The sequence below is a fragment of the Trachurus trachurus genome (assembly GCF_905171665.1).
Source record: "Trachurus trachurus genome assembly, chromosome: 7".
NCBI classification, from domain to species: domain Eukaryota; kingdom Metazoa; phylum Chordata; class Actinopteri; order Carangiformes; family Carangidae; genus Trachurus; species Trachurus trachurus.
Genome location: NC_139901.1, coordinates 28,136,461 through 28,197,333, shown reverse-complemented (window position 1 = coordinate 28,197,333; position 60,873 = coordinate 28,136,461). Strand labels below are relative to the sequence as shown.

At 40.1% G+C, this 60,873-nt stretch overlaps 3 protein-coding genes across 7 annotated transcripts; 2 read left to right on the top strand and 1 right to left on the bottom strand.

Moving 5' to 3' along the window:
* Positions 1-1,368: 1,368 nt before the first annotated feature.
* Positions 1,369-32,390, bottom strand: rapgef3 (Rap guanine nucleotide exchange factor (GEF) 3). Of its 5 annotated transcripts, none has more exons than XM_083975655.1 (28): positions 32,268-32,390; positions 29,540-29,627; positions 20,939-20,983; positions 16,726-16,832; positions 14,875-14,996; positions 14,064-14,241; positions 12,741-12,825; positions 12,441-12,501; positions 11,779-11,855; positions 11,519-11,665; positions 10,204-10,313; positions 8,633-8,721; positions 8,437-8,528; positions 8,072-8,209; positions 7,866-7,948; positions 7,736-7,766; positions 7,547-7,622; positions 7,315-7,452; positions 7,088-7,185; positions 6,841-6,966; positions 5,965-6,146; positions 4,638-4,728; positions 4,494-4,544; positions 4,285-4,372; positions 3,194-3,258; positions 3,025-3,079; positions 2,839-2,910; positions 1,369-1,850 (listed from the first exon to the last, which is right to left on the bottom strand). In XM_083975655.1, exons 2-28 carry the CDS (start codon positions 29,600-29,602, stop codon positions 1,732-1,734), a joined length of 2,589 nt encoding a protein of 862 aa, XP_083831781.1. In that variant the 5' UTR covers positions 29,603-29,627; positions 32,268-32,390; the 3' UTR covers positions 1,369-1,731. The 5 variants fall into 5 exon arrangements, with proteins under 5 accessions (XP_083831781.1, XP_083831782.1, XP_083831778.1 ...); XM_083975656.1 differs by having other exon boundaries at positions 32,271-32,349; XM_083975652.1 differs by lacking the exon at positions 32,268-32,390 and having other exon boundaries at positions 29,540-29,785.
* Positions 32,391-33,635: 1,245 nt separating this feature from the next.
* Positions 33,636-37,120, top strand: slc48a1a (solute carrier family 48 member 1a). The gene is made up of 3 exons (XM_083974787.1): positions 33,636-34,295; positions 35,348-35,515; positions 35,633-37,120. The coding sequence occupies exons 1-3, from the start codon at positions 34,166-34,168 to the stop codon at positions 35,767-35,769; spliced, it is 435 nt and encodes a 144-aa protein (XP_083830913.1). The 5' UTR covers positions 33,636-34,165; the 3' UTR covers positions 35,770-37,120.
* Positions 37,121-38,226: 1,106 nt separating this feature from the next.
* Positions 38,227-57,365, top strand: LOC310988145 (solute carrier family 26 member 9-like; the record flags this gene model as incomplete). Its single annotated transcript, XM_083974657.1, has 21 exons — positions 38,227-38,369; positions 38,632-38,771; positions 42,139-42,249; positions 42,467-42,642; positions 43,397-43,555; positions 43,668-43,820; positions 44,783-44,865; positions 44,988-45,135; positions 45,217-45,330; positions 45,434-45,511; positions 45,633-45,728; positions 45,826-45,932; positions 46,031-46,100; positions 46,194-46,286; positions 46,381-46,530; positions 47,525-47,773; positions 49,356-49,410; positions 50,840-50,976; positions 52,173-52,232; positions 53,171-53,254; positions 57,225-57,365. The coding sequence occupies 21 exons, from the start codon at positions 38,227-38,229 to the stop codon at positions 57,363-57,365; spliced, it is 2,547 nt and encodes an 848-aa protein (XP_083830783.1).
* Positions 57,366-60,873: the final 3,508 nt, after the last annotated feature.

Here is a 60,873-nt window from a genome sequence, read left to right as displayed (position 1 = left end):
ACTCACCACTTGCTGGACCACTTTCCTGATTTTTTTTTTTTTTTTTACAAATACATATTATATTCACCACAGACCGAAACAGAACCGCCACCTGAACATGTCTGAGTTGAACTTGGACGTGTTGACAGTTGGATAATTCATGTGCGCTGCTGTTGCACCTGTCCAAACACACACTACTACGTTATAGTCGCCATGTGTTTTACATCGCTTTGCCTCATTACAGTGATTTATACTGTCAGTAAAACGGTCCACAAAACCATCCCTCTTTTTTGATAATCGATTAAAACCCTTCTCACAACAGTCTGACCCATTATTTATATAACGAACGACAGGGGATCTTTTTGTTTTTATTTTTTAAATACTTACCTGCTCCGTGGTCACATCAGGAGACGGCACTGGGTTTTATCATCTTTTTCTTTCTTTTCTTTTCTTTTCTTTTCTTATCCCTTTGTCACTCTCCAGGACTTTTCAAAAAAGAAGAAGTTGTATATATTTAAGACGAGGAGAGTATTGAGTTCAAATGAAAAAAAATGATTTGTGAATTTTTCCTCACCCCATATTGGGGGGAACATGTTTGTCAGGGGAGGGAGGGAGGGGGAGGTCAGTTTTTACCTGTTATGGTTTGTACTTTAAATAAAATATTTCTCTTTTTACAAACTCCTGTTGTTGTTTTTTTTATTATTTTTTATTATTAAATACACATAACTGAGAAAATAATTTATTTATAAAATAACAACATCGTATGAAATTATATGAATGTCAGTTAAGGGCTGATATAATACATTTGTTTTAATGTGAAAATACATGTGCACAAAAAAAAAAAAAAACTGACCTAAAGTGAGAAGTGATAGCAACGAGGCGTGTGATGTGTTCTTGTGGCCCTGCAGTGGAAAACACCTGTGTGGCTCTTCCACTGTCGCATAAATGAAAAGTTTGACACCAAAGACGGGAACAAGTTACCAAACTGTACAGGTTATAACGCTGCTGCTTGTGTGTGTGTGAATGTGTGTGTGACGGGTGATGAGTTTCCACCAGAAATGTTTACACACCAGTGAACTGCACTGCAAGAACTCAAAATCTTTACAAGAATATTTGTCTATTTCTTGTCAAAATGTCTCATTTTTTAGTCAAAACTAATCTCTCTCCATTTAAAATAAGACTCGTCACCTAAAGATTAACTTGTTTTATGGTAATTTTCACTTGAAATAAGTAGAAAAATCTGCCAGTGCTTGCAATAAGGAAGCAAAACTTGCTCCACTATCAGATTTTTCTACTTATTTCAAGTGAAAATATGCTTGAAATAAGTAAAAAGTGTCTAAAAACAAGCTACTTTTTATGTGATGAGTCTTTTTTTAAGTATAATGTGATTGGTTTTGACTAGAAATGGCATTTTGAATAGAAATAAGACAAATATTCTTGGTAAGATATTAGAGTTATTGCAGTGTGTAAGGCATATGGATGAAAAAATAAAAAATAAAGTCCTGTAAGTTCATTGGAGGGAGAATCAGTTTCTCTGTCTCAGCAGTAGAGGTCGTCACTGAGCCGCCGTCCCAGCTGCTTGAATTAGAGTGACTCTCCTCCACACCATCCCATAAAGGTCCATCATCATGTCGTCATGGTTACAGCGGTGTGGAGGAGGTTTTCCTCACTATAGGATCTGATCTCCAGGTTCAGATTCATGCTACAGTTCTGCAGTCATTTGTGTGTGTGTGTGTGTCAGGCTGACGTTCCCTAACACTCCAGCGTTCTGGAAAGCTGCGTGAGCTTCCGCTGGCCGTCGATCACCTTCAGGTTCTGGATGTAATGGCGGATGTTGCTGGGGCTCCGCAGAGGGAGGGCGTGGTCCGAGTCTGGATCAGAGGGATAAACCACAACCAGAATCAGAAACAGAAACAGACACGTATTTATTAGTAAGTGTGTTTGCACCATAGAGGTTTGCACGTACAAAGAATTTGTCTTTTTGGTTTTAAGGTGCAGACATGTAAAGTACAGATTGTTGAGTGTAAGATAACGTTTCCTCAGTGTTTTTAATTCATTTGTAAAAGTCTATGTGTAAAAGTCCTTTCTGTTTCTTTATTATTTCTTTATCATGTACAGTAAAGCACTTTGAGCTGCTTCCTGTATGCTGTATGTATAGCCCATTTTAACAGACAGTTTGTCACAAAGGGCTTTAAACAGCATCATAACAACATCCTCTGCCCTTAGACCCTCACATCCACTGAGGAAAAACTCCCAGGAAAACCTTTTAACAGGGAAAAATCTGGAGAAACCTCAGGGTGCACTGCAAAAACTCAAAATCTTACCAAGAATATTTGTCTTATTTCTAGTCAAAATGTCATTCCTAGACAAAACAAATCTAATTTAAACTTAAAATAAGACTCATCACATAAAAAGTAGCTTGTTTTTAGACTTAGAAGATTTGTTTTGACTAGAAATTAGATACAGTATTTCAACAAGAAATAAGCCAAATATTCTTGGAAAGATTTTGAGTTTTTGCAGTGTGAGCAACAGAGGAGGGATCCCTCACCCAGGACAGGCAGATGTGCAATAGATGTTGTTAAAAACAGTTTATGGAATAACATGGAGATGGTTAACCAGAGCTGAAAGTGCTCTACAAATAAAGTTTGATCGATTGATAAAAAAAATAAACATAAAGAACATAAACATAACTCAAAGACAGTTGGCATATAAAAGCACAGAAATGCTATTTGTATGTAACAGTGCACTGTGCATGAAGGACAGAAAAGTCCAGTTCAGTCCAGTGGATGGGGAGCAGAGTCTTTTCATGTTTTGAAAGCAACTTTATCAGCAGTCATTGATCTGGTGGATGCAGCTTACATGCAGATATGCGAGTGGTGGGTCCTTCCAGAAACATCCGGTCGGCCAGACCCCTCTGTGGAGACGAAGGCACTGCAGAGGAGACACAGAGGAACGTGTCAATCACAGATACAAACATGACATTATATATTTACCTGCATGTGAATGTGCAGCACCTATACAGTACAAAAACTGTGGTTCACTCACCGTAAGGCTGGCTCCGGCATCCTCGCACAATTTTAACAGTCTTGGCGATCATCCTCTGTGACAGTGGGAAAGGAAACGAACCATTTCAGGTCAATCTTGTATATCGCCACGATAAGAGACGAGAATTACTGAGCTGAGAAACTTCCCCAAAAACATCTCTCTATCTTACCATCTTCTCGAAATTGACCAGTTTCTCGACATAGTTTGGATTCCCTTCATGGATGAAAGTCATGTCTGTTGCATAGACGAAAACAAAAACACACCACAATCAGAAAGAGTTCTCGTAACATTGCAGGGAGAGGAAATTGAGATGGTAAAGGATTTGAAATATTTGGGTGTAGCTCTGGATTCCAGACTCAGATTTGACAAACATGTCAAAAATGTCATCTAAATTGCTTCAAACTAATTAGCCAGCATATACCAATCAAAGCAGCACAGATTTATATGCATGCCAGTCAGGCGACTCTGACTACAATTAAGTTAGTTGCATCTCTGTATAACCAAACCTTAAAAATAATGGACAAGAAACATCACTGTCACATTCTGAAGCAGTATAATTTGCTTAGTTTTGATAATTTCTTAAAATTTTCCTACGTTAAATTGGTTTTTAAGTGTCTGCAGAATTTAGCACCGGATGTTTTGTGCAATCTTTTTAGCAGACAGAATAGTGATAGGATCACCAGGGGTAGAGCAAGTGGTAACTGTAAAATCTCAGCCGGTAACACTTTATTATAAGTACACACTATTAAGCATTAGTTAAGCATTAAATACTGAGTTCTTCATTTATAACACATGAATACTCATTAGTATGTAGCTTATAAATAAAGTTAGTGCTTATCAATGATGAGTAAAACATTTTTAACTGTGTTTATAAACTAAATACTAATGAGTATTAATGTGTTATATGATGAATTCAGTATTTCAAGCTTAATTAATGCTTAATAGTGTGTATGTATTATAAAGTGTTACCCAATCAACCTTCTCTATAAAGGACCCCCAGATGTGGAACTCACTACCGACCGAAATAAAACTAGATTAGGTAAGTCTGGCTGAAACAAAATCAATTTAGATGTATTGATGTACATGTTATTGTAATGGTATGTAATTAAGAGCCTAACTAGGGACGGGAGTTGGAAACTATCATTAGCTATAATCTCTCTCTGTATGCAGAACATCAGTCACATTGATTTGTTTGTAACAAGGGGAAGTGTTACATGTTAATCTGCATTGTCCCTATCAAATAAACTAAATCGCTGTTACCTTTGAGGAGCAGAGGCATGAAGGGGATGTAAGGAGGACTGAGTTTGGCCACAGCCAGTCTGTAGGCCCGGTGGTTACGGGAAGGATCCTGACACAGACAGAGAGTAAATACCTTCATCACAACACTGCAGGTTACAAACAAAACAAAACAAAACACAAAATGAAGCTGAGACTCTGCTGCAGCGGCGAGAGCAGATACTGTCACTCACCATCAGCCTCTCATAGGCACAGTAAATCCTTTTAGTCTTGCTGGGGATCCTCTGTAACAGTCAAGAAAAAAAAACATGAGTCATTGTTGTTGAGTAAATTATCATTCTGTGTTTGTTTTTGTGATGCGTTCAGGGGCGTCTCACCTCCCAGGTCTTGTAAAGCCTCTGCACTGCGCTGTTGCTCAAACCAAACATCACAGCGAAGAATGAATTCAGATTCTTCTGCTCTTTCAAGCTGCGAGAAAAAGACACGAGAGACTCAGATTAAATACTAAATATTATTCTTATGGTGTTTCTTGGAGGTTTAAAGAGGCTACATGCAAAAAACTACAGAGGCTCTAGATCTGCTGTCATGCTCTTAGTGCTTATGGTTGTTTAACAGCACCATTACAACTATCTTGGTTTAAAGGGATAGTTCAACATTTTGGCCAATTAGCCCATTGTCATAAAACCTATAGTCATAGCAGTAGGTTTGTTATCTTTATTTGTCGGTGCAAGCTATTTTTAGAACGGCGGAGCAGAGCCGCGAGCTGCTCAGAGCTACGCTACGGAGGCTCATGGGATTTCTTGGTTTCCCTCATCAAACTCATCAAATACACAATCCAACAACTCCACAACGCTCTGGTGGACAAGTTGTGACCTGCACATTCACCACGCTATGAGATAATAACACAACGTTACGAGACAGAGTTGTTTTAGAGGGAAAAGCAGAGACTGCTTGCTGAAAAACTGCCCTCGATGGGAACATGCATCAGCGGTTTTGCATGAATTTGCCTCTAAAACAACTCTGTCTGGTAACGTTGTGTTATTATCTCATAGCGTGGTGAATGTGCAGGTCACAACTTGTCCACCAGAGCGTTGTGGAGTTGTTGGATTGTGTATTGATGAGTTTGATGAGGGAAACCAAGAAATCCAATGAGCCTCCGTAGCGTAGCTCTGAGCAGCTCATGGCTCTGCTCCGCCGTTCTAAAAATAACTTACACCGACAATTAAAGGTAACGAACCTACTGATAAAACTATAGTGATTATGGTAATGGGCCAATTTGCTCAAAATGTTGAACTATCCCTTTAATATTACAACATTTGCGAATTAGCACTGAACAGAAAGTAAAGCTGAGGCCGATTTACAGGCATTTGGTCACAAATTAATACAGTGGACACATTAAAAAAAAAAATATATATATATATAAAGTCATAATTTCCTCCTTTTTGTCCCAAATTTCATGGCATCAAATTCTTTATAATGATAGGACAAAGTGAGAGACAGGAAATCAGGGGAAAGAGATGCTTACTGACTCCTCGTTAAGACATTTCTATAATTTTCAACCTCATGGTGGCAGTAGATTCAAAAGACAAAACGGGATTATGAGGGTCAGTGAGCTTCACTCTCTCTGATCATGAATAAATTATATCATGAGTCTGCTTCCTGAAGATGTGGAGACACTAAACACATCATCTATCTAACTCTTACACTGCAGCGATCTTGATGAACTTCTTGAGCAGAACGGCTCGTTTCACCAGGTCCTCGCAGAGACACAGCTCCGTCACCACCCAGTACTGCACCTCGTTGAAGCGCCGCACAAACCGCTCCAGGTTCGCCGTGATGGCGCCGGGGAATTTGTGACGCCCGAATATGTAGTGGATGAGCTCCACCTGGAGACACGACGAGGAAATGGAAATTAATTACTCACAGAATAAATGAGGAAGAGATCTTAAAATCAAAGTGAGGCCACTTTTTTTTTTTTTTTTTACACAGGTGACTCCAAGAATGTGAAACATGCAGGAAGTGTCGTGTGTCACAGGATCAGATGACCTGAAGGTAAAAACTGATGCTGTCAGATAAAAAAAGGATGACTCAGAGACGTTTGAGCCAAACAGAAACCAGTTCAGTTTCAGCTGTGGCTGTACACTGCAAAAACTCAAAATCTTTCCAAGAATATCTGTCTTATTTCTTGTCAAAACGTCAAATTTCTAGTCAAAACAAATCTCTTTCCACTTAAAATAAGACTCATCACCTAAAAATTTACTTGTTTTTAGATCATTTTCATTCGTTTCAAACAAATTTTCACTTGAAATAAGTAGAAAAATATGCCAGTGAAAGCAGTGCTTGTAATAAGGAAGAAAAACTTGCTCCACTATCATATTTTTCTACTTATTTCAAGTGAAAATTAGTTTGAAACGAGTGAAAATGATCTAAAAACAAGTTCATTTTTAGGTGATGAGTCTTATTTTAAGTGGAAAGAGATCAGTTTTGACTAGAAATTAGATATTTTGACTAGAAATAAGACAAATATTCTTGGTAAGATATTTGAGTTTTTGCAGTGTGAGTATAAATATGCTGACTCACCTCATGCATGGCAGTGAACAGCTCCCAGTCATAATTGGTGAGCTCACCGGCGACGTCTTTGGAGCCCATCTGCTCCAGGACGTCGGTCGTCCCTCGCTCTGGACCCTGCTGCTCCTTCAGAGGCGTCTGACACAGAGAGAACAAGAGAAAAGAAAAGAGTTAGAGTGTGTTGTTGTCGCGTGGATTTGAGGCTTTTTTGCTTTTTGCTTTTTTTTGCACCAAATGTTGAAGCTGCTTTATTCCTCACCAGTTGCTCCACTTGGCTGCTCGTGCAGATGAACAGTCTCTCGTTGAGGCCCAGGGCGGTGTAGACGGCAGTCGCATCCAGCTTCAGCTGAGCTCTCTCTGTGTGTAAAGTTCATATATCAACATCGTTTTCTTTTCTTTCTTTAGCTTTTCTATCTTTCTTTCTTTCTTTTTTAGCTTTTTTTGATGGGAAACTGAGTTAAAATGCAGCTCTGATCTGATTCTCACCTCCAGTGGAGTTCATTTTGACCAGGATGTGATCGCTGCCCGGTTTCACTATCGCTGACATCACATCCTGCACCGACGTGTTCACCGGGAGCATCAGGGTGAGAGGTTTACTGTCCGGCCTGTAGATCTCGTACAGCACTGCGCCGAGAGGAGACAGAAGACGCCGGTTGACCTGTGTTACTCATAATTCATATCAAAACTCATAGCTTTTCGTGCCCTCTGCCTTACTCACCTTTATCCTGTGCTCTGATTGGCTGCAGCCGCCCCGCAGGCTCCTCACAGTTAGAAAACCAGTCGAACTGCAGGTTCTGTCGACAGCAGATCACAGTGACTCAGTGAGTGAGAGACGTTCGACTGCAGCAACAGCTGTTTCCTCATTAACATGCATCATATGAAAACTGTGTGTCTGAGAAACGCTCACCCTGCTCAGCGACTGATATCCGTTCTCCACACTGTCAAGATATGAAACGATGGAAACCAGTGTTAGACACAGAAGTATGACTTTTTCTATTATGATATATATAATATTAGTGTTTAATGTGATTATTTACACTTTTGTTCTCCTCCTTTCCCTGAATTGTTCTTTCAGCAGACCGATCAGACGGTAATCGCCGGCCACCTCCTTCTTCAACCTCTGCATCATAAAAACATGGAAAATTGAATAAAAAGGAATTTATTATCCTTAAAAATGAAACATAGAATCTTAAAATGCAAATATATGATATGCAAATATTCACAAATTACACATCTATCTCACCTCCAAGAAGTCCAAAGCGATGGGGTCTTCTTTCAGCAGCAGGCCGTACAGCGCCACCCACTGGCTGACCAGCTTCACCACCTTCTGCTTGGTGTTGAGGATGTACGCGGCCTTCTCCTGGTCGGAGCCCTCGGAGAGCTCGGCCCGGTAGGTGCAGCAGCGGGGGTTAAGGAGTGCAACATCATAAACACAAAGAGCCACAGACAGTTTCACGACACAGTGTCTCAGCAGGATGTAGATCAAAACGCTTTGTTCCCGGCGCTGCGGTGATCAACAATGCAGCGAGAGCAGCAGCAGCAGCAGCAGCAGCAGCAGCAGCACATTTTATCACCGCCTACATCATCACTGTTATCAGCGTTATTGACCGTCTCAGGATATTGGTGCTGCAGTGCAGGACACAGCTGGCTGCAGGGCATGAAGACTTTATAGGTGAGCAGGAAGTCGGTCACACAGGGATCTGCACAGGGAGACACACAGAGAAACAGACATTACAGTTAACTGACTAGTAAAAAAAACACACAAGCCTGGTTATTTAGTGTCATCGCTCCTGCAGGCTCCGACCTATGGCGTCATTTCCATTAGAGTCCAACTTCACTGTTTCCAGCAGGTTTTCCAGGATTTTCTCCGGCGTCCCTGACATGACTGTGTACCTGCACGGACAGAGAGAGAAGAATAATTAATTGTTTTCTTATTGGATGCATGGTTTGTGTCTTTTAATTAGATCATGTATCTTATATTAGTGACTGCTAATGTAAATTAGTTAAAAATGTGAGGCTGTCACAATCATGAAACCATAAATGACCATAAATTACCATACAAATAATTGCGATTAACCATTTAATTGTCTTTTTCCGATCATTTTATGCCACTATTATAGTATCAGCCTAAACATAGTTTAAAAATACACACACAACTTATGCAGAGAGAGAAGAAGAGCTATTAATTGGCATTAAACATAAAAACTGCATTTCTGTTTGACTTTAGGCTTTGCAACTAAAACCATGATGCTAATGTCAATAGATGCTAAACAAAATACGGTTGTTGAATATTAGAAATTAAGCACCTTGAGATATATGCCATTAAATCATGGAATAAGAAGGAGGCACGACGTGATGATGTCATTAAAAGAGGATCAGCCAAACCTCAAACGGTGGAAAATAGTGACATTTCTCTGAGTTTCATCCAGCTGTTTTTATACAGATGAATGTAAACGGTTTGAACGATTATGCAAATTCATCGCAGTCAGCTAAGATAAAGCAATTATGTAATAATTGTGACAGGCCTATAGATCCAGGAACCAAGCATTCACAAACAGACAAACAGAGCTTTTTAGTCTCTGTCGGAAGAATGCAAAGTGTTGAGCACATAAGCATGATGATATTTCACTGAAGAATAACTGCAGCTGACGTGCAACAATTTAGGTTAAATAAACACGAATGAATGATTGAAGGGATTATTGGAGCCTCCTTCATCACATATCCTGTATTATATCAGTTCTGCTGACTGATAACCATCGTGAAAAAAGAAGAAGCAGCAGCAGCAGCAGCAGCAGACCCATGACGTCAGTTTGTCCTGCAGACTCCTGTGTTTACACTGCGGAGAAGTTGGCAGCAGCAGAGTGGACAGAGGTGTTCAGTCTGCCACCGATCACACGTTTATTGTTCTCGCAGCTTTTAACTCCTGGCCTCTGTCCCACCACCATCACCACCGCCGCCGCCGCCACCTGCGTCAGGAATGTGACGGCATCGCAGCAGCTGAAATCATGCCACTGTTTGGGCTCCGCAGATAATAAACCCCGGTTGTTTGGAGGTTTTTTGGAGAGCACGAGAGCGGAGGATTGTGTGTGTGTAGGTGTGTGAGAAACAAGGGAAAGCCGACACGGAGAGAGAGGTCAGCGTCCAGTTAATCACCTTCCTGTTTGCTAAAACACTTGAAGACTGATAACGAGTCATTCAACGCTGCAGGGTTGAAGTCCACTTCTTTTCTGGCTGTCAGATAAATGTCCATTAATAGGAGCTTTATTATGTCTGCATACCAGTGACCGACGGGTTTGATAATATATTATCTGCTCTCACACCTGTAAAGTGTCTTAATGATGCTTGTGACGTGACTGTTTAGTCTGTGTTTCTTACTTGCTGTTGTTGGTCGCTCCGCCTTGTTGGGCAGAGTCGCCCGCGCTCTTCTCCAGCACCAACACCGACTTCCCATGTTCCTCCAGTCGCACCGTGTTTGCCTCCACATCCTTGAAGGAGAAGAAACACACACACAGATGATGATGATGATGATGATGATGCAGTTTATGGAGCAAAGAAAAACCAAAGAATCCGAATCAAACATTATATCACAAAAAACAAACAATCAAAACCAGTATGATACTGAAATATGACCTGGGTTAACTTTATTTTAAGTGAGTAGAACTTAAAATCTAACGATATACAGGAAAAATAAATCTGGACTCAAATGTGGAATAAATGTAATTCACTTTTGCAGTGCAACACTATGTTTCTCGACAAATTTGACATAATTTGTCACATTATTTAGAAGAAAAGCTTTTTGTTTGTAAGTTATGTCCTGCTCAGTGTTGGCAAAATGCATAAAGTCTAATTATATACAGTCTATATATATTTATATATACTATTATGTTTATTTTTGGCTTTTTTTTTTGCCTTTTTTTGATAGCACAGTTGCAAGAGACAGGAAATTGGGAGGCAGAGAGAGGGGGAATGACATAGTAAGGGGCCGCCCAATGCTGGATTTGAACCAGGGCAGTATAGTATACTTAAATCCTCTGTAGGTGGATAGAAATAATAAATATTTATCATTTTTTGTGGTTAGACCATTTGACATGTTCAAGAGCGTTCAGCCTGACTTTTGTTAAAAATGGTTAAAAGAACATAAAACCAACATGAATACAAAAAGTACATTTTAACAAATCTGATGCTTTAAAAACTATTTTTAAAGATATTTCTGAATTGCTAATTTTGCCCACACTTATCTGTCACTGACCCATGTATCCATACAGTAAGTCTGTATATGTGTGGATAGGTATGTATATAGGAGTGAAAGTGGATGTATAATTATGTATATAAAATGAATTAACCAGGACTTTGAGCTGCTGGCTGGTCTGCAGCTATTCTGCTTGTTTTTGTACCTTGTAAAATGATTTGTTGGGGGAAAAAAAAGGTGCAGATTAAAGCAGATTAAAGGGATAGTTCAGCATTTTGGCAAATTGCCCATTGCCATAATCCTTTTGGCTCCGCCGTTCTAAAAATAGCTTGCACTGACAAATAAAAGTAACAAACCTACTCCTAAAACTATAGGGATTATGGCAATGGGCCAATTTGACAAAATGTTGAACTATCCCTTTAAGTTCTTCTTCTGTAATACACTGATGTTGTATTTGTGGATGCGAACAGAGAAACAGATCAGTAGTAACACCATCATCACCTTGAGGATGCGTATGAAGTCCTGTTTATCGACGCGGAGGAAGTGGCAGTTGTCTTCTCTCAGGATGATGGTGGCGGCCCGAGGTGCGTCGTTCAGCAGAGCGAGCTGCCCGAAGTCCTCGCCCTCGTGTAGTGTAGTCACCAACCCCTATAATACACACACACACACACATACACACACGGCACTTTGAGTATTACAATTACAAAAAACAAAGTAGTTAATGAAGCTAACACAAACCCACGTGTTGCAGCCGTACGTACCTTCCCGTGTGTGATCACGTTCACGGAGCCTTTCCAGATGATGTACCACGAGGTGCCTTTGTCCCCCTGACTGAACACTGCATCACAAACAACACAAACAAACCAAAAACAGAGACACTCAGCACCAACAGGTCATTTATCTCTGCATGAATAACCGACATGATTGCACCAAGATCACATTTAGAGAGGAACCTTCATACAATGGGAGTTATTATGTATGTACGACTTTCATATTCAGGATTGGATGAGTAGAGTGAGAGAAGAGCAGAAACAGACACGTCGTGACATGTGACACCTGATTTCTCCCATTAACATGATGAATCCATAATGATGTGAGCTGAATTTGATCAAATGGAGAGACTGCAACATTTACACATTGGGTCAAGGTCGTACTTCACTTTCTCACACTTAAAAATATAAGAAACAAGAAACTACAATAAAATATGGGGACTCTTGTACTTTTATTATATGTCAGTTACTATAGTCAGTGTAAAAAAATGTCCCAGATGTGTTTAAGTCGTGATGTCCAAACTGAACTGAAATAAAAAGAAAGTAAAAAAAAAAAAAGAAAAATGAAGAAGGTGTGAATAAGGCATTTCCATGCACAATGAAAGTGTGTGTGTGTGTAGCATCAAACGTCAGCACAAAGCTGTCACACTCACACACGGTTCCAGCCTTGGCATGTGATTCAAAGACGAGCACCGCTGCCAGCTCCTTACGCACCTACAGGAACAACAGGGGAGGAAATGAGACCGAGTTACTACGACGACAACAACAATCGCAAATTAAAAAACATATTAGAGACACTATGGGTGACACTTTAATCTCAGATATGAAGCTTTATTCAACTTCAAACTGGAGTATTGTATATCAAATATATGAGATATAATAACATCAGCATTGAAATCTTCTGAAAAAAGATGATACAAGATATAATAAAGTAAATATCTATCATGACTGACCGAGGTGGAGAGATGAGCAGCAGCCTTGACATGCAGCAGCTCCTCGTAGATCACCTCCATGTCCTCAGCGCTGCGCTGACTGGGACTAAACACAGGGACGGACGGAGCAACATCAAGAATCAACAACTAGACCAGTTCAGCCTCATGTCACACACTCATAATCAGACATGTGGGCACCAAAGGAAGGAAGTGTTTTTGAATTATGGCTTTGACCAAATTGTGTCACAGTGAAGTTGACCTTTAGTATATATACACTAAAAGAATGCTGTCTCTTGCAAGTAATATTTCACCTCTCATGTGTTATTTGAGGAATATCAAACAGAAGATTCAGAGTTCCACGAGCTCGACTGAACAGGCTGAGGAACTCTTTTGTCCCTCACATACATGAATGACATGTTAGTAGAGTATAAACCCAGTAGAGCTCTGAGATCTACTGACTCGGAGCACAGAGGTCAAACCAGACATGGTGCAGCAGCATTTAACTTTGATGCTGCTCACAACTGGAACAAACTACCAGCAGAACTAAAATCAGCCCCAACTGTAAGCACTTTTAAAGGGATACTTAGAAAATTGGTGAATTATTGATTTTTGGTGAAGTATCCCTTTAAATCCAGGTTAAAAACATTTCTCTTTTCATGTGCTTATAGCTGAGCTCTTTTTAAAAACTTTAAACTTTATCTATTTTCTTTTCTTTTACTTTTTTATTCTTCTTTGCTCCTGTTTTTAACTCTGTGTTTTTTGTTTTTATGCTGTTCTTTAAAAAAAAAAAAGTTTTGTCTTTATGTGAAGCACATTGAGTTGCCTTGGTATGAAATGCGCTATATAAATAAAGATGCCTTGCCTTGCCTTGCCTCAGTCTGCCAAGAGTTTGGGCTCTGAGTAGGCTGCAGACTGAGCACTGGGTGTTGCACCAAAGACACTTTGTAATGTTGGATTTATGTTGTGAATAGAAGTAGGATGTAGTTTGTGTTTTGTCTAAATGTTACATTTCTGTTATTTTGTTTGTTATTTATGTGAAACTTTGGACGTCACGGGACGCAGGACAAATTTCAGTGATCATCATCTGACAATAAAGTGCAATCTTATCTTATCTTATCTTATGTCATAATTTTACCCTCTGAGACATTTGTGTTTAGATTTTGTCATGATTAACATATGAATGTTGTCGTTACATCCCAGCTACGTCACAGTTGCCTTGAACTTTGAGCTTCCCTTCATTCGAATGAGTCCCACCTCATGACTACAGATCCTGCTCTATTGCTTCCTTTATAATAGCTGTTGCATTAAAACTCTGACACTTTATAATCGTTCGACATACTGTACCATTTGCGTAGGATCATGGTGAGCAGAGCGTCGGGCCCCAGCTGAGACAGCAGCGACAGAGCTTCCTGCAGCTCGTCCTCCGAGTCCTTCTCATTGGCCATGTGGTTCAGGCCGAACTCCGACTCTTGGAAGCGGAAGAACTGCGTGTCCTTGTCATGGAAGTTCAACTCGTGTTTCACTTGAATGAGGACACACAAACCACAGAATAAGGAAAAGAACATAACTCAGTCTGTGCATGTGGAGTGGTGAAGTGATTACATAAAGCTGAGTTACTTAACCTACAGATATGTATCAGTTAAAAAAGGAAACACGGATGGAAGTTAATGAATGTGTAATGGGATCATCATCATCTACCAACTGCACAAAAATGAAGAGACATATGCAAGTAAATGCAAATCTTCTTCTTTCTAAAGATGAAGCGTGTCCGTCCTGATTGGAGGAGCCTCCTCCTGGAAGACGACGCTCCGTCCAAAGAGCAGCAAGTGGCGGCCGAAACACTTGAGCGAGTGAGGACACATTGTGAAACGAATGCTTTGGCAGACGCAGCCACCAGATTTTCAAGCTGCTTCAAGCATCTCTGGGAAATTCTTGAGAGCTGCCTGAGACATTGTAATCAGAATATATTAAAAAATACCAGAATATAACTGGATTTTTTCCTTTTTTTCTCTTTTTTGGTATTGGGAATCATTCTCACATTCTTCTTCGGTCCACAAGCTTGCACACTATGCTAATAATCCTCCTAAATTTAGCCACAGGACGCTGTCTGGTATGATGAACATGCAGGCGTGAAAGGGATTTCTACACTTCTTACCATGAACGATGATTCCTTCGTCCACCAGGACCTGCCACATCCCGACCGCCTGGCTTCTGGACTGCAGTCCTTCGTTCTGTTTCATCAGCCAGTCCACGAGTTCTTTACCAGAGCTACATTGTCTGAGGAAAAATTCATCACATCAGCTTCAAGATCAACATCATCACACTTTATATACACAAAGTTAGGGATGTTTGGCTTTTGGATTAAATTTCAGAATGCACCTAAAACACTATAACCTTTACAGGTGAACTTAGTTTAACCTTCTTTAAAGTTCTGAATGCACATAGGTTTAGGTTTATTTGTTTAGCACAAAAAAATGCGTATAACGCTGCGCAAGGAGGGAACAAAGTCCTAGCAAACTTGTACAAGGTTCCAGCCCTGTCAATAATACAAAACAAGAGCAGCAGGAATCAAGGTAGGACTTGAAGCAACTAACAGCAAAAAAAATGTGACAATGACAGAGAAAATACAGTTAAAGAACGAGTAGGGAAAGATAATTAGGTTCCTGTGGAAAGTAAAAATTCCTTCAGATTCTTTTTAAAAATGCAATGGGAGGAGATGGACCTCAGTGATAAGTTTAATTCAGTCCAAAGCTTGGGGTCTCTATAAGTAATGTTGAATTGATGACTTGATGTTCGGGAAGACGGTAAAAATAAGCTGTTATTACTAAGCCTCGTTTGATAGGAATTAATATCTGTAGTTGGAATAAAGAAATTATGAAAAGTAATAGGCAGATCTTGTTTCCTGTTAATAAACTTATGGATGAAGAGGTATGTTTGATAGGCATTCACCTTATCAAAAGATAAGAGTCCATATTTCAAAAACATGTCCAACTGTTCAATGTTTTAGTACTTATTGAATAACATGCTGTTCTCTAACAAGGTGAGTAACCACAAACATCACAAGCACCGTCTGATTTAGTGGTTCAGTTGTCATTGAACCACTAAATGTTGTGGTTCAGTGACAGTTTGTATTCAGTCCTCTTCTCTCTCCCTCTCCTCTCCACCATGTTCACATTTTGACATCATGAGACCAAGACAACACTTTGATCAAACTGATCAAGTTATTGAGACATTGAGATTTTTGTTGTGCTATAGCCACCACTGTTGTTAGCTTTTGTGGTACAGTATCTTATCCTCAACTTAGGTTAGTTCAGGTCAATTCAAATCTGAAGGACGATAGAAAATGAATTTGTGACGATTGACAGTAATAAATATAAATAAATGCAGATGTTACAAGAGAGAAAGATGCACATACATTTACAGCATATATAAAGATGTTGGATTAAGTGTTCAGTAATCTAATAGATGAGATAATGAGTGACTCTTGTGAAATGTACCCTATTCACCCTTTTCTCATGGGCACTATTTTTGAGTACACCTTATCTATGTTTATGTTAGCTTGGTCAAGTGGTTAGGATGATAAATTCTATAGGTTAGATCCTGTCTTTAGTTCCTGTTTTTGTCTATGACTATTCTGGTCAGCTACAGTACATCCTTCTGTTGGGAGAAGGTGGAGTTTTGGAGTTAGAAAGCATATTATAAGGTTATGGCTTTGAGCCAAAAAGAGAGATCTCACATTGGCACCAGAGATGCTCCAAGATTCGACATTTTTGTGACATGATTCTTTTTTGTAATAAACTCTTTTTTGACTACAAGAAAAGTCGTGTCAGCGGTGAAAGAAAGAAAGAAATTACCATTGCTTCCTTCTACTTAAAAGGCTTTCATAATAGAATATCACTGTAGCATGAAATTTGTATAGGGAGATTCTTGTCAAATATCCCTAACTTTTTGTGAGTGGTGTATAAAGACAAATCCCAGCACCAGCGCAGACAGCTACAGTACCTACCTGTATGTTTTCAGGTGATACTTCCTGTCCCGGATCAGACCGGGGTTCCTCTCGATCATGAAACTGTACACGGATCTCGCTGCCTTCACAACACGATCTGAAAGAAACTGAAGAAACATGAAGAAAAAAAGTTTATCAAGCAGTGAAACTTAAACATCTTCTCTATCTTTATCTATTGCTAACAGTATAGTGTAAATGATTGTGTCGTGTTGTTTGCATGAAACACAGGTTTATGTGTTGTTGCTACAGCAAATAAGAGAAAAGTTTCCTTGCGGTTCCCACTCAGCGTGGAGACCATGTGTGGTGGCGCGTACGTCAACAGCGTGAGTGGAGGTTTCTGTACAGTAGGTGTTGTAGCGTAATTTTTCAGTGTGTGTGTGTGTGTATGCATTTGTCTACAGTATATGTGTGTGTGTGTGGGAAGCAGGGATGAAGTGTTAAAAATGTCCACGCTCAACTCTCCCACACCTCGTCGAGTTTGCAGCCTCTGCAGCAGCTCATGTGGGCACGCGGTGACAACAAACTTTCCCTTTCTGACCACCCTCGAAGTGTTTCCTTTCAATCCCCCCTCCCCCTCTCTCTCTCTCTCTCTCTCTCTCTCTCTCTCTCTCTCTCTCACACACACACACACACACACACATGCATACCCTAACTAACCTCACTGGGGTCAGGCCTTAAACTGAAAAAGGGCTGCAGACGGGAGTAAAACCTGTCAGCCACCGATGCAGAAGCGAGGCAGCCGGCTTACGTAACAAGAATGTGCTTTTGTTTGTTGCTGTACTGTGGCCGTCCTGTTTCAGGCCAATTTCATGCTTTATGCTCCTGCTTCTGCCTCAAAAACAAATCGGATCTGACTCCCACCCACTCGTATTTACTCTCTCAGTGATTGACACAAGTTGTATATAAATATTTTTGCTCCTTCTTATCACCCCTCCTCCCTCCTCCTCCTCCTTTTCTTTCTCTTCCCTCTCCTGCACCCAGTCTTGTGATTCCACGAGTGGCTCAGACGCCTGTTTGTGCTTTGGATTTTCCTCCGGGCTTCCTGCTGTTTGCCCAGGGTGGTGGTGGTGGTGGTGGTCTTGAGATGCACACAGAGCCCATGCAGAACTGACCATTTTTACTGTACAGTAGATGCACTCTTTGCCTCTAGTCATCTGCGCCTCATTTGATCGATCTGGAGACGCCATCGCCTCTGACCTCTGCTCTCTGCTCTCTCACACATTACATAACTTACTTCTTAATTCAAGTTTATACAGGCAGAGACTGAGAGTCATCATATTGCATCACTGTGACCAACTACTGTGGGTACCACACGCTCCAGCCGGTTCCCAGACCTGACATCAACAGTAAATGTGCCCCGAGGCGTCTGCTCTGCCCTTCTGGAGTTATGTTGTCTGGAGGTCACAAGTATTCCCAGGGGCCTTTTCCCCCCCCCTGGGGCCCCTCTGAGACATGTCAACTCCAAATCTTGTTTTCTAGATGAGGAATTCTTTCCATTACCTAACCCAGTCCTTATCAAAACAATATCAAAATCCATATTTCTCTGGGAACCCTGACAGTCATGTAAACATCCAATGAAATATTGAATTTGTTTTTTTTTTCCTTCCTTCCTTTTCTTTTTCCTCACATCTCTGACTGTGATTCGGACTCAGAGTTTGTATGTAGGCCAGCTAATCTCTAGGAACTGTAGCCCACAGGTGATTGTTTCCAAACTGAGTCAAGTTACAGAGCAAACACCCTTCCCACAGGTGCGCCGACCATGACACAAAGTACAACACACACTCGACCGACACTGATGTATGTATGGGCCATGTGTGTGAGGTTACGCAGGCAGCTGTAACCCGGTTTATGACAAAGGTTTATTCTACTGTCGCCATCGTTTTACAGCAAAAAACAGACAATTTTAATGAGCATACACACATACAGTATCCTTTACCTCAAGAACAGCTGCTGCTCATCCTGCTGCAGTTTACTCAGAGGCAGATGTTCACTATCTCACAGCTGTAACTGTCCATCATATACGTATATATATATATGTATATGTGACTTGATTCCTTCAGTTTCCTGCTTTTGAAGTACAGTTATCATCAGTGTGGGTGAGACAAACGGCGCTCTGCCTCGTACTCCGTGACCTCGTGGGCTCATCTGTAGTGAGAGGCAGCTGCAGATGAGCGCGGCCGAACAAGGAGCTTAAAGCAGCTTTGTGCACCGACTGCAGATACCTGACTTTTTACACCTTTTTTTTTTTATGTGCGTGAGGAAAATACAACACCGCCAACACCACCACACTTCTGCAGACTGTCAGATCGTTAAAACTAAACTTCCACCCCTGAGCCCTTTAAACCGAGTGTGACTGGAGAAGCAAAGAGCAAAACTCTGCAGCACCTTTGTATCCCATAACACTATAATAACCATCTATCTTTATTACATAAGTGGGAAAAATGCACAATTTTGCACGCATTATAAATCAGCAGCTCCCGATCAGTTACGGTGAGTTCCTCTTCTTCACTGCATGTGCAAACTTGTGCTCATACTGTACCGGGTTGGAGGACAATCAATATCAAAGAGAGTTTATTAAAAACAATCCGTCTTGTGCAGCAATATCAGAATGTATGATGCTCATTAGTGACTTTTTTTTTCTCTCTCTTTCAGGATCTGGAGCCAACTCTCGCTTGGCAACCAAACAAAGCTCACAGAGAGAGAGAGAGAGAGAGGTTAGCAGCACCTGCGTCCTGCAGAAAAACGATTACCCTACTTCCTCTCTCCGCCAGCACAAAGGAGAATTCACAGGCATCGATTCTCTACGGGTTGAAATATACTCGCTCATTCTCTTTCACTGTCTGGAAACAACATTCATGTCCGGCTCTCTGGTCTGTGGCGGAGATAAGGGCGGTGGCGGCGGTGTGAGGGGCCAAGGGCTGAGTGAGGTATATAGGACCTCGAGAGGGTCAATTAAACGTGAACCCTGGAGTGCCCTTTAGACTCCTCGTGACTTCACGCCCTGCTAGGAATGTGTTTTTTTTAAGACTCGCTTGAGTAGTAATGCAGGATATTATAACAACAAAAGAACAAGTTCAGCAGTTTGAGAGGATGCAAGCGCTGCAACTCTGAACGATCTCAGAGGTCAGCGCTGCTGCAAAGGAGAGAGGAACAAGAATACAGGCTGAATGCATCTTTAAAGGGATAGTTCAACAGATTGGAAAACTGGCCCATTGCCATAATCCCTATAGTCATAGCAGTAGGTTCGTTACCTCAGAGCTACGCTACGGAGGCTCATGGGATTTCTTGGTTTCCCTCATCAAACTCATAAAATACACAATCCAACAACTCCAAAACGCTCTGGTGGACAAGTTGTGACCTGCACATTCACCACGCTATGAGATAATAACAGAACGTTACCAGACAGAGTTGTTTTTGAGGTAAATTCATGCAAAACCGCTGATGTGTGTTCCCCTCGGGGGCAGTTTTTCGGCAAGCAGTCTCTGTATTTGCCTCAAAAACAACTCTGTCTGGTAACTTTCTGTTATTATCTCATAGTGTGGTGAATGTGCAGGTCACAACTTGTCCACCAGAGCGTTTTGGAGTTGTTGGATTGTGTATTTGATGAGTTTGATGAGGGAAACCAAGAAATCCCATGAGCCTCCGTAGCGTAGCTCTGAGCAGCTCGCGGCTCTGCTCCGCCGTTCTAAAAATAGCTTGCACCGACAAATAAAGGTAACAAACCTACTCCTAAAACTATAGGGATTATGGCAATGGGCCAATTTGCCAAAATGTTGAACTATCCCTTAAAGACTGAGAGACATCAAGGTCACAGCCGAAAAACCAGTATTAATTAACGCTGGGGGCTAATTAGTGCAGCGACACAGATTGAGAGGTTAAGAAGCCTGATGTGTGCTTACAAACCTGATTATGACGCTGTCACTGAGATCTTGAATTAAAAATGACGAAAGATATCAAACGACTTAATATGAGGCGTTAAATAATAATGAACCCTGATGAACAAAGCTCAGAGAGAATTACACTTTTTCATTTAAAGTTTCAATTATGTTGCAGCAGGAGATGATTCATGTTTTCCCTCTGACACTGTGTCTGCTCTTCTAGAGTCCAACAGGAGTTGAAAAAAGAAAAAAAAACTCCACCAGTGGGAACATTAGATTAGGTTTAGCTGTGGGGAAGGTGATGTACTAAAAAACAGAAGACACCGTGCACACACCTGCTTCATCGTGTCCTTTGAATTCAAGGCCTCTGGCAGTGGAGTCTGGGAGAAACACAGAGAGAGAGAGAGAGAGAGAGAGACGTTATCACAGCACAGAGTCATTCCTGCATATCTTAAACCTGCCGAATTAAAAGCTGATAACTTTGCTTTTCCACAGGAACTAGCTGCTCTGGCCGTTAATGATAATGTTGCTGCGGTAACAACACCGAATGAACAAACAGATATAACCTAAGCTGGACGGTCCAGATAGAAGGAATCAGTATTTTCTTTACGATCAGGATGAAGGTCAACACAGAAATACATTATCTCAAACCTGTGCTGTGTGTGTGTGTGTTTGTGTTTGTCTTTAATATAGTGTGGGTGGGTTTGTGGTGTTAAAGTGTGTGTAATGAAGTGGGAGTGCACAGACATCATCATCGAAAGGAAAGTACACCACTCTGTTGCTTTTAACCACAACACCATCCTGTTTTATGAAAAGGCCTTTTGAAGATCTTAACTGCTTTATAAAAGGTTAAACAAGGCTGCTGCTGCTGCTGCTGCTGCTGCTGCTGCTGCTGCTGCTGCTGCTGCTGCTGCTGCAGTCGCCTGCTTTTATCACGTATTATTTCAGGAGACTCCCTCAACGCTCCAGACTTATAAGCGTGAGATCAGCCTCCCATAACTACAACAAAATAAAAACCTGCTGGCATGTACAAATATTCAACATTCTCATGCGCTGCACTCGACTCGGGTCCAAGTTGCACTTCCTCTTTTATGTTTTTATGATCCTCTTGTAGCTGCCAATGTGTACTTTTATTCCCAAGGCAACTGCTTCCAGGGAACATAATTCAGAGACGTTTTCAGCAGACGATTATAAATATAAAAGGAAATATCTCTCTCCAGATCTGGTAGCTCGTGGTTGCAAGGACAACAAAATATTGACTCACGACAGGACGAGTTTTCCCTCTGTTAAGCAGCGTAGTGTGATGAATGGCTTGTAAAAACAAAACTTTCCAGATAATTTACTGTACGAGTAAACACACAGGCACGACTGTGACTGTTATTGATCAGGAATTGATAAGCATCTCTAAACTGTCGGTCTCTCTGCAGACAGACTTTTGTGGCATGCATGTTTTGTCTGGCCGGCTGTGCAGCCAGCTACGTCACATGATCGCTGCCTGAGTGGCACATCGCCAATACTTTTAACCTACTCATAAAAATAAAATAAAAAACTCATAAACTCCCACTGTTCGTCTGTTACAGTGGGAGAAGAGTTTGTAGAGTCGCTTAATTCTCACTGACACTGATTTTGCTTGTAATTTTCAACTGCATATCCCTCCATTAAACCATTTTAACCACATCATATCACTTCTATCAGTTATGACTGAACCAAAATGACATTTGTGGCGCGTGAGTGGCACAGTGAAAATGTGGAAAATGTGGAAAGACCTGAGCGTGCGTGCTCCCAGCAGGTCTGTGGATAGTAAGTAAGACACAATTAGAGGACCTATATGTGAATGTGAGGTATTTGGTTCTGCTTTGTGTTCACGTCTCAACACTGGTATGCAAGAGCAGGAAGGAGGGAGGGAGGGAGGGAGGGAGGGAGAGGACGGTGGTATGGCATCTCCCTAATGATGACAGCAGAGGAATTAGCTAATGCTTCAGAGCCACTTTAACAGGACTCAGTGTTGATATATACTGTATATACATGACAACAATGGACTGACAGACTGGGAAGTGTTGTGTGTGAGGAAAACTTGTTCTTGTGTGTGTGATGCCAAGTCAATGTATTTATATGTTTCAAAATGAGGCTGTTTCACACTTGAACTTTGCGCTTTTCTTAATCTTGCTCAAGCGGCTAAATCTGTGCCAGTGTTGTGTAATGTATCATATCTTGAGACACGCTGAATAAACACAAACTCACTCCGCTCAGTCACCTATTCCTGTGACATTTAGGAAGAAAAACATGTATCACATTACACTAAGTGATATGCAGTAGCTAAAGCTGGTACAGGAGATCCAAAGCATCATCTGTAGGTTTGTAAGCCCCCTTCTCTCAGGCTCAACTGCGAACGCCCCTGACAGCACTTTGTCAGAACTGACCCATGTCCACATTGAACCCTTCTCCACTTCAGCCTTTAAAGTTCTCCTTTGAATATTTGCTACCACAGCCAAGATAGAGACTGGACGGACGCCGTCAAGCTGGGAGAAACGGTGGATACACACTTAGCAGCAAAGAAAAGGAAATACAGTCTGAGTGAAGCGCTGGAGCGTCGGGCTCATATCGGCCCATTGCCGGCAACGGGAGCTTCAAGCGTTATGCTGCCTCGAGTAGGAGCTGCCACCCCCGGCCCTGGTGGAGCCGAAACCCGGTTCTCAAAGTGGGGTCCGGGGACCCCCAAGAATCCTTGAAAGGGTTGAAGGGGGTCCCCACCTTTTTCTTGAAATGTTTGCACTTTTTTTTACAGAAATTTCTCTAAATTTTCCTGAAATTTCACAGCACTGGCCCTAATTTGAATGTACATTGACTAAAAAAAGTAACGTTATTCAGTCACAGAACAAATATTTGTGTGTTTGTTTCAACATTTTGTGTCCAATGGGGAGGGGTCTGTGGTTTAAATTTGTGTCAGTTTAGGGGGCCCTGATTTAAAAAAAAAGTTTGAGGACCACTTCCCTCCTACTCATCGTGGCCCTTGAGGCTACCGTTGTTGGTGACAGCTGGGTCCAGCGCCTCACTCGGACTGTATTTCCTTTTCTTCGTTAGTATCCACCATTTTCTCCCGGCTTGACGGCGTCCAATCTCTATCTTGGTGGTAGTTTTTGGTAACACTTTACTTGAATAGGTATTCATAAGATTGACATAACACTGTCATAACCATGACATAACAGCTGTCATAAACATCAATGAATACTTATGACAGCTGTCGTTAAGTGTAATTCGGTAAGTTATGTCACTTTTAATGCAAAGTTGACATTGTTTGAGATGTTTTTGTTCTGACAACTTGACATAAAGACAATTTAAACTGTCATAGCAGACTTAATTGCCAAACTTTAAAAATTATGTCAAGTTCTCATAACAAGGACATCTCAAATAATGTCAACTTTGCATCAAAAGTGACATAACTTACCGAATGACACTTAACGACAGCTGTCATAAGTATTCATTGATGTTTATGACAGCTGTTATGTCATGGTTATGACAGTTTTATGTCAATCTTATGAAGTAAAGTGTTACCACTCCGCCCAGAAACTACCAAAACATCAAAACACAGGCAGAGGAGAGGGGAGGCTCTGCAACAGTCATTACAACACATTATTAGAAGCCCATAGGTGATGATGATGAGGCAGTATCTTTTGTTTTCCTACATCCTCAACCTTTAACAGTGGAATCCGTCTCTCTATATGAAACATGACATCAGTATATGGTGAAGAGCAGGAAGTCCAGGACACAGTCAGCAGAGATTTACGTCCTATGGATGTTTAAAAGTCAGACGGTAAATTTAGAAGTTAAAGAGCCTCGCTGCCGCTGCTCTGTGTCTTCCTGTGACCTGGAAACATAAAGCACCTCCTCCTCCTCCTCCTCCTTTGTGCATTCTTACAGACTTCTGTAAACTGAGCGGGGCTGTTGTGGTGGTAGAAGGTGAACAATAAACAATACACTATTTATAACCGGAGTTTAATAAAAGAAGAAAAGAAAAAAAAACTTCATTGTTACCTTCCTGTACCTCCACCTCCACCCGAGCTGCTACAACAATAGTTACACATTCTTTAAATGTCTTTAAACTGCTATTTCTGGGAGCTGAACTCTGCTGTACAGAGGAAGGAAGATCCATTAAAGCTCATCTTTAAGCTGCAAGAGTCATTATCACTTCCTCCATCTCAGCACAAAATGTATGAGGTGTAGAAGTTTCCTCCAGGGAGGTTGTCACAAGACACAAGTTACTAGAGCTCATCAGCCAACATCTGCCAACATCTGCATTATAAATGTCCATCTGGGAGCTGTGAATAACTCACTGATCATCTCTGACTCAAACTCAAACATAAGTTCAACATTTTCCAAGTCATGTGAAAACAGTCAAGTGAACTCAAATTACTTCCATGATGATGAGGGTCTTCTCATCATCATCCTCATCATCATCACCTGACAGCACAGCAGCCTCTCTAACTCTTTAGTGTGTGTGTTTCTGTGTCTCTGTGAAGTAAACATTAAAGCAGCTGTTAACATACCCAGCTGATGCCTCGTATGGTCGGCGTTTCCACAGAGAAGCGATGCGGGAACACTTGGTAATTGTGAGTCCGAAACAGATGCATCTTTGCCGCGGATTATTAAAAGGAGCACCACCAACTTTCCCGGTCAGAAGATCTGCAGCAGCGGCAGCGGCAGCAGCACACGGAGCCGACACCGGCAGCAGCAGCAGCTCCAGACATGATCCACAACCACCAGCAGCAGCACCGGCACCACATCGATCCCACGTCAACCCGCAGCGCGTTAAATTAAAGCAAAACGACGACACGACACGGCAACAGCCTCGGTCCAGGACTCAACATGTTGTCAACAAAAAGAAAAGAAAAAGAAAAAGAAAGAAAGAAAGAGTCCGTGCATCCGAAAGCAGCTCCTTAGATCCCCGGACTGGACCGTGTGAGGCTCCTCAGTGAGGACGCACGGTGTGGTGGTGCGCAGCCATCCCTCTCAGCACAGGCGCACTTTGTTGCTGAGTTGGTTGGGTGTGTATGTGTGAGTGTAATGTGTGAGTGTGAGTGTGAGTGTGTTTTCGTGCGTGCGCTCTTCGGCTTTGGCAAGAAACCACATGGAGTCATCTGAGAGAGAGAGAGAGAGAGAGAGAGAGAGAGAGAGAGAGAGAGAGAGAGAGACGGCCTCCTCTGGCATTTTTACCATCTAACTAATGGAGTTAAGTGTGTGTGTGTGTGTGTGTGTGTGGGCAGGTGCAGTTTAGACACTTTGGTAACACTTTACAATAAGGGTCCCTCAATTAACATTAGTTAGTACATATTTAAGCATGAATTAACTGTTTACAGATATATTAACAATCATTATTATGTATTACTTAGGATTAGGAAACACATTAATTAATGTAGCCTATTAGTAGGCTAAGCAGTTAATTAATGTTTACTACTCAAAGTTAGTTAATACATTTAAAAGTTTATCATTATGTATGCATTACTCAGCATTAATTAACACATTAGTTTATGCTGAATAATGTACTAGCTAACGTTAATTAAGGGACCCTTATTGTAAAGTGTTACTGACACTTTATACTTTTTCTTAAAGCAGAAGTAAGTGATCTGGTCGTTTTGGCTAACTTCCTGTCAGCCGATGGAGTTAGCAGTCCCCGCCCTCGTCCCTACGTCACCACATTCACGCGCATCCCTTGGCTGCACACACAGAGAGGACCGCCCCTTTATGCCGTATTCTCTCCTCATTGGATAAAGGTTGTAGGATACAAGGAAAGTTTTCTCCTCGGCTTACAGCAGAGCAGAGTGACTGACAGACCCGTGTTTCAGACCAAACACTCTATAAAAGTGATTGTTGTTGAAAGATATAACTATTTAAGACTTATATTAACACAAAGATTCTGCTTACTTCTGCTTTAATGAAACAGGAAAAACATGTCAGCAGATTGTAGGCTCATAGATTCAGTGATGCAGTGAATAAAAGAGAGAAGATCTTGATCTGAACGCACAGCTGAACACAAAACCACACAAAACTCCACCCTTTAAAAACAAACAAACTTACAAAAAAAACACTTCCTCACTGTGTTTGTTGTTGTCTTATTTGGTCAAGTTTAATCTGATGATGACAATCTCTCTGCAGCCACACAGACATGAGACTGGGTCAAGGGTATTTCAGGGTGCAAAATGTTCTGTGTACCAGTATTGCAGGCACGGTTTGGTCTAGTTTGTTCAGTGTTCATATAGTTCACAGCAGCAGAACTCACGCCACACTGCACACACACCACACACACACACACACACTTATCAGGCCGTCCAGCTGTCTGACTCGACCCGGTCTGTGGGCGCATGGTGGCGCAGATAAACTGTTTCAAGGGCAGAAAGTAGTTTGTTTGGTTTCAGGTTGTTGGGGGACAACAGTCCGGTTTGCAAGCTGCAGACCTGTGTTTTACCTTTGCACAGGTGTTAAACTGTTACAGACCCATTACTGTTTATGGATCCATAAAACTAAATGCTGTAGCCTATATTGCAGGAACATGGGTCACTCCAGTTTGTTGTGTCACTGTAACCCCATCTCCTTCTGACTTACGTAACAGCCCTTTAGGGGTTTTTGGAGGGGAGGTTCCTAAACAGTTTTTCGTTTTCATTTATTTACCAATCATTTTAAAATCCAAATACAATTTCAATTCATAACAGGCTATACAGCAAGACACGATCTTATAAAAAAGGGTAACCCCAGAAGCTGTCGGGGGCCCAGGACATCAAACAACAATACAATATATTATGAAAACAATTTCTACCTAGATTCTAACCTACACTGCAAAAACTCAAAATCTTACCAAGAATATCTGTCTTATTACTAGTCAAAATGTCATTTTTAGTCAAAACAAATCTCATTATTCTTAAAATAAGACTAATCACATTAAAAGTAGCTTCTTTCAAGCAGGTTTTCACTTGAAATAAGTAGAAAAATCTGATAGTGGAGCAAGTTTTTCTTTCTTATTATAAGCTCAAAAAATGTGCTTTCACTGGCAGATTTTTCTACTTGAAAACTTGTTTGAAACAAGTGAAAATTATCTAAAAACAAGTTAGTTTTTAAGGTGATGAGTCTTATTTTAAGTGGAAAGAGATTAGTTTTGACTAGAAATGAGCAATTTCGACAAGAAATAAGACAAATATTCTTGGAAAGTTTTTTAGTTTTTGCAGTGTAACCCTAAAACAACCTTAAGTACAGAGAGTATACAGTTTAGCACAATAACAACACATCAGGCACAGGCACATGAAGCAAAACACAGCGACCCAAGCTTGACTTAAACACATTTCAACAGCAGTTTTTGTTTTAATCTCTTTTTAAAAATAGGCAGAGATGCAGACTCTTTTATCGTGCTCTCAACCTCATTCCAAATCTGACGTACACCCAAAATAAATCAAGAATAGCTCCCTCCATAATTATCAGGTCAATATGCGTAATCTAAATCTCAGTGGATAGTCGACACCTCAGACAATATAATTCCAGCTTCAGTAACATTCGGGCCATTTCCCATTTGGCTTTTGTCCAGTAAAATAGCAGATTCAGTGGGTGCCTGAAATCCCAAAACTGTTCAACTGAAAGACTCAACGGATCATTCATCCCCCAATCAGGGCAATCAGGCAACACAACTCACTGCACTTTATTTTTATACACTCCTTCACACCTTTTTAGCCATCAGTTTCAGTATTAGCAAGCATTGTAAGATATATTTTAAGGGCACTGTCGTCTATTTATTGTTCTGTCTATTTATTGTCGTGTTGTTTGGAATTAATGTATACATGGGCTGCTGGCATCAACAATTTCCTTCGAGATTAATAAAGTTTATTCAGTTCCAGTGTCTGAGCAAACTGTGATGAACCAAAAGGAAGAAAAAAAACATGTTTATCCTCTTGTTTACACAGTGGAAAACACCATGATGAGTCCATGATGAGTCTATGTATAGAGATGCTACTGAATGCATTCAGCAATTCCTTGACTACAACTGTACCAAAGTAGATGAGAATATCACAAAGCTTTTTTATAAAGGTTTTACACCGCAAAAACTCAAAATCTTTCCAAGAATATTTGTCTTATTTCTTGTCAAATGTCTCATTTCTAGTCAAAACTAAACTCTTTCCACTTAAAATAAGAATCATCACCTAAAAATGTACTTGTTTTTAGATAATTTTCACTTGTTTCAAACTAATTTTCACTTGAAATATGTAGAAAAATCTGCCAGTTCTTGTAATAAGGAAGACAAACTTGCTCCACTATCAGATTTTTCTACTTATTTCAAGTGAAAATATGCTTGAAAGAAGTAAAAAGTGTCTAAAAACAAGCTACTTTTTAATGTGATGAGTCTTATTTTAAAGCAGGTAGCAAGTAAGCGATCCGGTCGTTTTGGCTAACTTCCTGTCAGCCGATGGAGTTAGCAGTCCCCACCCTCGTCCCTACGTCACCACATTCACACGCATCCCTTGGCTGCACACACAGAGAGGACCGCCCCTTTATGCCATTCTCTCTCCTCATTGGATAAAGGTTGTAGGATACAAGGAAAGTTTTCTCCTCGGCTTACAGCAGAGCAGAGTGACTGACAGACCCGTGTTTCAGACCAAACACTCTATATAAGTGATTGCTGTCGGAAGATATAACTATTTAAGACTTATATTAACACAAACATTCTGCTTACTTCTGCTTTAAGTATAATGAGATTTGTTTTGACTAGAAATACATTTTGACTAGAAATAAGACACATATTCTTGGTAAGATTTTGAATTTTTGCAGTGTAGTGAGGACAGTACCATTTCAAGCACTTCAAGTGTTGTTTTAGTGGCGTTGGGGTCTTCTTAGACTTCTTAGCACTTTATGGACTTTTTCATACAAGTGAATCTGTCAGGATATAGCAACAGGTGACTTACTTCTCCATGCTCTGGTGTGCAGCGTCTCGGCGGAGAACACATGGATTTGACCAAGTCCTCCATGGAGACAAGTTGGTTTAACTTGTATCTGTGCAAAAGGACAAACATGCATCAGGGTAATCATTAGTTTTGATCTGACAGACAGGCTGCAATAATTGTCAAACGCAAAGCAAATAGATACAAATCTACAGTATAAATCTGTAAATCTATTAGAAGACAAGGGAGCCCTCTATCTAAACTTATCACCCATGATGATAAACCTCTGGGTCGTGGTCAACTGTGTCTTGTGCAGCCTGGACATGTTATGTAAGACTTGTTTAAATCCCTGCCATTGTTCCAGTGCAGGGGCTGCCCTTCCTGTCCTGAGTCAGTTTACCATGGCTTTCCACACAACACACACACAAACGAGAACATCTATTCTGTCATGATTTCCATATTTTGGTTTGCTTGTTCCTCCAGATGACGGAAAGTCAAGACGGCAACGTAAAGGGGCAAAGTGTTACCTCTGTTTCCGATCTGACTGCTTCTGTCTTAGAGGGTCGTCATGCAGTGTGTGTGTGTGTGTGTGTGTGTGTGTGTGTGGGAGGGTGAGTGATTGATGGTTTCCCCCAAAGCCTGGAGACCTCAAGTTCACCCTGAATCACGACCCTGGTTAGTCTCCACTGTATGTAACAGAAGGAGGTATGTGTTTCACTCCCTGTGCTCTGAAACTATTCATATCTTTAACCATCTCTCTGAGAGAAAAAAACAGAAAAGAAAAAGACTTCTTACCAAGTTTAGCTCTCCGTGGAGTCATGAGGATGCTCCGATTTCCCTGCTGCTGCCCCCACCCTTGTCCCCAAAAAAGGCCAGAATTAAAAATTTAAAAAAAGCTAATCGAAACCAAATAGAAATGACTGTCTTAAGTGCGGCCGATTAGCTGTGTGACTCTGTGTCTCTTCCAGATGCCTCACAGGGAGGCTACGCTGCCAAATTGAGAATGTTCACAATGAAGGAAGCCAGTTTAGCTTCTTATGAAGCTCCTCGGGGAATGTAAACACGATAGTTTTGGCAGATAAGACAGAGCACATTGCTACAGTCTTTTTGATTATATCTTTCAAAGTGATTGTTCTGTGAGCACAGCAGCAACATCACTGAGGAAAAAGGTGACTGTTTCGGATATACGTATATAAATAAAACAAAACTTCAAGTCTTCAACAGACTGCTTCCTGAAAGGTTAAGAAGTCTGGATGGAGATAAGCTCAGGGACTGATTTCTGAGCAAAAGCCAAAAAAAAAAAAAAAAAAAAACCCTCAAGAATTGGGGGCTTAATTGCTTTGTGGCCCCGCGGGGCTGAAATGAAATGAAAGCTCATTAATGCTGCTGCTTTTTTTTTTTTCTTTTTTGGGATGATGACCGTTGTCGACTGTGGAGCTGTAAAACTGTCAACAAATTCAGTTTGAACTGTTGCAGTTAAACAGGTCCCAGGTCACTTTGTGTTGCTTCACGTCTGACATTTTTTGAAAAACAAATAGTGCCCTCTATTGAGAACTCACACAATCTGCAATCTGCATTTATAAATTCCTATAAAGCTCAGGATAAATGATCATAAATCCCACAGAAACTAAGAGATATAAGAGATTTATAAGAGTCTAATCATGCTGAATGATAATATCTTCTCTTTTTTTATTTTTTTTATTTCATCCCATAATAAGACTCATAATCTTTCTTTTTTCTCTGTGTTGTTTATATCTGTCTTTCTTTCTCTGTCTGTCTGTATTTATTTATGTATGCGTGTTTCTATTTAGATCCTCCGGGAATGGGAGTGGGATTTCCTGCAACACATCTACGCCCATGGAATGTGCACATTGCCAACTGTCTGGTGGTGGTACACACACACACACACACACACACACACATACACACACACATACAGTACAGAGACACAAACACACACACACCTTTTCCTTCCTTTCTTCTGACTTGTTAGCAGTGACAGGGACAGACTTATTTTATCTGTCTGACCCCTCGGTCAAACGAGGACTCTGGCAGAAAGTAAAGTAAAGATGATTTTATTTTACGAACCTCAGTATAATCTTCTCTGTGACAGCAGCGTCACTCACATTCACACACACATTTGCCTCCTGCTACTCTGGAGTCACATGGCAACAACATTTACCAACACGAGTTGTGGGTCATACTAAAGAATAACACGTACAGTAACTTGGAAATGTCACTCAACAAATGAAGAGCTGCCACTGCCTTGAACGTGGGGAAAAACATGAAGTGTTTACCACATCATAAAAGATCTTCAGTTTCAGTTTAGTTGATTTGAAAAGGGACAATGCACATTAATAAACATTGTATATTAAAAAAACACATGTAAATGCACCCAAATTAGCTTAAAAAGCTAGTTTTCATCGACTGTCCCTCTGCCAGATTGTACAAGGCAACCTTTAAAAAGAACAACAATGGAATAAAATATTGTACCACATAGGGTAGAACACATACACATACTAACTGTCCGTAAATACATAATAAATACACATTTGGACGACAACAAGGTGATGCATGTCCATCTTATCAAACATATTCTGATATTCAGTCAAATAAAACATCATATTCTATCTGACCATATAACACTTAAGTCAGTTTTCCATCTAGAGGGAGATACATATTAATACAATTATATAATTAACACATGAATATCAGTCTGTCACATTATTCTGAGAAGAAATCGGTCACTCACCACCTTCTTATGTGAATCCTCAGTCCGATGGTTTCCACTTTCTGTTTTGTTTTTTTGATGGCTTTCTTCTTTTCCTCTTCAGCTTTTGCTCCTGTAATAAGTCCAAGGATGATTTTCTTTTTCTCACTCAGTTGCAGTTTATGTGAGTTGTGGGGAGTGTTGTTGCTGGACACGGCTTCCTGTATCTTCCTGATTGGTCATGAGGAGAGAAATAGAGCTCGAGGGCATGGACTGACTGAGAACAGCAGTGATAGACGGTGTAGCGCGTGTGTGTGTCTGTCTGTGTGTCTGTGTGTGAAGTGTAGATGCAGCTGCACGGTCTTTGGTTTTCCGTAATTTGCTTTTACTTCACAGAGAGTAAATGCTGTGGTTTTCAAGTGTGACATCTGCAGCTACAGCTACGAGACAACCACAGGAAAACTTTGAAGCTCAGCCTCAGACCAGAGATTTCAACGCTTTGCATAATGTGTGTCATTGCTTGATTAATAGTAACTCTGTAAAACACTAAGGTGGAACAAATGTGGATATTTTGCTTTAATGTTTCCGGTCTGTGCAAGTCACTTCTTATGTCTGACCCTGCGGGGCTTTATTATTTTGTATGCGAATATCTCCTTTGTAGATGCATCTTCAATTCAGCATTTTTTATTTCTGACTTCCAAATTGTGCATTTTGTTTAACAATCACTGTCATTATTTCTCTCTAGCTGACAGTTTGCACACAACATTCATGTCAAGCCACCTGACCTTCTGACTGTGTGAACTTATGTAGCCCAAAATTCATTCTGTAGCATGACGACAACCCCGGACATACAGACAGACAGTCATAGAGAATAAATAATTACTGCCTGAGAGCCTGAGAAAAGAAAAACAAGGAGTAGTAGTATTGTTCTCAACATCATGAAGGCAGTCTGTGATTACATAATATAGACAGAAGACAGTGAGAAGAACTGGGACAAGTTCTCTCCAAGATGCATTAGAACAACTTTACCTGCACCTGCTATCTTGAAGAACTGTGCACAAGCATACTGAGGAGAAAGAGTGCATGGCCACACAAAATACAGATTTTCTATTTATATGCACTTTGTACGAACTTGCTTAATAAAATATATATTATCTGGTTTGTGATTGAAAATGTTAGTGAATTAAAAAAAAAAGGTTAAGTGCACATTCAAACCCCCAAATTAACAAATTATTAGAATAACTTTGGCACCACTGGTCTGAAGGTGCAGTTTCATGTTTCGTCCGCTAGGGGCGCTGCTATGTTTGCTCGGGGGTTTCCTCACTGCAAAGATATTTAGAGTGTAGGAGATGTGTAACTTTACAGCAAAGTGTTGAAATACTTGTAGAAATATGATTGGTTTCCTGCTGAGTATCGACTAATATTTCGTATTTATAGTCTTTTATAATGATAGAGAAGGATTACGTCCCAACAACACTGAGGAAACGTTGTTCTTACCGATAAATGCTGTCCTGAGCTCCAGACCGGGATCCGACCTGTTCGTGTCATCTCGGTGACCATTCGCCATCTTTGCGGCGGCTGTGAGATAAACACTTACCTTGGTTTTTTTCTTTTTTCGCTGTTGCTGTTGCTCAAAATCTAATTTGTACCATCGACGCCTCATTTTTTTTCTCAACAAACCAGCAGCAACAAACCTCTTTAGCTGCTTCGTTCACCACGAGAAAAGCTACTTGAATCTAACCTCTAATTCAAAACCGAAAGGGAATTTCATCTCGTCTCGTCCTGTTTTTCTCTCCTGTCGTTACTGTGGAGGATATTACATAATGTGGCCATAAGCTGTTGATGCAACTTAATACTTTCCTTTTAAAAAAAACAGCTTTTATCGCTTTTTTTTAACCAGCTACAAGCGTTAGTAGCAGGCATTAGCTACTGTCTTTACAATGGGAATCAGCAGGATCTACATTAGCATAGGCTATGCTACCTTCGGTGCTCTGGTCGGACTGTCGGCTTTCCTGGTCTGGAATATCGCCTATAAACAGCCGTGGACAGCGGCCATGGGAGGCCTGTCAGGTGCGGTAACACCTCCATAAGGTTTAAATAGTTGTTTTATTGGTAACTTCATTTTATTCACATGTAAATGCAGCATTAGCCTGGATAATAATCCTATCGCAGGCCTCCTGTACTGCCAGTGCCAAACAACATCACAACACTGTCACAGATAGATTAGAATTAAGAGTAATAGTAAGTAAATCATGTTATCTCTTCCCTGTTTTGTGTTTAATCTTCTTTCATTCTCGTTTAAAACTGTATAACATCCTGTTATTCTGTCAGTGACTTTGTGTTCTTCTGTGTTAAATACCCTTAATATGGGTCACACTGCTGCACATGACCAGATTTATGCCATATCCCCTCCACCAGCATCATTTTTTAGCCACATTTACACCTCCGTATGTGTTTTATGTTGATTAATGTGGTATTTTTGAGGCAGGTATTAGCATTTAGTGGTGTGAAATATACTAAAGATGTCACCCAGGTTACATAGAGATACTTGTTTTTAGTGAAAACATGGTATGAAGTCAAGTATTTTAAGGCTGGGAAGTCAACTCTTCTATGCTGGTTTGTTGGGACACTATGCTGTTAGCAATTAGTCAGTATTTAGGCTACATATTATACATACACACGTGCAATAGACAAGTCAAGTCATTTTTTTTGTAGAGCACATTTAAAATGACTTATAGAAAGTTAAAACAATAGGCCTATAAAGCAATGCAACACAATTAGGCTATACAATTATACAAACATGCATGCATACATTGGACATTTACCAATGTATGCATGCATATCAGTCTAAATAATGGGGATTACTATTTTATTGGTGTAGCTTTAATAAGTATAGCTGGTTTATGTATTAATCTAGTAGTTGCAACCTTTCTTCATCTCCAACTTCTCAGTTGAGTCAATTTTTACCTGAATATTTTTTTATTTTGTGACTTTGATTACAATGATTGGGTACTCATCAAGCAAATGATCATCAGAGTACTGTACATGTATTTGAATTACATTTCAGTTACTCTCCGGTTATTTGGATAAAGCCTCTATAATGAGTGTGTTTCTATTAACAGGAGTGTTGGCGCTCTGGGCTCTCGTCACACACGTCATGTACCTGCAGGATTACTGGCGCACCTGGCTCAAAGGCCTCAAGTTCTTCATCGGTGTCGGCGTCCTCTTCTCAGTCCTGGCGGTGGCTGCTTTCATCACCTTCCTCACTATCGCCATCACACAGAAACAATGTAAACCCTTCCTTCTGCTGTTTCTTGATTATCACGTTTACTGTTTAATACAATATAGACTTAGTTTTATTCCTTTATGAACATAATAATCATGACTCTGCTGTTTCTGTCCCGCAGCTCCTACCGACCCGAGGAGCCTCTACCTCTCCTGTGTGTGGAGCTTCCTGACTCTCAAATGGTCCTTCCTCTTGGCCTTGTACTCGTACAGATACCGCCAGGAGTTTGCAGACATCAGCATCCTCAGCGATTTCTAGTCAGTACTCGTTTCATAAGACTGCGATGGACTCTGAGGGGGTTTAGGCAGCCGGCCGGCCGGAGCTGGTCGGAGAGAGCTTTTTGTAACAAAGAGGAGGAAACCCAGACGTGGCTAGATTAAACAGTCATCTGACATTTACCACATGGAGTTGCACTTGTTGCACTTGCTTAACAAGTTCTGTATTTTCATTGTAACACCTCTTCCTACCTACTCTCAATGACTTGCATATTGTATTCCTGTCGTAGTCGCTGAGAAAAAACTGGAACTGCTTTTGAGTAAACCCGCTTGAGGCTATTTATGAAGAGACAACGCCAGTGGATTTTCAGAAAGATTTTTATCTTGGGATGGTTTAATCTTAAAAAAACAACAATAACGAAAAAAATAAATAAAACAATATGTGAGAGGAAATCCCCACAATAACTGGTTTTAATCCAATCCAAATTAGTTGTTAAAATGAAAACGAAAATATGCGCAAAGCTAAAACCCACAGAACCAAAACTAAAACCACTATAACTTTTATGTTAGAGTGCTTCATCGATATTTTTTTTTATCCAAATAAGCTTTTTCATAGCTGCAGTTGCGACCTACAGAAGAGTCATATCTCCATACTGCAGCTGTCCTAGTGTCCTTTAGCTCTATTTATCTCCAGTGAAGCGATTGAAGGAAGCAGTTTTAATTATTTTAATAATAATAATCATTCACCCACTGGTTTCAGTAATTGCATTATCTTATAAAGATACCAGTCAATGCATGATCTAAAGAAGGAAAGAGATGTTTGTTGAACGCGCTGCTTTTCCTTTCATTACGACTGAAGGGTGGAGTTGTGTATGTATCGTCATGGTGACCCAGAGAACAGGCATTCCTGTGGAAGTTGTTGCTCTTCATCTGTTCTTCCACCAGGGGGAGACTCGCTCGCTCGCTTGCTTTTTATTCCATGTCTGCAGTCAACAACACACATTCCTCTTCAGCGAGAAACACACATAGATTTGATGAATATAATTGCACTTTAGTCTTTGATAATGATGCCATTGTTTTTTTTGCACATGAATCCTGATACAATGGAAATTAAGAAAATTGTGTTTTAACATGTTCATGTCATTCATGTCTTTCCCTTTTTAATGTTGAAATACACTATTTATATGTATCGTTTTCTGTTACAGTTAGTATGATTTGTGTAAGTCAGGTTAAACTGGGCTTTCGTGAGTGGTGCTTTAGCTCCAGCTGTAGCTTATTATGTATGTAAACCTTTCACCATGCAACATGTCAAATTGTATTTTTTGTTGTTACTATTGTTGATGTTGTTGATGATGATGAGAGAACGAATGTAAGAATGCTACATGTATATAGAAACTGAACCCATTAAAGATGAGTTTATTATTAATGACATCATGTCGTTTCTTCTCTCTGACGCTCAACAGCAGCAAATGATTCATGTCTAATGTGCCACAGTTTTCCTTCTCTAGATCTTTTTGTTTCCTCAGGCTCCGCCCACTCGCCGCAGAGGGTCTCGACCTGAAACCTGATAAGAAATCAAACAAGTGAGTGATACACACACACACACACACACATACAACACACACACCTCTGAGCCAAATGCCCTCAGACTTTGTTCTTCAACAATAAGGTACTGTGCTGTTTTCACACCTTTTTCTCTCTGGTTATTGTGTTGGCACTTTTATAGTGATGTCACTGACATGGATGTGTCGGCCTTTTACTTAATACAACTTATGTTTTGATTATTTTAAATAATAAATTACATTTTTAATTCACAGAATGATGATGTAGAACCGATGCTTTTTGCTAATGTCCTTTTTTGACAGTGATTGAAAAGGTTATCTGCTGTTTTGTGAATGGGAAACATTTTGTCACACAGTGAAATTAAATCATCATCTCCTCGGTCGACCATCTGTTCAAACTGTAAAAAAGTCCAGATTTTTATGTGAAAATGTTTTATCATTTTGTTCCAAAAACTGGGAATTTGATTTTCGAGTTACTTCAGGAAACGAATGCCACGTTTCTCTCTCTCTCTGTGTGCTATTATTTACCAGGTGTTAATCAAATATTTTAGCAGTGCGTCAACCTGTTGGCTGCTCCTTCATCTATCAAGGTTAGATTGATGTCCTTGCACTTGAAATCTGCCTCATACATGTGAAACAAAATGTAGTATTCAAGATTAACAAGAGGAAATGAATAAAAGTTTGATTTTCAGATCAATTGGGCTATGATTTAATAAAAGAAAATCTTATTTTTCAAGGTGAAAAATAAATTACAACATTTCCTATCTATGTTTGCATGGTAAAAGTAGCTTCCTTTACCTTGCAACATGTAACTGTTATAAGATTTTAATACAAGACATGACTTTATAGATGTTTTTTGAACTTTCTAAAGGGACTGTGTGAAGATTTATTTTTTCTTATGGTCTTTGAACGTCTCACTGTTTCAATATGCTTCAGCCATGCAGCCGGACCAGGACCAGGACCAGGACCAGCCACGCTACGTGATTGACAGGCCGGCGTACAACCTCCCAGACTTCGACAGGGAGTTTGACAGGAAGAGTCGACAGTTCCCCGTTGGAGAGAAAGTAAAGAAAGTCTTCAGGTGCAGAATTAGACAATCTTACACTGCACAGTCAAACATTAGCTGCAAGTCTTCTACCGCCTCATATCACAGACACAGTCTCCACCTCTGACAGGCTCTGTGTGCTGTGATCAAACGCTGCAGTCCCCTGTAGCTACGACTCCAAACAAACTTTAGACACACCAGTTATGGACTTTTTTTTTTTTCTGAAAATGTTCTAAGTAACAACAACAGCAACAAAAAGCAGCATTTTCAAAGAGTTTCTCCTGTTTGTTTCTGTCAGATGTTCTGTGCAGAGACTGAAGGGTTTATTACTGCGGCATCTGCCCGTGCTGAGCTGGCTTCCCAAGTACAAAGCCAAAGACAACCTGCTGAGTGATGTCATCAGCGGTGTCAGCGCCGGCACCATCCAGGTTCCCCAAGGTCAGTCAGTCCTCTCCTGCAGAGTGAAGCAAGTTGCAGCTGCAGCACTGGCTTCACTATGAAACATGGTTTTATGTGTGTGTGTTATATGATCCTGATTTATTTGATTTTTTATACTTATTCTTTATTATATTTCCTTACATCCACTTTTTTAAATATACACAGTTGTAATAATTTTGTTTTTAGACACATTCCTCTTTTTATTCCTATTTATTCACATCAGTTGTCACCTTTGATCAAGTACAACGATTTCATCCTGAGTCCCAGTTCCCAGTTTTGAGAAGATATCAGGAATAAATCACATTGTCATAATCATTTCATGACAAGAGGCAAAAAAGATAAAATAAAATCCAACTTTATTGGCAACAATACTGTGCAAAAGTTTTAGGCACTATAAATAATTGATTATCGGGGCTATACCATCTATTGCAGGACTCAGTCTTCTTGTGAATTAAAAACAGTTATTCTTGACACTGGCTGTAATTTTTGGGTCATTGTCATTCTGCAGAATAAATATGGGACCGATCAGAGGCCTCTCTGATGGTGCTGCATAATGGAGAAGAATCTAAACTAATCTGAAGTGCCTAAAACCTTTGCACAGTTCTGTGTATATAAAAAGCAAAAATACTAAAGAAAGTCAGTCAACCTAGGACCAGGTGCAAAACGCTGCAGCTCCTTAAAGACAAAAGAGGATTGGCTTTGCTAAACCTCGTGGAGTAAATCTGTGCTGCACAAATCAGAGGAGTATTTTTCAAAATGGAAAAGTATAAAAATAGAGCAGGCGGACGTTGAAGTATGAAACTTGATAGCATATAAAGGCCTACTGGGAATATGAGGTAACCAATTGGATGTAATAACCAAAACTACAATTGAAATATTGAATACTGTTGTTGAAAGGTATAAACTGGAGAATGAGATAAAGAATTTGAGTTGGTTTGCATTTGACGATAGGTTTATACCTGGGATAAATGATAAAGGTATTAAACAATGGGCGACAAAAGGGATCACGGCAATATGTACAATGGTTGAACGGGGTAAGCTGCAGAGAGAAAGAGATAAAAACTGACATTGATAATGAAGTTGTTGAGGTATTTCGGAGAGCTTATGAAGGTAAAAAAAAAGGTAAAATGCAGAGTAAACTCAGTTCAATAGAAGTTTGATGTCATGTAGAAAGTCTTCCTCTCTTTATATCAAAGAAAAATGGGAAAAGGAATTGAAAGATAACTGAGGAAGTGTGGTTTAATATTTGTAAAACACAGTGCACGTCCACTAGCTCCAGGATTTGGAGATAATTCAACTGGAAGAATATGGTCCGATTTTTTATAACTTTTTATAACTGACCATACACACATATTCTGGCCCTGCCAAAAGTTAAAAGGATCCTGGGAGGGGTTTACAATAAGTAATAGGATATGAGATACTGAAACGTGCAAGATACTGTACTTGGGGAATTTATCTTGTTGAATGCATCTTGTTAAAGTGCTGCTATTAGCCAGTAAAAAAACAAAACAATTATGAGAATGTGGCACAAAGTAGACAATGCAATGGATGTGCACTGTGAGACGACAAGAGACACAATTTGAAGATAAATGTGAAAAAATGGACTGATTATAGAAGACGAGAAGAGGACATCACCATTGCCACTGAACAATAAGGACATTAATATAAGGATGAGTGTTTAACTATGTACGTATGTATGTGCCCTTCAACTTCAACTTCAACTTTTATTCATTATGTCCCTCAGGGGGCCAATTAGTTTTGCAGTAGACAAGGACATAGAAATAACACAAACCCTGTAACAGACACATGCAATAGAACAAACCACAGTATCATCAACACAGGAATGGTGACAACCACAAATCAACAATAGAAAGATGAATGACAGTTGTACAGTAGAATCAATGCCTATATAAATATAAAGTGCAAAACCACTGCATATGTAAAAGTAAGGTGCAAGAACACTGAATGCATATAGCACTGCCAGGTAAGAGATGGCTAACTCCTCCCCTCGAGTTTAACCCTCCTACTGTCCTCCTGGGTCAAGGAAGGAAGGAAGGATAAAGGGATAGAAGGAAAGAAGGACAAAGGGAAAGAAGGAAGGATAAAGGGATAGAAGGAAGGAAGGAAGGACGAAGGGAAAGAAAGAAGGAAGGAAGGCAGGTAGGACGAAGGGGAAGAAGGAAGGAAGGAAGGACAAAGGGAAAGAAGGAAGGAAGGAAGGATAAAGGGATAGAAAGAAGGAAGGAAGGACAAAGGGAAAGAAGGAAGGACGAAGGGAAAGAAAGAAGGAAGGAAGGCAGGTAGGACGAAGGGGAAGAAGGAAGGAAGGAAGGACAAAGGGAAAGAAGGAAAGAAGGAAGGATAAAGGGATAGAAGGAAGGGAAAGAAAGAAGGAAGGTAGGACAAAGGAAACGATGGGAGGATAGAAGGAAGGGAAAAAGGAAGGAAAAATAGATGGAGGGAGGGAACAGACCAGGTCAACTGGATCAAAAGAGGAAGGAAGAAGAAGTAAGGACGAAGGGAAGGAAGGAAGGAAAGAAAGATGCAAGGGAAAAAGGATTGTGGAAAGAAGGAAGGGAGAAAGGAAGGAAAGAAGGAAGGATGAGGAAGTGAACAGACTGGGCCAATTTGACCCAGAAGGACAACAGGAGGGTTAAGATGGAGATGGCTGCAGGGACACTGTAATTCAATCAATATAAACTTTATTATCCCCGCAGGGAAATTTGTCATGGACAGTCATGTGCCACAAGTTTCTGCAATTACATAAATACACAAAACAGATAAAAAACCAGTACATTCGACATTCCTCACACAGTTCTCGCATACACATGATTCTCACATTCGCACAGATAAATATAAATATGGTAGATAAAAAATACTGATGAGAGACTATTAAAAACTCAAATAAAGTGCAGGAGTGTCTAGCGCAATAAAAGGATTTAAAAAAAGTACAATCTCAAGAGATGAAAAATAGGGATAACAACCCAATTAAGATTTAGCAGGTTTATTTAAGAGGGAAATGGATGTAGGGAGGAAACTGAGTTTGTATCGGTTACTTTTGCACCGGCTTACTCTATACCTTCTCCCTGACGGCAATAATTCATCTTCTGAATACAGAATGTGTGAGGGATCATTTAGAATTGTATGTGCCAGGTTCACCACGATGCCTTCGTAAATTGACTGAAGGGTCGGGTAGTCTTTGTTGCCAATTATTTTCATGGCCATTTTCACCTGTTTTTCACCTGTTTGTTGAAAGAAAAAATGTAAAATAAGTTATATAAAAAAAGAAAGTACATACATATGTTTATCGAGCTTCTCATCTGTTTATTTGACTGTTTTAAAAAGCTTTTTGTTCTGCTCCTTCCAGGCATGGCGTTCGCCCTGCTGGCAAACCTGCCCCCCGTCAACGGCCTCTATTCCTCTTTCTTCCCCCTCATCCCGTATTTCTTCATGGGCACCGCTCACCAGATGGTCCCAGGTAAATCACAGTGATTTATCTGCTGCCATTTTCTTTTTTTTTTTTCTTTAACAGGACGACAGTGACAAGTTGCCGGAGCTGCACGATGATGCAGATCAGCTGCTCTCAGCCCGCCGCCGTCTGCACAGGTTTTCAAAGTACAGCAAAGAAAATAGATGTGACACACACACACACACATCGCTGTCTATGTCTGCGTCTTGTCTTGTCTTGTGTCCAGGCACTTTTGCTGTCCTCAGCATCATGGTGGGGATCGTGTGTCTTCAGCTGGCCCCAGACTCAGACTTCAGTCACTTCAATGCCACTCGTAATGCTACACAAGTGGACACGGAGAGGATGAACGAGGTCCGACTGGGGATTTCTGGAACTCTGGCCTGCCTCACTGCCATCATACAGGTATCTGGATGATTGACAGCTCAGCCCTGTGAATTATGAAGGAATGAGATGAGCAGATAAAGGGATAGTTCAACATTTTGGCAAATTGGCCCATTGCCATAATCCCTATAGTCATAGCAGTAGGTTCGTTACCTTTACTTGTCGGTGCAAGCTGTTTTTAGAACGGCGGAGCAGAGCCGTGAGCTGCTCAGAGCTACGCTACGGAGTCTAATGGGATTTCTTGGTTTCTCTTGATCAAACTCATCAAATAAACAATCCAACAACTCCAAAACGCTCTGGTGGACAAGTTGTGACCTGCACATTCACCACGCTATGAGATAATAACAGAACGTTACCAGACAGAGTTGTTTTAGAGGTAAATTCATGCAAAACAGCTGATGCGCGTTGCCTTCAGGGACAGTTTTTCAGCAAGCAGTCTCTGAATTTATGTCTAAAACAACTCCGTCTCATAACGTTCTGTTATTAACTCATAGTGTGGTGAATGTGCAGGTCACAACTTGTCCACCAGAGCGTTTTGGAGTTGTTGGATTGTGTATTTGATGAGTTTGATGAGGGAAACCAAGAAATCCCATGAGCCTCTGTTGTGTAGCTCTGAGCAGCTCGCGGCTCTGCTCCGCCGTTCTAAAAATAGCTTGCACCGACAAATAAAGGTAACGAACCTACTGCTAAAACTATAGGGATTATGGCAATGGGTCAATGTGCCAAAATGTTGAACTATCCCTTTAAAGTGTTACCTGCCCATGTCCACATGCAGATCGGCCTCGGCTTCATGCAGTTTGGGTTTGTCGCCATCTACCTGTCGGAGTCCTTCGTCAGAGGCTTCATGACCGCTGCAGGGTTACAGATCCTCATCTCAGTGCTCAAATACATCTTCGGCATCAATGTGCCTCCTTACAGTGGACCGCTGGCTGTTGTATATGCAAGTATCTGCGTTCATACATTTGTTATACAGAGAAACACAAAATAGTTTGGTGGTTAATCTGCTAATAAAATGTGTCTTTTTTGTTTTTCATTCTATGTCACAGACTCTCATAGATATTATCCGTGGGCTTCCTGACACCAACGTAGCGTCGTTAGTGTTCGCTCTGGTCAGCAGCGTAGTTCTGATTATCGTGAAGGAGCTGAGTGCACGCTACCGCCACAAACTGCCCTTTCCCATCCCCATGGAGATCGTAATTGTGAGTTGTTTATCCGTTACCAAAGGGACACAGACAGGAGTGCAGTTCTTATTTTGTTTTCAGTCCCATGTAGCTGTGGGACAGATTTCTTTTGCAGTTTGTTTATAATATCAAATATTAACAGTATATATTTTTTATTTTTGGTAACACTTTATAATAAGTACACACTATTAAGCATTAGTTTAGCATAAAAAAATACTGAATTCTTCATTTATGATGCATGAATACTCATTAGTATGTCGTTTATAAATACAGTTAGTGCTTATCAATGACTTACGGCTTATCAACTACATCGTAATGGGTATTCATGTGTTATAAATGATGAATCAAGTATTAAATTCTTAATGTTACCTTTTTTTTTTTTTACTTTTTATAGTGAAATACAAAACAAACAACATAGTGAACATACAACGGTGTATGTACAACGTGTGAACAAGGTGTGTGTGTGTGTAATTCAGGTAATATAAATGGTGGTTATAGTAGTAACAAAGAGAGAAATTAATGAATAATAATAGTAATATCAGTCATATATATATATATATATATATATATATATATATATATATATATATATATATATATATATATATATATATATATATATATATATATATATATATTATATTTATTTATAGAATTTTAGTAATAATTCAAAGTAATAGTTCTGACAGCAATAGCTAGACAGAAATAATAATAGTGATAATAACAGCAATAATTCTACAAATAAGACAGAAAAATTAGAACAAAGGATGAAAGAAGGATGTGGGAGGGGGAGGATGGGGAAATCTTGAATGGAAAAAATGAATTAAATTATGAGAGAGGGGGGAAAATGAAACAAAGTAAATAAAAATAAATAAAATGGGGCCAGTTTGTAAGATGTCACATTGACAAGACGCCTCTGATCCATTGAAATATAACAGTATAAATGTGATAGTAGTGATAATGGTGATAAAACTTCCCAGGTGGTGGTAGCAACAGCTGTCTCCGGCCCTCTGCATCTACCTGAGCTCTATCACATGGACGTAGTCGGGGAAATCCCTCTGGGGTAAATATCAGTATACCGTATTCATCATTAATGGCTGCCGGTTCATTCATTGAAATCCCTTTTTACTACACTTTTTTTTTTACTATTCCTTTTAGCTTTTTTTTTTGTCTCTCATTTTCCAGTTTCCCAGCTCCGACCCTGCCAACAGTAAGTCAGTGGGATGACATGTTGAGCACAGCCTTCTCCCTGGCAATCGTCGGGTATGTCATCAACTTGGCAATGGGCAGGACGCTGGCGGCCAAGCACGGCTACGACGTGGATCCCAACCAGGTAGAAAAAAACACTTCCTATTTTTCAAAAAATGTGTATTTAAATCCATTTTTGTAAACAACGCTGCGTGTTCTCGTACAGGAGATGTTGGCTCTGGGCTGCAGCAATTTCCTCGGGTCCTTTTTTAAGATCCATGTGATCTGCTGCGCCCTGTCGGTGACGCTGGCTGTGGACAACGCTGGGGGATCATCACAGGTGTGTGTGTGTGTATGTGTGTGTGTGATTATATTTAGTCTTGCATGTAATTTAATGCACTACAAGGAAATAACAAGACAACTGCACCTGCGTCCTCCTGTAGTTTGCCAGTCTGTGTGTGATGCTGGTGGTAATGGTTACCATGCTCGCGCTGGGAGCGTTCCTCAAACCACTTCCAAAAGTAGGTGGACGTACTGTAAACGTACGGTTCTACTGACACAGACCGTGAATTATACACAACATTTAAATAGAGGTAAGAGGAAGGTCTTGGCATGATTAATAATTCATGTTTCCTCTCTCAGTCGGTGCTCGGAGCCTTAATTGCAGTCAACCTGAAGAACACACTCCTACAGCTCTCTGATCCCTATTACTTATGGAAGAAGAGCAAATTAGACTGTGTAAGTCAGAGTGATGCCTTGAATGCAATATTACAGCGCAATACATTATTTTTTTTTCTATTTTTTCCTCCCCATATTCTGTATTTTCTTTTTCCAGTGTGTGTGGGTTGTTTCGTTCTTGGCCACGTTCTTTCTAAGCCTGCCATACGGAGTCGCTATCGGAGTGGGCTTTTCCATCCTGGTTGTGATATTCAAGACACAGTTGTAAGTAAACTCGGTGTTATAAATGCTTTATTTGAAACAATGCAGCAGAGAAACAAGCATATTAATAGATAACTCCTTTTTATAATGTGTTCCTGTAGTCGTAATGGATCAGCAGTGGTCCAGATTATGGATACAGACATCTACAAAAATCCAAAAGTGTACACTAAGGTATGAAAAGGAGATATTTTGTGTGTGTTTTTTGTCATTATATATGAAGAAAGTGGACCTGCAACTTATTTTCTTTTTGTAATAATTACACAGGTTGTGTCAATAACAGGTGTGAAAATAGTGAATTATTGTTCGCCGCTCTATTTCGCAAATGCTGAGATATTTCGCCAGAGGGTCGTCAAAAAGGTACAGTGGATAAATTACCTCATTTAACTTCAACCCACCTTCACTGAGTGTGCTCATGCAGTGTGAGTGTTTACATAGGTGTGTTTGTGTCTAGACGGGGCTGGATCCCGGAAAACTTATTCTGGCCAAGAGGAAGTTTTTAGAGAAAGAACAGAAGGAAAAAGCAAAACAGGAGAAGAAGGACAAAGGGACGAGGATGAGGATGAGGAGGAAACCGAGCTCGTTGGTAACCATGAAGGTTCAGGTGGGGATCAAGGATTCAACTCACATGACACACACATAGTTACATTTTTTACCCTATTCACCTGTAGTGTCTCCCCTAAAATATGACTAACACATCACCATGAAACTTCCCAAGTTTATCACTTCGATTAAGACAAATATTTTTTGTATTACAACTTTTGTCCAATTTCATGTTTAAATGTAAAGGAGGACATATCTAATGAAATATACGCTAATTTGCATACATTTCCAGAACCGAAATCTGAACAATGGATAAAGCCACTTTCAAAATTCTTGTTTTATTTTGTTGACATATAAGAGTCAGACGGTTTTACAGTGGGGATTGTGGATATCTCTTTTTATCACTCTGTAAATGAGAAAATACTGTCACCAGCCCTAAAAAAAATCTAATTTCGCCCTGTTTTTAGGAATAAAATGTTGTATAAATCAGGCTGTGATTGATGTATCAACAAACCCCTCTGTAAAAACCTTCAGAATATAGACAGGGATACAACTGGAAGGTTTGGTGTCTGTAAGTGTTGCTGAAGTGGAGATTTCAGGCTCAGAGGCTCATTTTGAGAAAACGGCCTTTAAAGACGTGTACTGTAAAATTCCATAGATTGTTAATGTAAATCGTACTTTTACAATGGGTTGCAGATACGGAGGAAATTACCATTTTTGGAGCCTACATCATTGTTCAGGAGAGAGAGCTTTACAATGATACCTGACATGACATGGGTCAGACAATAGGCACAGCACAGTACATGTCACAGTAGCTGTTAACTTTTGGTGAATTTAGGAGAAATCTACTGACGAAAGAGACAAAATGAAGTGAAATAACCACCTTAATGTGGATTTTCTACCATTTCTTTCAACTTTTCTTAAATAATACATGTTAAGGAAGAAGAATAGCCCAAAATCTCAATCAAAAATTGATCAGTGCATGAAAAAACAGTGTTTTTCCCTGTAGTGTCTCTCCTTAATCTCTCTTCTGTGTGTATCTCCTCTGACTTCAGACCATATCTAAGCTTGAGCTGCAGAACGACTTTGACGTGATCGACGCCAGCAGCGGCAGCAACAAACCTGACGCTCCCACCAGCTACGTCAACTTCCACTGTGATGACAGCGAGCAGGCGCCGGACGCAGAACCACCCAGCCCCTCTGGTCTCACTCTGGACTCTCAGCCCGTGCCCTTCCACACGCTCATCCTCGACCTGGCAGGGGTCTGCTTCATGGATCTGATGGGCATCAAAGTATTGATAAAGGTCAGAATGTGTTTTGCTCTGCTAATAAAACTAATAGGTCTCTTTGTAAATACTTTTACTATGAAACCGTTTAAAGGGATAGTTAAACATTTTGGTAAATTGGCCCATTGCTATAATCCCTATAGTCATAGCAGTAGGTTTGTTACCTTTAATTGTCGGGGCAGGCTATTTTTAGAACGGCGGAGCAGAGCCGCGAGCTGCTCAGAGCTACACTACAGAGGCTAATGAGATTTCTTGGTTTCCCTCATCAAACTCATCAAATACACAATCCAACAACTCCAAAACGCTCTGGTGGACAAGTTGTGACCTGCACATTCACCACACTATGAGATAATAACACAACGTTACCAGACGGAGTTGTTTTAGAGGTAAATTCATGCAAAACCGCTGATGCACGTTGCCTTCAGGGGCAGTTTTTCATCAAGCAGTCTCTGACCTCAAAACAACTCTTTCTCGTTACGTTCTGTTATTATTTCATAGCGTGGTGAATGTGCAGGTCACAACTTGTCCACCAGAGCGTTTTGGAGTTGTTGGATTGTGTATTTGATGAGTTTGATGAGGGAAACCAAGAAATCCCATGAGCCTCCGTAGCGTAGCTCTGAGCAGCTCGCGGCTCTGCTCCGCCGTTCTAAAAATAGCTTGCACCGACAATTAAAGGTAACGAATCCATTCCTGAAACTATACGGATTATAGCAATGGGCCAATTTGCCAAAAATGTTGGCAGGTATTTAAGGATAAGAATAAGAAACAATTTTCAGGGTTCAATCAACAAAACTCTTCATAACTAATAGCTATTAAATGTAGTAGTAATAATGAATAATTATAATAATGATATGTTGGTGTCAATGCAAATTTCCTGTATGAAGTTGTTTATTATTAACTCAAATTTAACATGTGATTTAATTATCAAAGATATGTTAAATATTTTGCTTTTATTAGTAAAATGATAATCCACATAGTATATAGTTCATCATCTTTATTAGATTTCCCATATCTCTAATTGTTAGCTAGAATTTGGTGCAAAGTGACATATTATCTCTTCCAAAACGAATTATTTCACCTAACATTACAGCTGGAGCTTTACATGTTCAGATTATGGTTAACTGACATAAAATCTAACATGAATAATAATATGAAAGTCTAATTTTCCATTTAAAATGATGTACCTGCTAATATTCAAGCGAAAGAAACGAAACTCTTGTTAAATTACCGGAGAAATGTAGAAAATTGAAGTGCATAAAAAATTAAATGAAACAAGTGCAGCTACTAACCAGGATTAGAGTAAATTGGGTTAGTGCAGATGGCTTTGGCACCGGGCTGCAGCTCTGCTCTCCAGTCGCTGGCAGGTCAGAGAACCTCTTAGTCATAAAAGCTTCTGCTCTCTGAACAAATTCTTGCTAATAGCTTGTTGAAACATTTGTGGCCAAAGGTTATTTGATGTGGATTTAAACCCCGGAGTTTCCTATTGACCCTTTTTTATGAGAGAATTAATGGTGTGGCTGTGTTCGATTACAGTTTGTCCAGCATGTGTATGAACGAATGAATGAATGAAGCTTGTTTCTTTTATTTCCCCAACACACAGATGAACTCAAGCTATGCAGCACTGGGCATAAAACTGTACCTGGCTGGAGTACAAGGTAAAGACTTCATTGATTTTAGGTGTAGTCACACGTTTTTGTTCTCCTGAAAAGTTGGCAGTATTTCACACAGTGGCAAGAAAAAAAGTATGTGTGTGAAACCTTTGGAATAACCTAGTTTTCGTTTCCCAAACAATTCAACCTTAGTTTCATCAGTCCACAAAACAGTTTCCCAGTAGAGTTGTGGAGAGTCAAAGTGTCTCTTTGGCAAACTACAGACGTGCAGTAACGAGTTTCTTCTGAAGTCTTCAGTATGCTTTTCTTATGAATACTAATATACAACTATAAGTACTTTGAAATAAAATATACTTAGTAAAAGTATATTGTAGAACAATTTAAAACAGACTTACAGTAAAGTACATTTTAAATAAGTGTATCTAAGTTCACTTCCAATGAAGTGCAAATGAAGTGCACTTTAATAAAGTATATTAACCGTATATTACAAATGACTCAAAAATATGTACTTATCTACTACTATAAGTGCTTTATAATAAAGTATACTTTTTAAAAGTATACTTTATTAACTTAATCAAATATATTTCAAAGTACACTTTCTGTAAGTATATATTAAATATACTACAAATTAAGCACAAAAAGTAAAAATATATTTTTAATATAATTAAATGTAATACTTTTTCACCTGGGTTTAGCTGTTACTCCAGGTTTTTTTTTTTTTTTTTTTTTTTTTTTTACCTCACTGAGCATCCTGCGTCGTGCCTTTCGGTGTTAGCTTGGCCACCTACTAAATGGTCTGTATTTGTAGACAACTTGTCTTAATTTAGACTGGTGAGTCTTTGAGGTGACTCTGTAACCCCTTTCAGTTTTATGCAGCTCTTCAATTCTTGACCCTAGATCTCTGATCTGCGAGGCATGGTTCACATCAGCATATACTTCTTGTGAATGGCAAACTTAAAAAGATTTTTATAGGTCAAAGTGGCTCTAAACCTTTTGGCCTCAATTTCGTTTCATTGTTTGGACTCTAGGTTTCATAACGCCTCACTCTAAGCAGCCTAAGGGTTTACTTTTTCCACCAGCGCTGTGCCTTTTTAATGTATGTGTTCACTAACAACATGCAATATTAAAATTGTTTGTGTGCTATTAGTTTAAGCACATTGTGTTTGTTTATACTTAGATGTAGATTCAATCACAATTTATGACAATTTAATGCAGAAAACTTGGTAAATCCAAAGGGTTCACATACTTTTTCTTGCCACTGTATACTCATATATAAAGGGGATGATCCACAGTAATGGTAGTCTATTGTGATTGATTACTTTAAAGCCTCAAATCTGTGTTTTCTGTTTTCCCCCTGCCAAACAAACACTGTTGTCAGTGCGTTTCTCTTTAAATACCAAATGAATGTCAGGCAAAATGAGTTTCACTGTGCGTGCAAGTCCTTGTTTGATATTTGTTGTCTTGCCGCCTGCAGCCCAGGTGTATGAGGAACTGCAGGCTGGAGGAGCTTTTGATAAGGGGAATATTTCCCCCGGTAATCTCTTCCTTTCCGTCCATGATGCCGTTCTGTTTGCTCAGCACACCTCCGGTGAGAGGCGAGTCTCCCTAAAGGTATACAGGCCCGGCTGCAAGGAAATAACGTTATCATACAAATCCTTCTCATAACATCACATACAAACACCTGCTGTTCAAAGGTTCTGGGGTTATGGGTGAGAGATTAAGAAGAACTACAATAGTATGATTTATTTTCTAAGTAAGAAATTCCTCCTCTTCTTCTTCTGTTTTTTTTTTTTTTTTAAATAGCACAGCTTTTTGTCACCTTATCAGGTCCTACAAGGGTAAACAGAATATCACAGTGGCTCGTGCGACACAGTGAGTGCAGCCACAAACACAGTTGTAAGTTACACCAAGGTCATGCAGCATAGTGAGCGTGCACACTGAGTAAAGCTACTTCATGAAAGGTACAAGGAGTATGTGTCACTGCTGTAAACCTGAGAATAGGTCGGCTTTGTTTTAAAGGTAAAAATATATTTAAAATACAGGTTGTATCCCTTCACAGTTATCTTTAACACACAGGTCAAAAGTCAAATATTGTACACTTTTCCACTGCCTCTTTCCTCACTGAATAAAAATGCAGCAGATCCAATCCAATCCATTTTATTTAAAGCACAATTTTAAATAAACACAAAGGTTTCCTAAGTGCTATACAGTAAAAATAAAAACCATAAAACATAATAAAAAGACAAAATACTAAAGATAAAAGGAACAATTAAACATTTCAGGTGAGCACTTGTGAGAGATTGACGACTTTGTTGTTGTGACATCACAAAGTTACAGACGTCCTCATGGAAACTGCCATAAAGTCATCTTTCTATCATACTTAGTAAATTGAATCAATCAATCAATAAAGTATGGTATAGATTCAATATTAGCTGTCATACACATGTTAAGAACAACAAGGCAACAAAATGCTAATTGCATCCAACCAGAGTGCATACACAGTATAATAAATAGCATACATTCAATACGTGCAAAGAGATGATATATAAATATAATATAAGTGTCTTTTTTTATATACAGATGTGCTGTGTGATTATACAGTAGTGCAATGATACAGATTTGAGTTGAGCAGCGAGACAGCAGTGGAAAAAAAGCTGTTCCTGAACCTGGATGTTTTTTTATAATGAAAAAAATACGTGGAAACCTCAATTTACCGTAGCATATTCTATCTCTTTAAAGTCATGCCACAGTCTTGTGTTTTTAATGTATGTATTTATGTTTATGTATGTTCACTTTGTTTGCAGCAGGAAGAGACAGCGAAAGAGGAACATGGTTTTAGCATTAACGAGGAGATGGATTTGGAGCAGGTGTGTACTAGTTTGAATTACATATATTCTACCCACATGTGTTTATTTATCATCATGAAACCATTCATCTAAATCTAACAGCAGTTTCACTTTTTATAGGAAATGTTTTGAGCACTGACTGCTCCAGTGGAGACGAGCAGAGAAGAAAAGGCTAAAAATCAAAAACGATAATCCTCAGGGTCACTGTAATTGATGGAAATGTATTGTTGCCAAATTCCTTTTTTTCAATCATCCAAATAAAATGTTTAACTTTGTATTTGTGTGCACGGGAATCAGTACTTGACTCCGCTGACAGGGGGCGGTACAGACCAGCACAAGAGATGACAACGAGCGAGGCGGCAGCGAGCAGATAATGAGGGAAACTCTTAAAGTCTGAGTTCGTACAGGCCTCACACTAGTGACTGCAGACTGTGAACCTGCTGAGTGCGCAGTCCTACTACACAAGTGGACCTGTAATTAACTGACTAATGTGTACGGCCACAGCTGTGAGTCCCCGTGGAGAGCAGAAAAAGGCTAGAACACGAACAAATTGCATCAGCAGATTTGAAGCTTTGTCGTCTTCTAAACTCCATTTAGCTTCCACAGTCTGCATCATTTCCCTCCCCCCTGAAAAAGAAGGAAGAGAATGAAGCTACAACAACCAAAATAACCCTTGTAATTGTTGCCAGCAGCAGCAGCAACAGCAGCAACAGCAGTGGAGAGAGTGTAACAAAAAAGAAATAAGTGGGCCAGCTTAGCTAACTTGTGTTTGTGTTGTAGCAGGTGCTCAGAGGCCTGTGGTGTGTGGTGCCTTGCAGCGGCGGGGAGCTGACAGTGCTGCTGCTGGTGGTGGTGTTGGTGTCTTGTGATGCATGAATGGATTTATGGAGCTATTAAGAAATCATCCTAAGGTATTCTGGCACGCATCTGCTATTCTGCTTCTCTCCTCTCCTCTGCAGCAATTTGGCACCACAAGTGATTACAAGGTTTCTATGGCCATCAGCTTTAATTTGGAGCTCTGGGAAAGTCTCTCATCACTTAATGTGGGTGTGTGTTTGTGTGTGTGTGTATGTGTGTGTGTTATGTTTAATTTCATCACCTGCAGCTCATCCTTCTCTTTCTTTTTCTCCCTCATTGTTTCCTTAAAGCTCTTTCTTTGAGTCTGATTTAATGAATGTGAATTTGGGGAAAAATCATGTTTTCATCTGTTGCTCTGCTGCATCAACATGACTGACTTCACATGCTCACTCCTACTTATATATAAATATACTCACGACCCATACTAATCACTGAGCAGATTTTCAGTATGAAGTGTGTTTTACATCGGAGAAGTGTCAAAATGAAGTGTATACTTAAAACAGTAAGTAGGCTACATGCTAAAATAAAGCCCTCTTCTTGGAGTATGCTGTTGACACTACAATTACGCAGTTCAACACACAAAGACACTTATTTATTTTTACCACAGCCAAACAGCTGACTCATATATTATAACATTTCCTGTTAATACTTTACATAATGGTGAAGTATGAATATTTTATATTAAAGCCAGGACAAAAGGTGTTTTATACACAGTTGGGAAATATTGGATAAGACACGATTATCTCTACATCAAACAATCAATCAAGCTTTATTTGTAGAGCACTTTTCAGACAAAAAACGCAGCCCGACTTGCTTTACATGACAAAATAATAAACAAAAAATGACATTTATGCACGTAGACACACACAAACATTTAAACACACAACAATTATTAGAAACACTGAAGAATAATTTGTAATGGGGAAATATACACTACACACAAAAAGTTAGGGATATTCGACTTTGGGGTCAGAGATATTATTTAATTTAAGTAGAAGTATGTAATGGTAATTTCTTCATCTCAAACAATGTATTGAAACAAAAGCTAAAGACAGTGGTTGGTATACCATAATAAAACATGACTGTTTCAATACGAACTGTCATTGAACCAGAGGATTTAGTGGTGGATTCATGGATCAGACACTTGGTGTTATGATGTTTGTGGTTAATCACCTAGTTAGAAAACAGCATGTTGTTGTTATAAGGACTGAAACACTGAACAGTTGGACATTCAAAACTTTAGAGAAGGTTACATTAAGTTCACCTCTGAAGGTTATAGTGCATCTGAAATTTCATCCAAGCCCAGTTTTCAGTTTCAGTTTTATTTATTTTTTAAAAATGGGAACAATACTGTATATTGATGAACCCTGTTGATGTGGGATTGTAGCCAAGTGGCTAATTTCCATCCCCAGTCCCATTGGCAGGTTGATGTTAGACATAAAAACAATGAAGATAAAAGCACAAGAGGCAGGACTACGACAATAGAACAATGCATCATGATAACACCTTGACATCTTACACAAACATAATGACATGAACAACATACAGTACGTATAAAAAGTAGTAAGGGGACCAAGAGATTACAGAACAGTTATAAAGTGCTACAGTTAATTAAAGTGCTATGTGCTAAAGTGACGAGTGCAAGGTTAAATTTATTCTGATTGCACAATGCCCCAATAAAGTGCAGGATTGACTTAAATTGCACCATGCCCATGGCACACGATTGCACATGCAGATGTGTGTCTAATACATTTGTATACATAAATGTATTATGTACACACTATTGTATGGAATTGAGATACATGTATCCCTAACTTTTTGTGAGTAGTGTACATATATAGTGTTTCAACAATTATAGTACAGAATCAGTTACACTGAAGTTTATTTAACCCGTATATTCCCAGCCATCACTGTCAGGCCGCCCGCTGTCACTCACCACCTCTAAGCTCCCTCATTACATCGTATTCTTTTCATTTATCTAAAATTTACTTTTGGCTTTGGCCTGTTTTGCTTCTTCTTTTTTTTTTGAATTTGACCTTCTCGTTTCTGTGCAATACAATTATCCGTTATCAGCGGGGCTATAGGTAGTCAGAGAAACCAACCCCCCAACCCCAACCTCCTACCCCACACCCCCTAACCTTTCTGTAGGTCAACCGGCGATTACATTGAATTATGAAATGCTTCTAGCTAAATCCTTTTTCATGAGATACCGTTACAATGGACCGGCTTCTCAATCCCTGTAATTGCGAGTTCACATAAAAATTAATTTTACACCCCTTGCACATTCATTGACCATGATGGTTTAATTAACAAGGTCCCCTTTTTAGAAATTTGAAACGGAGAGATTTATGTATTAAATTTGTTTACACGCCCAGTGGTTTCATACTATTGAGACTAATTGCATGGTGTCAGAGGGTATCTCCTCGTTGAGTCATGGGACCTTGTCATTTAGTGCTCGCACTGCTTTTATCAGGAAAAAAAAAAAGCCGCCTCTGAGACAATATTCATCTCTCTGACCTTTTAAGAATCAAGATTTTAATTTGGAGCACTTTAATAAAGAGCAAAGGAAGTCAAATTATTATTAAAAGACTTCGGTGCAAGCCTCGCGAGAGTCGTCTCAGGAAATGAGGATGATAGAGCAACACCAAAAAAAAAAAAAAAAAAAAACACTTGTGGAAATTTAAATAATGGCTGTTTGACATTGATCAAGCGACAGCAGTTGGTGCTTTGCATATGCATTTCGCAGGGCCTGTGTTTGACGGGTGGAGGGATGGTGCAGGGTGTAGCGGGGTGGTGGGGGGGGTTTATTCTGCTTCATTAACACACCACTTTGCAGCCAGGGAATCATAAATCTCGATTGTGCAATGTCAGCAAATTGTCTTTGGACAGGGTTTATTTACAGAGTAGCTGAGGGCAAATCTGACCACTGATAACTGGTATTAATTAATGCTGTGTATTGTCTCTCCAGTTAGTTCACCCAGCAATTAAACGCACCAACAATGGAGCCTCCTCTGGTGATTAATTAAGGCATACATTTTATGGAGTCAGTATCTCTGGTTAATAATTTACATTCTGAATTAAGCCACAACACCAACGTCTGATGGAAACATAAAGCACCTGTTTTTGTTTTTTTTTGCTTTTCTCTTTAGCAACTTGTAGATGGAACAAGTTCTTTCATTTCACGCTGCCACATTTTTGCAGTAAAACCAATCACTGTGTTAATTATTTCCAAAGCTATTGACCTTTATGGAATGATATTAACTACAAACAGCCAGAGTTTGTGAAACTGCGCCGGCTGTAGTTTGTTTGTGTTTTTAATACATTATTTCTGTGGGAAGGTATTAATTTAAAGTTCACAAACCAGTGTCACAAACCAAGCTGAAACAAGTAGATAAAGCCTTTAGGAAGATAAACAAATTTGACCTTCCTTCTAAACACACCGTCAAGACAAAGATAGATTTGCAGCTATCGCGTAGGACACATTCGCGAAGTCGGTGTGTGTCATCGGTTTACTGTCTTATCAGCCTCATCAACTCATTAAACAGAGCGGCAGGTACTGTTTGCTCTCCTGTCTTCTTATTAGATAAAAACTGCAGCGTGATGACTGCAGATAGCGGCTCCTCACTGAGCCGTTGGAATATCAGCAGGGAAATTAGACAAGACAATGCAAAACAGCGCAGTGTGGTGCAACGCAAAAGGGAACTCATTAGAGCAGTGCAGCCTGGGAGGAAACCACATGATGCTTTGCAACATGTCATCAGGGGTGTTGTGAGTGTTATTACACAATCATAATTTGATATCTTGTGCAGGATTGCTTTATTAATTCTGAGCATCTTGCATGATATAGACACGGGCCAAGAAAGGGGTTGAAATGAGTGGATGAGCTTTGATGCAGTATGGTGACTTAAACCCAGGGTATTTGTCTGCTGATGGGGGCCCATCTGCACTGACACGATGTCAATATATAGCTGTGAATATATGATGATACCCATATGCATGTAAACATGTTTTTGCAGGAAAGCAGTGATGATTAGCCTAATGCACGGTATATAAGAGCCATCAGTCACATCCAGTCACTTCTTCACACTCCAACAGGCTCTATTAAAGTCAGGCTTGAGGAATTGAACTGTCATGAGAGCGGCCCCGTCTTGACAGCTGAGTAAGACTCCAAGGAACAAGACACCGGCCGTGTCTGAGTGTCTACAAATGTCTGTCAGATACAGAGCGGTGGTGGCGGCGGCGGCCGAGGCCATTAACAACACAAGCATTAGTGAAATTGACCCCTGCTTCAACTGAGTAATACATCAGAATCATTAACGCAAATTAACTTTGCAGCCAGCTCCACATGAAAGTGCCCCATGCTGTTCTCCATGCGATTCTCATTAACCTCAAAACAACACACACACACACACACACACACACACACACACACACACACACACACACACACACACACACACACACACACACACACACACACACACACACACACACACACACACAGGAAGTAAGGGAGGAAATGAAAGATGGATTTGGATTTCAGTAGGAAAATGTTCTCCAGACCAGCTTTGGTTCTTCTCTATTGCTCTCTACTGGTCCCATCTGTCTGTCTCTCTGTCTCTCTGTCTCTCTCTCTGTCTGTCTGTCTCTGTTTGTCTGTCTGTCTGTCTGTCTGTCTGTCTGTCTGTCTGTCTGTCTGTCTGTCTGTCTGTCTGTCTGTCTGTCTGTCTGCAGAGGAAACACTCCTGTGTGAAGAAGCTCAGAGGAGAAATCTCTCGCTTTCATCTCAATAAACAGACGAGCGGGGAGCAGGCAGCCGTTTTACTGCCTGTTTACCTCTCCATCATCACTCGCTTCTCATCGAGGGGAAACTTTAACTGTGCAGGTGATTATTAACTCTTTCTTTTTTAATTAGAACTAAATTAATTTTGTTTGTTCATTGGATGAGTGAAACATTTTAACAGCGATACATGATATTAAATTTCAGGACAGTCGATATTATAATAAACATGATCAGCCTTTTATCGCCTCTTTGTCTGTTGAAGTCATTAAGTTCATATAAACAAATATAATGTGGTATTTAAGTTCCACTTCAACGTGCTTTATTTCCTAACAGCCGAGAGTGAATTCAAGCATCTTCATGCACACCACTTAGGCTTATGAGGCGTTTTCCTGTTATTGTGACAACACTTGGTGTGTTTGGTGATTCAGTGCACCTGGAGCTCTATAAACAGCTGCTTAACTGCAACACATTATGACTACACACTCACCTCTCATGCATTTTAATTTTCAGTGACTGCCAAACTTCTCCACAGCTGATTTTAGCGGTAGAGCAATAAAACCGATGTGCAGTATATGTCAGTTTAAATAAAATAGTATGAAATACTACACACTAAAAGTGTGCTCCAGGAGTTGGCCAACTATACAGCCGACATAATGTATTTTTTAAAAAGATATTTATTGCACTTGCTTAATATCACTGACTACTGATATATTTCCCTGCTATTACAGCATACAACTTAATCACAGCCGTATAAAAGTGCTCACAAGTAAGAGTTATTACAAATCTAATTCTTGATTTCCTGCTGTAATGACCTGTGTTGACCACAGGATGGCACTGTGGCTTTGTCTGTAAAGCCGTCGCTCTGCTCTTGTCTGATCAGCAGCAGCAGCAGCAAAAAAAAAAACTTTGAAGAAGTCTCAGATTCCCCCAAAGGAAACCATGAAAGACAAAGTTGTGAAGGCTGGAGCTGAGGCGATTAAAAAAAAAAAAAGTATGACTTTAAAAGAGCTGGTGTTGTGATCTTGTTCCCTGTGATCCATATATATTGAGCAAAGGGAGAGTGATGGTTGAGTGGGGACTGCAGCACCTCAGTGGCCCCCGCAGATGAATGAAGATGCAAAATGGAGGGAGGGGAAAGTTAAAGCCTTTAGTGACACTAAGCACACCCCAGAGGCCGCGGTGCAGAGCTCCTCAGCCACGGCACATCAAGGACACGCGGCCCCTCGGCACGCATCACATCCCTAGTCCATCTACATTTTCATCCCAGACAAACACTTGACTCCTTATGCCGAGCTGAGCCAATGACAAGAGACAGATGTGCCCTCCTCGGAGGATTCGGTTTGATAAGCTGCTGCTCCGCAAAACTATAAAATAACCCACAGAAACCAGCGAAGTAAAAAAAAAAAAATGAGAGAGAGAGAGAAAGGCCTACTTTACATGAGAATGGATATACCTAGAAACCGTACCCTCGCGCGCCGGCTTTTTCCTTGGCTGTAAATGTCAATTTCATGTCAGATTCTCTCTCTATTCATCCATGACGTCTGTGATTGCTTCATCCCTTTGCATGAGAATGGCTTGAAATGAACATTTGCCTATTCTGGCGCTCAGATGTCTGTAAATGAAATGCATCTTAAAGGAGCAGGTATGGCAGCAGACAATCTCACCATCACAGTCTTCTGCTTTATAGAATATGAAAATTGTGCACTGTCCCTGTGTATATCCCCCCCTGAAGTTATGCAGCATGGCTAAAACAGGCCCCAGGTATTTTCTGTAGTTTTTCACGAAGAAAACCTTTTCTATTTTTTTTTTTCCTGGTGGGACCTCGGCTGTGCAAGCAAGGAGTGTCACAACCATGATGCCGGCCCCATGTGGCATGTTGTTTCTGTGAGTTATTCAGGCATACAGTACTCTGGCTTTCCTCTCCACTGGTTACAGAAATACAGGTGAGCCCGCAGCAGGTGAACCTGTCATAGTCAGCACCTGCAAGATCCTAACAGCCAGCGGGGGGAGAAAAAAAAACTGAAGGACGGAGGAAGTTTTGTCGTCGGGAGTTGTGCTGCCGTATACCACCTGGGAAGCTCCGCCGATGAAGGTGAAACACAATGTCATGGTGAGAAAGACAAACTGCTACAAAACGTCACCGCTACATGCACTAAGATGTCTTATTTTCCTTCAGAGTGACTTATTTATGCACTATTTATTTAGAAATGCTGTAGAAGAACATACTGTGTGTGTCAGATTCATTATTAAGGTAATAAGTCAAAACTCAAATCCATGCCCTCTTGGCCTTTTCGAGCATCGCTCACACGCAGCTCTGCTCGGCATTATAATTTGTTTAAATGTTGATTTATGAACTAATTGTCTGTAATTGCTGCTTAGCTCCACTGTTAATCCAAGCTGTCTGCCTCCTGAAGCACATTAGGCCAGATTTGTATAATGAAGTAATTAGTTCAATTACGACGAAGAAAGTAGGGATAGCGTAAAGAAAGTGGGAACAAGAAGCCAGAAAGTACTCGAGTGCCACGAGCGCCTCGCTATTATGAAACTGTTTGTCTCAGCAGAGTGTGTGAAAACACCCTCATTGTAAGCAAATGCTCTTCTTAATTAAAGCTTGCACATGTCAACAAAGTTAATTTGAATCTTCTAATATGGACGATTGCTGATTACGGATGCCGTCGTCATCCTGGACCTCCCACGCTGCAGCGAGTTATTTCAGCTCGCTAACAATCGTCGCCCCCCCAAAAAACACCTTCAAAAAATAAAAAACAAACAACTACAGCTTCATGTCTCTGTCTGACTTCTGTCACCCACTAGGAGCTTCCATCACAACCAAAAGTGCCCCATTGTCTGCTAGCATTGTCATTGTTATTAGTCTTTTTGGATTGCCTGTGGAGGTATCGGCAGGCTCTGGGGAAGCAGGCGCCAGGCTGGATAATTAGTTGTTCTTCGATGCCAGACGGGCACGACGCCGTCTCTCTTGGAGGGGAAATGGAAAGTGGCATCACTATCACAGTAACACCG

Excerpts from the sequence above, each read along its gene's own strand:
- slc48a1a (XM_083974787.1), top strand. The coding sequence starts at position 34,166 with ATGGGAATCAGCAGGATCTACATTAGCATAGGCTATGCTACCTTCGGT. Across the intron at positions 34,296-35,347 it reads GGCCATGGGAGGCCTGTCAG|GAGTGTTGGCGCTCTGGGCT; the intron begins GTGCGGTAACAC and ends TTCTATTAACAG. Across the intron at positions 35,516-35,632 it reads CGCCATCACACAGAAACAAT|CTCCTACCGACCCGAGGAGC; the intron begins GTAAACCCTTCC and ends TCTGTCCCGCAG.
- rapgef3 (XM_083975652.1), bottom strand. The coding sequence starts at position 29,647 with ATGTTTGTCCTTTTGCACAGATACAAGTTAAACCAACTTGTCTCCATG. Across the intron at positions 8,210-8,436 it reads AGCACCAATATCCTGAGACG|CTCTCCGAGGGCTCCGACCA; the intron begins GTCAATAACGCT and ends TACCGGGCCGAG. Across the intron at positions 4,373-4,493 it reads GTGCCTATGAGAGGCTGATG|GATCCTTCCCGTAACCACCG; the intron begins GTGAGTGACAGT and ends TGTCTGTGTCAG.